The sequence below is a fragment of the Hyla sarda genome, chromosome 2 (assembly GCF_029499605.1).
Source record: "Hyla sarda isolate aHylSar1 chromosome 2, aHylSar1.hap1, whole genome shotgun sequence".
Classification (NCBI taxonomy): domain Eukaryota; kingdom Metazoa; phylum Chordata; class Amphibia; order Anura; family Hylidae; genus Hyla; species Hyla sarda.
This window is the reverse complement of record NC_079190.1, coordinates 499,756,557-499,828,645: the sequence shown is the minus strand read 5'-3', so window position 1 is coordinate 499,828,645 and position 72,089 is coordinate 499,756,557.

Genomic DNA, 72,089 nt, shown 5'->3' with positions numbered 1-72,089 from the left:
CAACTGGGCTTCAAAGGCGGTTCCCCGATCCGTGAGGACCGATTCAGGACACCCCAATGGATGGATCCAGTGCCGATAGAAGAGTTGAGCAGCAGTCTTGGCGGTAAGATCCTTGACAGGGACCATGACCACCCACTTGGAATAATGATCCACCATTGTTAGAGCATGTCAATAGCCAGATCAAGTGGGGGCCAGCTTCACATGGTCCAAGGCAACAATTTGGTTCGGTCTCTTTGTACAGATGGGATGCAAAGGAGCTCTGGCATCCTTCCGGGGATTCTTCATCACGTTGCACACGGAGCACTCGGCACATCATTTCTCGATGTCTCCCCGCATCCCGATCCAGTAGAACCTCCTTCTGACGTTGATCTCTGTCTTCTGGACCCCGAAGTGTCCGGATTGATCATGATAGGCATTTAGAACCATGGCTGCATCCCTCCTGGGAACCACAATCTGGTGGATGCGGTCTCCTGAGACTGGGTCCAGAGAATTTCGGTAGACCAACCCCTTGTGTAGGAACAGGCGATTCCTTTGTCGCCACAGCCGCTTCAGTTCAAAGTCTCAGTGGGCCTTGCGCACCTGAGTAGGTACCTTCTTGTGGAGGCAATAGTCGAGGAGGTCCCCGATAACTCTGCTCTCATCCTGAAGTGTTTTCCAGGTGGATAGATCTTCAGAGACTTTGGGAGATTCGGGTCCGTCACCCGCCTGGGTAGTTAGAGCATTCTGGCTCACGAACCTGCGGTAGAAGGGAGGCATTTCTACATCTTCACAGACGTCTTCAGCAGGGGGTGCTTCTCCCGGGGCCATGCGAGAAAGTACATCCGCATTGACAGTGGTTTTTCCGCTGTGGTACTTGATGTTAAAATCATAGTTGGCCAACCGAGAGGCCCAACGTTGTTCAAGGGCTCCCAACTTAGCAGTGATCAAATGGGCCAAGGGGTTGTTATCAGTATAGACTGTGAAGGGGTAGCAGCCAGATAGTCCTTGAACTTCTCCGTAATAGCCCAAAACAGGGCCAGGAGTTCCAGCTTGAAGGAGCTATAGTTAGCATCGTTCTTCTCGGCACCCCTAAGATGCCGGCTGGCATAGGCAATCACCCTCTCCTTGCCATCATGCACTTGAGACAAGACCGCCCCCAGACCTTCAAAGCTAGCGTCTGTGTATAAACGGAATGGCAGGCTGTAATCAGGATATGCCAATATGGGGGGTTCCGTGAGGAGATACTTCAGGGCTCGAAAGGCATCTTCTTGTTCTTCGGCCCACTGGATGGGAAGCCTCCCATTATAATTATCCCAGGCAGTCCCTCTCAGTAATTCGGTTACGGGTCCAGCAATTTGAGCAAAATGAGGGATGAAACACCGGTAATATCCAGCAAATCCCAGGAAACTTCGGACGTCCCTCACCGTCCTGGGTGTAGGCCACTCCTTCACAGCACTCACTTTGTCTGGATCAGACTGAACTCCTTGAGCACTGACGACATGTTCTAAGTAGTGCACTTGTGGCTTTAGCAAGTGGCATTTGGAAGGTTTAACCTTGAGTCCATGTCGGATAAGAACTTGAAAAACTTCTTTCAGGTGGTCCAGGTGTTCCTGATATGTTCGAGAGTAGACCATGACGTCATCTAGATACAGCAGAACACTCTGGAAGTTAAGGTGCCCTAAGCATTGCTCCATTAGGCGTTGGAAAGTAGCTGGTGCATTGCACAGTCCAAAGGGCATACTTTTGAACTCGAAGAGGCCCATGGGGGTCACAAATGCGGTCTTCTCTCTGTCCTCTTCTGCCATTGGCACCTGCCAGTAGCCGCTCGTCAGATCCAGTGTGGAAAAGTAGGCGGCCGACACCAACGCAGTCAAGGATTCTTGATGCGTGGGAGAGGATAGGCATCCTTATGAGTTATGTTGTCCAGTTTCCGGTAATCCACACAAAAGCGGATGGTGCCATCTTTTTTCTTCACCAGGACCAAAGGTGCAGCCCACGGGCTCTGGCTTTCCTGGACGACGTCGTCCTCTTTCATCTCCACGAGCATTTTCTTTATGGTCTGATACATCCCAGGTGCCACAGGGCGATGCCTCTCTTTAATGAGTAAATCAGCATTCTGTCCTGATGAAGGGCCCGTTTCGGATCTGAAACACGTTGATTTATGCTTGGAATAAATGTTATCTTTTATTGAAATTGGTCTACTTTGTTAGACTGACCACCTCAAGGGATCTGGCGCTTGGAATAAGTTCAGTTTTTGTTTCTTCTGCTGCCTATCTCTTTAACGGGTGGATTGTCTCCAGTGAGGATCCTATGTTTGATCATGGTGGTCCTGCCAAAGTCTGTGGGAAATTTGCTGAAAGCTTCTTAATGTTTCTTAGTCACCTGGATGATTCCTTCCACCTGCTCCTTGGGGGTATCTTCGTCTCCTATCTGTAGTTGGTTCCACCAAGGTTCCGCAGGGTTCTGGTCAGGTCCTCGCTGAGCCACCTGTGACTTTGAGACTACATTTCGGACATCTAGATTGTGTAAGGTAGCCACTGGGATGTACTTGGGTAGCTGGACAGCAACTTGAGAGAGATTGATCAGTCTCACGGGGACCTTTCCATTCTGTACGGTTACCAGGCTTCTAGCAGCTCGCACCAAGGGACAATCTTCCAGCAGAAGGGGCTCCAAGAGTGCCTGGTAGTCTGGATTTTTCACCCCGGGCCAGGCACGGCACCAAATGACTGTCTCTGTCTGCGGCTGTAGACTAACGGCTCGGATATCTCCATGATGATTTACGAACTTCTGTTCTGCTTGGAGGGTTTTCAGGTGGTGTTGGGCAGCTCGCTGGCCTGGGGGTGACAAGTGAGGGAGAGATGCATGCAGTGCACAGACAATATCATCAAAACAGTGCCTTATAATATTCAGTAATAAAATGAAATCAGCTGCTCGCTCATCTTTAACATTTGTGACAATCACCCCTTGTCTTCTTAACACACGTTTTCCCACCTGCATCGTGGGCTCCCAGTAACCATGCCTGGGTACTGGTTTCCTGTTCCCTGCAATTACTCTGAATTCTGCTTCCTGAGGGTCACACAACCTTCCCCAGAACTTATAGAAAACCCCCTGTGGAATAGTGGACACCTGAGACCCCGTATCTATCAGAGCTTGAAACCGGACACCTTCAATCATCACCTGTACATAAGAACAAGCAGCTACATACATAGACAGTCCTTTCTTGTCGCTGGTTGATTCTGGTCCTTCATCCTCTACTCCTGGGGTGCGGTCCTCGACCCCAGGGGACGCCCGTTTAAAGCCCAGCATTGACTCTTCCAATCTTGTTACAATAAATACAGACGGGTCTCTGGCTCCCAGGTGGTCGCACAGGAGGAATTCTAGGTGAAGCGGCAGGGCGAGGGTCAGCCTTCTTAGGTGGTGGTGTTGTAGATATGGAAGGGTTTGGTCGTACCGCCATTTCTTTAAAGGCCTTGGCTAACTGTTCGATATCCTGTTTAATGTCTTTTAATTCAGCTGTCCAAGGACTAGGAGAAGGTGTTGGTGGGGAAGACTGAGAAGGGACAGGTGGCTGGGGCGAAGGGCCTTGAGAGTCGGTAGTAGGAACACTAGTTTCTTCTGTCTGAGGTCCCGACTCTATTACTTTCACGGCTAGTCTCTTAAAGGCTGGGAAGGCCATGTCGGGATTCTGCACGGCCAGCATCCTAAGTTGGGCCTTGTCCCACTTGTTTAGCGCCCCCTCTATTAAACGGTCCATCAGTACTCGATTGCCCTGGTCGGGCGTGATGCCGTCCAACTTCTGCACCGCTTCCAATGCGCTCTGCAAAGCCACTGCATATGCCTGGAGGGTCTCACCTGGCTTCTGGCGTCATTCATGGAGTCGGAGGCGTACCTCCGAGGGGGAGTGAGATTCAAACACTTGAGAAAGTCCTTCAAAAATCTGTCCCACTGTGGCCTTATCAGCCACTGGCCAGGTGCGAAGTTCTTCCAAGGCGGGTCCCTGGAGTTGTCCCAGAAGCAGTTGTACCTGTTGATGAGAGGGAAGTGCATAAAATGCAAAGAGGCTGTAGAATTTTTCTTTAAAGTCTCTCAATGTAAACGGATCACCATTGTAGGTGGGAAGTACAGGATTCCCCAAGAAGACAGGTGCAGCAACGGGGGCTCCCAACACATAGGGAGAGACTGAAGGTGGACTGACTGGGTCTTGTTCCGCCTGTGCTGGGGGTCTTGCTGACACCACAGGCGGGGCACGCCCTTGTGAGGTCGAAAGTGTTGGTGAGGGAGGCAACATTCTTCTAGCTGAGGGTGGAGACCCCGATGCCTGGGCCGCTGGAGCATCGCCCCCCTGCTGTTCAGGTGGGGGCTGTGGGGCTGCAGGTTCCAACATTTCTGTATTTGGTATGCTGGCCCTTTAAATAGACCTTGGATTCCTAGGTCCCAAAGTAATACGCAGTTGTTCTTTAATCTCGAACTGGAGAGCGTAGATTTCAAATTTGAGAGCGGTGACCTGAAATTCAACAGCCTTTAATTGGAATTTGAGAGCGTTGATTGGCAGCTAGAGCGACTCTATGCAGGACTTCAATTCAGCAATCTGATGTCTCAGAATGCCGTACTGTTCCGGTTCCTCACAGCTTCTAGCCTGTTGGCGCACTCTGTTCCTTTTCCCACGCTGGGCTGTCTCTTTCTGTCGGTTTCTGGCCTTAGGCTCCGACAAAATGGCCGCCACGGCACCGAGGGCTTCGGTGGGCGGAGTCACTGGGTCACGTGCGTCGGGATGTCCCGCGCTGACTTGTAGCTCCGCAGTACTGTTCGCCTCCCCCCTTACTTTACATGCACACTTTCTCCACACAGCACCGTGCGTGCAACCCCTTACTCCGGAGTATAAATCACAGTAAATTAATACAGTTCACTTCTTAGGGGGGAGTACACTTTCACTAGTGGCAATAGTAGGCACACACCTGAATCCTGTTCGTGACGCCAAAAAGGCTTTGTGGTAGCCCTTGGGGGATGTATGATTGGGATGGTATGGTAACGGTATGTGAGGGGTTAATGTTAACCCTAGACTTCGTGACGCCAGGCTGAGGGCTGGTATGCTGAATCTATGTTCCGGCCTATCGCCGCCCTTCCCAGAAACGATAGGTGCAATGAAATGACTGAAGCTCCACAAGTAGATTTAACTTGAATTTGAATAACTTTAGTGCAGTGCTTGCAATATCCAATGCACAGTAACAGTCTCATATAACAGTTCTTAGGTTGCTTAGCGACTGGCAGAAATGGTGGACTTTGAATTAGACTTGTAGTCTCTGAAATTCAGGGAGAGATTTGCAGATCCGTCCAGATTTAGGGGAGGTATTAGGTCCGGTGGTACTGCAGAGTGTTTGGGAGATGATACACCCTATAATTAGATTGTTCAGCCATTGCCACAAGGCTCGGGCCTAACTCACTGCGATTACTGCTGTACAGGTCTTCTCTCATCAAGAGCCCAGGAGCAAGAGAGAGAGAAGATGGCCGCCGCTCCCTTATACGGGCAGGGGGCGTGGCGAATTTGATTGGTCCGAAAGTCTGCCATTCACCAGTACATGGTGTGATGGGATTACTGACGTCACAGGGCCTCCAAAGGTCCTTAACCCAAAACCATAGAGTTCACTCAGTCACATGACCCGCAGGTCTTGCAATGCTAATAGAAACAGGTACTTAACCGTTTATATACAGATATAATACTATTTACATTATCCTATGGATATACTACTATTTATAAATAAGAATAGAGGCAACTAGGGGTGGACTGGCTAACAGGGATCCCTAAGTCCTAGGGACTCTGGCTAAGGGGACCCATAAATACATAAGTGCCGTATAGAATGCGGCACTGGGACACCACAGCAGCATGAGGACACCATATAGTGGATGAATGGCACAGCCCGGAGTTGCCATGAGTAGGCACTAGGCCTTCACAATCCCTAAGATTAAAAGATGAAGTAAGAAATTTAAACCGAAGATTTTGGATAGCGGGTGCTATCTATGAGAAAAGACCCAGGCCCCACAGCGGCATCAGTAAACCATATACTACCTGAATGACACACCTGTAGTTGGCTGATGCACGAGTACACACCAGAGCTTCACAATCCCCCCCAAAAAAACACCACAATTTTATAAATTTTTTTAAAAGATTTTGGAAAGCGGGTGCTACCTATGAGAAAATTTGAAATTACCAGACCCAGGCCCCACAGCGGCATCAGTAACCCATATATTGCCTGAATGACACAGTCTGGAGTTGGCTGATGCACGAGTACGCACCAGGGCTTCACAGTCCCCCCCAATAAACAACAACATTTTTTAAAAAGACTTTGGATAGCAGGTGCTATCTATGAGAAAATTTTTAATTCCCAGACCCAGACCCCACAGCAGCATCAGTAAGCCATATATTGCCTGAATGACACAGCCTGGAGTTGACTGATTCACGAGTACACAGCAGGGCTTCACAATTCCCCCCAAAAAACACCACAATTTTATAAATTTTTGAAAAAGATTTTGGATAGCGGGTGCTACCTATGAGAAAATTTGAAATGACCAGACCCAGGCGCAGCAGCGCCATCATTTTTTTATTTGAAATTTAAAACAACCTTTGTGTGTCCCGGACCCCAGTGTGTGGGTACCAAGGACCAAATCCAACAAGCCCCCACAGGGCTTATGTGGCCGTGAGATGTAGGCGCAACTTCTCCATTGCCCCGACCGGCCATTGTTTCCAAGACTTCCTGCAAAGGAAAACCATGTGAAGAACTGCGTGACACCGCCGTGACCTGCACACATGGTATGCTGAAGGGCCACTGAGACTTGTCCGGGCAGTGGAGGCTTAAGACACAGGGGAGGATGTGGAGGATGTGGAGGTGGAGTAACACACTGTCACAGGACCAACGGGCTGAAAGAGTGTAGCAGGAAGCAGCATTGAGTACACACCAGGGCTTCAGAATCCCAAAGAAAAAACAACCATTTAAAAAAAAATAATAATTTATAGCGGGTGCTACCTATATATTGCCTGAATGACACAGCCTGGTGTACACACTAGGGCTTCACAATCCCACCCAAAAAAACAACAATTGTAGAAATTTATGAAGAAGACTTTTGGATAGCGGGTGCTACCTAAGAGAAAATTTGAAATTCCCAGGCCCAGCAGCGCCATCAGTAAACCATATATTGCCTGAATAACTCAGGCTGGAGTTGGTTGATGCATGAGTACGCACCAAAGCTTCACAATCCCTAATAAAAAAGACAAACATTTTTGACGAAAAATTTTAACGAAAATTTAGGACATCGAGTGCTCGCTATATATTACCAGAAGGACTCAGCCTGGAGTTGGCTGCAGCATGGGGAGACCATTGAAATGTGTGATTTTTTTAATTTGAAATTGAAATCAAAATTTGTGTCTTTGACCCCGCCGTGTGGGTACAAAGAACATAATCTCACAAGCACCCATAGGGCTCATGTGGCCGTAAGATGTAGGCGCAACGTCTCCATAGCCCTGACTGGTCATTTTTGGTTTTTGTACCTTTGTTTAAGAACAAACGCATATACAAGAGTCCAGGAGACTCTATAATGCAGGACGGTGGACCACCAAAAGACATTCTTCTATAAAATATTTTTTTATGAAATAAAGAAGCAGAGTTCATCCCTCTCCATATTTTTTTTTGAAAATTTTACTTAAAAAATCAAACGCAACAAGCGTTCAATGGTGTAATGGCTATTATTCTGGAAAATTCAAGTTTATTACTGTGATAATTATCAGAAAATTTGAAAAAAACACTACCCAAGAGTGTTTAATAACCCCATACATTGCACCATAAATGTTGAAATTTCAATTAAGCATGTATGTATGTATTTCAAAAATTCTAAAATTAAAGGCCCAGAAGCATCATGAAGTCAAGTAGTTCCTGAAAGACACAGGAGCAGTCAGGAGTAGGCATCAGCAGTGCCCAAGAGGCTTTAATAACCCCTTACATTGCACGATCAATCTCAAGATCGAGCAATAACCGGTGTGTTATACCCTCAGATGTCCGGGGCTGCATGCGCGCTACACTGAACGGACCAGCGTGTGTCTATCTTTCACCGACAGGTGCGGGTAACACGCTGAACCCCGTTTGCAATAGGGATCAGGGATTGCAATTATTTGCCAGGAAAGAAGAGTCACAACTAAGTGCGGGCCATAAGCTCGGGTTCATTAAGTCCCTGCCCTTTGTACACACCGCATGTCTCCACAACCAATGGTTTAGTGAGGTCCTTGGATCGTCCCCGGCGGGGTAGGAGAAGGCCCTGGCAGAGCGCCGAGAATTTTAAGATCATTGTTGAAATTTGCATTAAGCATGTATTAGCTACTGCGAAACTTCCAAAAATTAAAGGCCCAAGGCCAGAAGTGTCAGTGAGGCAAGTAGTTCCTGAAAGACACAGGATGAGTCAGGAGCAGGCATTCTCAGTACCTAAGAGGGTTTCCTAACCCCTTACATTTAAAGATCAATGTTGAAATTTGCATTAAGCATGTATTTAGCTACTGCTAAACATCCAAAAATGTAAGGCCCAAGGCCTGAGGCATCAGGGAGGCAAGTAGTTCCTGAAAGACACAGAATGAGTCAGGAGCAGTCAGGAGAAGTACCCAAGAGGGTTTCATAACCCCTTACATTTAAAGATCAATGTTGAAATTCGCATTAAGCATGTATCATAGTGGGATTTGAACCCAAAACCCCAGCTCTGCAAGTCAGCAGTGCTAACCTCTGAGCCACCATGATACCCTTACCATACATCTAATATGCACGGTTGCTAAAATGAACAGAGATGTCAGCAGAGAGTACCAGAAAAATTAGGCATGTACACATGGCTGAAAAATAAGAACAAGCGCATATCCAAGACTTCAGAAGACTCTATAATGCAGGACGGAGAAACAGACAAAGAAATTCTTCTCTAAATAAAATTTTTCATCAAATAAAGAAACAGAGTTCATCCCTCTCTGTATTTTATTTTTGAAAATTTAAGCGTTCCTTGGTGTAATGGTTAGTACTCTGGAAAATTCAAGTTTAAATTATCAGAAAGTCCAGAAGACTCTATGATGCAGGACGGTGAAAATCACAGAGAAATCCTTTTCAAAATAAAAATTTTCATCAAATCAAGATGAAAGCAGTGGCCAGAAAAATTGAAGCAGCAGAAAAAGTGCAGCACTAGAAGCCAGAAAAATTAGGCATGTACACATGCCTGAAAAATTTGGTATTGTCGCAGCCGCTGCTGTAGCAGCGGCCAGAAAAATTTCTGTTTGTTTCGCCAGGCAGAAAGTGCCCTAAAACATTGCGGCTTGAACCCTAGTTGGTGGCAGATAAGTCAAGCAAGACATCCGGCATTCAGAGGTAAAATACAGCAGCGTGTGGACCATTTTTAGCCCAAGTCAGCACTTCTGATCAGGCCTTGTTCAATCAAATGTATCGGCCAGTGTCAGTCCCTTCGGGATCCATCCCTCATTCATCTTAAGAAAGGTGAGGTAATCTAGACTTTTTTGACCTAGGCGACTTCTCTTCTCAGTGACAATACCTCCTGCTGCACTGAAGGTCCTTTCTGACAGGACACTTGGAGCAGGACAGGCCAGAAGTTCGAGCGCAAATTGGGATAGCTCAGGCCACAGGTAAAGCCGGCACACTCAGTAGTCAAGGGGTTCATCACTCCTCAGAGTGTCGATATCTGCAGTTAAGGCCAGGTAGTCTGCTACCTGTCGATCAAGTCGTTCTCTGATGTTGGACCCCGAAGGGCTGTGGCAATGCGTAGGACTTAAAAAGCTCTGCATGTCCTCCACAAACAGCATGTCTGTAAAGCATCCTGTCCTTGCCGGCGTGTTCATGGGAGGAGGATTACTTTCACCTCTTCCCCTGTTAGATTCCTGGTGTGCTGTGACATGACCCTTATACGCTGTGTACAGCATACTTCTTAATTTATTTTGGACCTGCTGAATCCTTTCTGCCTTGCAGTAATGCGGTAGCATGTCAGGCACTTTATGTTTATACCGGGGGTCTAGTAGCGTGGACACCCAGTACAGGTCGTTTTCCTTCAGCCTTTTTATACGAGGGTCCCTCAACAGGCACGACAGCATGAAAGATCCCATTTGCACAAGGCTGGATGCCGAGCTACACATGTCCCCTTCCTTGTCCTCAGTGACGTCAGGGAAGGTATCATCTTCTTCCCCCCAGCCACGTACAACACCACGGGAACCAGATAGGTGACAAGGAGCACCCTGGGATGCCTGCTGTGGTTGGTCTTCCTCCTCCTCTTCAAAGCCACATTCCTCCTCTGACTCCTCTTCCTCACAATCCTCTTCCAGCTTTGCCGCAAGTCCAGCAAGTGATGCTGATAAGGCTGTTCCTGGTGGTGATGGTGTCCACAACTCTTCCTCTTCACGCTCATCTACTGCCTGATCCAGCACTCTTCGCAGGGCACGCTCCAGGAAGAAAACAAATGGTATGATGTCGCTGATGGTACCTTCGGTGCTACTGACCAGGTTTGTCACCTCCTCAAAAGGACGCATGAGCCTACAGGCATTGCGCATGAGCGTCCAGTAACATGGCAAAAAAATTCCGAGCTCCGCAGATGATGTCCTAGCACCCCAGTCATACAAATATTCCTTGACGGCTTTTTCTTGTTGAAGCAGACGATCGAACATTAGGAGTGCTGAATTCCAACGTGTCGGGCTGTCACAAATCAAGCGCCTCACTGGCATGTTGTCTCGCCGCTGGATATCTGACAAGTGCGCCATGGCCGTGTAGGAACGCCTGAAATGGCCACAAACCTTCCTGACTGTGTCAGGATCAGGAAAAGCGGCTGGTGAAGACACTGGAGGTGGATCCTCTGTGCCAGAGAGGCGATGACGCGGGTCGTACTGGGGAATCGGTTCTAAGCAGGACTAGACAGAGGCGAGGTCAGACGTAGCAGAAGGTCAGGGCAGGCAGCGAGGTTCGTAGTCAGGGGCAACAGCAGAAGGTCTAGGTACACAGGCTTGGAACACACTATAACGCTTTCTCAGGGCACAAGGCAACAAGATCCAGCAAGGAGAGGAAGGAGAAGTGGGTTTTTATATGAATGGGAGTGATTGGGCCAGGCACCAATTAGTGGTGCACTGGCCCTTTAAATTTTAGCAAGCCGGCACGCGCGGGCCCTAGGGAGCGGGGCCACGCCCGCCGGGAGGAAGCAGACGGGGGCGAGAGGTGAGTGACATGGGGCACGATCCGAGGGCGGGCACAACCCGTGCCGCGGATTGCGTCCCCTCCGGAGACCAGGGAGCAGCGCTCACGGTCAGCAATGCCGACCGGAGCGCTGCAGACAGAAGCACGCCATGAGCGCTCCGGGGAGGCAGCGTGACAGTACCCCTCCCCTTGGGTCTCCCTCTCTCCTTGGAACCGAGGAATCTGTAGATGAGTTCCTTGTCTAGGATATTGACCTCTGGCTCCCAAGACATCTCTTTGGGGCCACAATTCTCCCAATCAACAAGAATTTTTTTTTACCCGAGGTAACGTGGACCCAGGTAACGTGGACCCAGCTTGTAGCTAGGGACACGAAACCGAATATATTTGGCAGAGAGCCACACTTTGTCCCCTGGGGCAAAGACAGGAGGAATTCTTCTCTTCTTGTCCGCATATTTCTTCATACGAGAGGAGGCCAGCGAGAGCGACTTTTGAGTCTCCTTCCAAATAGAGGAAAAGTCCCCGGTCAAATCATCTATGGCAGGAACTCCAGATGAAGTGGGAATGGGGAGGGGGGAAGCGGGGACGGCCGTACACCACAAAGAATGGAGACTTGGCGGATGACTCAGAGTTTTTGAAATTGTACGAGAATTCAGCCCAGGGTAACAGGTCGACCCAATCATCTTGGTGGGAGGAGACAAAATGTCGCAGGTAGTCACCAAGGATCTGGTTTACTCTCTCCACTTGTCCATTAGATTGCGGGTGGTAGGCGGAGGAAAAATTCTATTTAATCTTCAATTGGGTGCAGAGTGCTCTCCAGAATTTCGAGATGAATTGAACACTTCTATCGGAGACGATATGCGTAGGCAGTCCGTGGAAACGAAAAATGTGCAAAAAAAATGCTTCGCCCATTGTGGCGCAGAAGGGAGGCCAGGAAATGGAACGAAATGGGCCATTTTGGAGAATCGATCAACGACCACCCAAAGGACAGTGTTGCCATGGGATACAGGAAGGTCAGTGACGAAGTCCACCGCTATGTGTGACCAAGGCTGTTCGGGTACCGGCAGAGGAAGAAGAAGACCCGCAGGCCTCTGGCGAGGAGTTTTATCACGTGCACATACTGTACAGGAGCGTACGAAGTCAGTCACATCTTTTTCAAGGGAAGGCCACCAATAGTGTCTGGCAATCAACTGAATGGATTTCTTGATTCCAGCGTGACCCGCCAAGTGGGAGGAGTGACCCCATTTGAGAGACATGGGGGGACAAAGGTTTTTCCTGGAGGAACTGGCGCCAGAGAAGCAGGAGCAGCAGAGATCAGACACTCAGGGGGAATGATGTGTTGGGGAGAGGTTTCTGCTTTCGTGGCATCTGTGGAACGTGATAGGGCATCCGCCCTGACATTCTTGTCCGCAGGACAAAAATGGATCTGGAAATTGAAGTGGGCGAATGAACAATGACCACCTGGCCTGGCGAGGATTTAAGCGCTGGGCGGACTGTAAGTATGACGGATTTTTGTGGTCAGTGTAGATGGTGATAGGGTGGAGGGATCCTTCCAGGAGATGCCTCCACTCCTCAAGTGCCATTTTAATGGCCAGCAATTCTCGATCCCCGATAGCGTCATTTTTTTCAGGAGGAGAAAAGATTTTAGAGAAAAAACCGCAAGTGACGTTTTTTCCTTTAGCGTTTTTTTTAAGAAGAACCGCCCCGGCTCCTACTGAAGAGGCATCTACATCAAGGAAGAATGGTTTCAGAGGATCAGGCCTAGTCAAGACTGGTGCGGAGGCGAAGGCGGCCTTAAGGCGAGTAAAAGCTTCTTCCGCTTGGGGAGGCCAGGATCTCGGATTCGCATCTTTCTTGGTCAGAGCCACGTATAGCATAAGCGAAAGATCACCAATAAGGCTTAGATATCAAATCTTAATTTAATTAGTTAATAAAATTGTTATCAAAAAGTGTTAACTAATAATGGGAAGGGGGTGAGGGTACAGGTGAGTGCCTACACTCAGAGCCCTACCTATCTAGGGGGGGGCTCCTAAACTAAGTGTGGATAGGAATAGGGAGCATAGAGACAATACATACAAATAAGTTAGCCTCTTCTACCAACGCGTTTCGCCTAATGTAGATACATAGGCTCATCAGGGGACAAGAGGACAACAAATATATACAGCGATAATAAGATATTAGTACATTAAAGCATTAGTGGGTTAACACTTAGATAATGAACGATTAACATAGGACAGATACATTCAGATAGGTAGAGATAGGTAAAAATTGGTCTCAGTGGTCAGGAACAGTCAAACTTGAATAGATGTCATGATAGCGTCAGTATCTAAATGTCAAGATATAGATGAACAGAGACATTTAGAAATGGGATATAAGACAAAGTATCAGACATAAACGATGTGTAACAATGTCATATACAGGTTAAAGTGATAGTAAAGAAATAATCTTCAGAGTATTTCTAGGTTCACTCCATGTAATATTTCATGCTGCAAGAAATAAATTACAGGACATGAGACATCCAATCTCAAAGGATATTCATAGAAATTCCAAATCGCTTAACAATTTATCTTACCACAGTTGTTAATGTGTGGTGGGCGTCATGATCAATAGAAAATGGTGATAGACCAAAGAGCAACGTTAGGTCTAGACAAAAAGATAAACGCAAAAATTGTAGTATACAACCACAGTATAACACCAAAGAATAAAGACATTGGAGCCATTGCATACCCTGATACGGAGACCTGTGCATGTTAGATATCCCATATAGACCAGATTCGATTGGTTCCAGATCTAATTGATGACTGTGAACCCAAAGTTGAGATCAGAATCAAGTCATATTCTCCATGTGTTTCAATATAAATATATATAATAATAAAGTAATATGATAAAATATAAAATAGAAGCCAGTTCCACTGACCTGTCCACAGCCAATAGATAGAGTCAGCGTGTAAATAGATAGAGTCAGGCCCATCAGCCCGAGGTGAATCCCAGGTAGCTGAAGAAAAATGAGGCCAAATCAAAATAGAAGGAAGCTGTATAGAAAATCAATCAATAAAGTGCATAGTATAGCCCCTTTAAATACCTTATTAGATGGAGGTATGATGTCTGCTACCGAGGATGGTGAGCACCAGCATGCTGCTGGATACCGTGGCTTACCCGGCGTTTAAATAGAGATCCCTGGCGTCTTTGATGATGCTGCTTCCTGTATGTGGAACGCAGCAAAGACGTCACATCCGGTAAAATGACCCGCAGGGTGGGCAGAGCTCAATAGCGGCGCTACTTACAATATGTGGAGCGCAACCGGAAATGCACTGTGGTTCAATGGACCGCAAAACAAAGCAGCTCCTAATGCCTGGAACGCAATGGGACGTAACTTCCGGTCCCCGTGGACCGCAAGAAAGGCGCAGCTGATATAAATCAACGCAGTAACATATCACATCGGATTACGATGTATAGACCGGCGTGACAGTCCCAAATAATATAGATATAGCAAAAGAAATAGATAATAGATCAAAATAAACAGGATAAGAAAAACACAATAGGGGCAACAAGAGCCTTCCTGAAAAATATATTAAACACACATGGAAAATTATTGATAGTTTGTCTGTTCAAGCACCACTGGGGCCCAACGATATAGATGGCATGCAATTAATAGAATGAGGGATAATGGGGGGGGGGACACAATGTAAAGTCCCATGACCCCTTAGGGTAATCAACGATACTTTAGATAAATGATGCAAATGAAATCGCATCATTGAGTCCGAAGGGGACATAACTCCTCAACTGATAAATCCATTTGGTCTCTATTTGTAGAAGTTTTTTGTCTAAATCCCCACCCCTACTATCTAGTTGGACCGTAGTAACACTCTGGAACATTAGATTACAAGCAGAGTCCGGGTGGAAAAGATGCATATGATTCGATAGGGTTTTATCCCTTTTGTTTTTAATGTCCCCTATGTGTTCAAGAATACGTCGTCTAAATTGTCTGCTTGTTTTTCCGATGTATCCCTTGGGACAGGTACAGGAGGCTAGGTAAATGACACCCATTGTTTTACAATTCGCATATGTTACGCCGAGCGCTCCGGGTCCCCGCTCCTCCCCGGAGCGCTCGCTACACTCTCGCTACTGCAGCGCTCCGGTCAGATCCACTGACCCGGTGCGCTGCGATACCGCCTCCAGCCGGGATGCGATTCGCGATGCGGGTGGCGCCCGCTCGCGATGCGCACCCCGGCTCCCGTACCTGACTCGCTCTCCGTCGGTCCTGTCCCGGCGCGCGCGGCCCCGCTCCCTAGGGCGCGCGCGCGCCGGGTCTCTGCGATTTAAAGGGCCACTGCGCCGCTGATTGGCGCAGTGGTTCTAATCAGTGTGTTCACCTGTGCACTCCCTATTTATACCTCACTTCCCCTGCACTCCCTCGCCGGATCTTGTTGCCATTGTGCCAGTGAAAGCGTTTCCTTGTGTGTTCCTAGCCTGTGTTCCAGACCTCCTGCCGTTGCCCCTGACTACGATCCTTGCTGCCTGCCCCGACTTTCTGCTACGTCCGACCTTGCTTCTGTCTACTCCCTTGTACCGCGCCTATCTTCAGCAGTCAGAGAGGTTGAGCCGTTGCTAGTGGATACCACCTGGTCACTACCGCCGCAGCAAGACCATCCCGCTTTGCGGCGGGCTCTGGTGAAAACCAGTAGTGACTTAGAACCGGTCCACTAGCACAGTCCACGCCAATCCCTCTCTGGCACAGAGGATCCACCTCCTGCCAGCCGGCATCGTGACAGTAGATCCGGCCATGGATCCCGCTGAAGTTCCTCTGCCAGTTTTCGCCGACCTCACCACGGTGGTCGCCCAGCAGTCACAACAGATAGCGCAACAAGGCCACCAGCTGTCTCAACTGACCGTGATGCTACAGCAGCTACTACCTCAGCTTCAGCAATCATCTCCTCCGCCAGCTCCTGCACCTCCTCCGCAGCGAGTGGCCGCTTCAGGCCTACGACTATCCTTGCCGGATAAATTTGATGGGGACTCTAAATTTTGCCGTGGCTTTCTTTCTCAATGTTCCCTGCACTTGGAGATGATGTCGGACCAGTTTCCTACTGAAAGGTCTAAGGTGGCTTTCGTAGTCAGCCTTCTGTCTGGAAAAGCTCTGTCATGGGCTACACCGCTCTGGGACCGCAATGACCCCGTCACTGCCTCTGTACACTCCTTCTTCTCGGAAATTCGAAGTGTCTTTGAGGAACCTGCCCGAGCCTCTTCTGCTGAGACTGCCCTGTTGAACCTGGTCCAGGGTAATTCTTCCATTGGCGAGTACGCCGTACAATTCCGTACTCTTGCTTCAGAACTATCCTGGAATAATGAGGCCCTCTGCGCGACCTTTAAAAAAGGCCTATCCAGCAACATTAAAGATGTTCTGGCCGCACGAGAAATCCCTGCTAACCTACATGAACTCATTCATCTAGCCACTCGCATTGACATGCGTTTTTCCGAAAGGCGTCAGGAGCTCCACCAGGATATGGACTTTGTTCGCACGAGGCGTTTTTTCTCCCCGGCTCCTCTCTCCTCTGGTCCCCTGCAATCCGTGTCTGTGCCTCCCGCCGTGGAGGCTATGCAGGTCGACCGGTCTCGCCTGACACCTCAAGAGAGGACACGACGCCGCATGGAGAATCTCTGCCTGTACTGTGCCGGTACCGAACACTTCCTGAAGGATTGTCCTATCCGTCCTCCCCGCCTGGAAAGACGTACGCTGACTCCGCACAAAGGTGAGACAGTCCTTGATGTCAACTCTGCTTCTCCACGTCTTACTGTGCCTGTGCGGATATCTGCCTCTACCTTCTCCTTCTCTACTATGGCCTTCTTGGATTCCGGATCTGCAGGAAATTTTATTTTGGCCTCTCTCATCAACAGGTTCAACATCCCGGTGACCAGTCTCGCCAGACCCCTCTACATCAATTGTGTTAACAATGAAAGATTGGACTGTACCATACGTTTCCGCACGGAGCCCCTCCTAATGTGCATCGGACCTCATCATGAAAAAATTGAGTTTTTGGTCCTCCCCAATTGCACTTCCGAAATTCTCCTTGGACTACCCTGGCTTCAACACCATTCCCCAACCCTGGATTGGTCCACTGGGGAGATCAAGAGTTGGGGTCCCTCTTGTTCCAAGGACTGCCTTAAACCGGTTCCCAGTACTCCCTGCCGTGACCCTGTGGTTCCCCCTGTAACCGGTCTTCCTAAGGCCTATATGGACTTTGCGGATGTTTTTTGCAAAAAACAAGCTGAGACTTTACCTCCTCACAGGCCTTATGACTGTCCGATTGACCTCCTCCCGGGCACTACTCCACCCCGGGGCAGAATTTATCCTCTCTCTGTCCCAGAGACTCTTGCTATGTCTGAGTACATCCAGGAAAATTTAAAAAAGGGCTTTATCCGCAAATCCTCCTCTCCTGCCGGAGACGGATTTTTCTTTGTGTCCAAAAAAGATGGCTCCCTACGTCCTTGCATTGACTACCGCGGCCTTAATAAAATCACGGTAAAAAACCGCTACCCCCTACCTCTCATCTCTGAACTCTTTGATCGCCTCCAAGGTGCCCACATCTTTACCAAACTGGACTTAAGAGGTGCTTATAATCTCATCCACATCAGAGAGGGGGATGAATGGAAAACGGCATTTAACACTAGAGATGGACACTTTGAGTATCTGGTCATGCCCTTTGGCCTGTGCAACGCCCCTGCCGTCTTCCAAGACTTTGTTAATGAAATTTTTCGTGATCTCTTATATTCCTGTGTTGTTGTATATCTGGACGATATCCTGATTTTTTCTGCCAACCTAGAAGAACACCGCCAGCATGTCCGCATGGTTCTTCAGAGACTTCGTGACAATCAACTTTATGCCAAAATGGAGAAATGTCTGTTTGAATGTCAATCTCTTCCTTTCCTAGGATACTTGGTCTCTGGCCAGGGACTACAAATGGATCCAGACAAACTCTCTGCCGTCTTAGATTGGCCACGCCCCTCCGGACTCCGTGCTATCCAACGTTTTTTGGGGTTCGCCAATTATTACAGACAATTTATTCCACATTTTTCCACCATTGTGGCTCCTATCGTGGCTTTAACCAAAAAGAATGCCAATCCTAAGTCCTGGCCTCCTCAAGCGGAAGACGCCTTTAAACAGCTCAAGTCTGCCTTTTCTTCGGCTCCCGTGCTCTCCAGACCTGACCCATCTAAACCCTTCCTATTGGAGGTTGATGCCTCCTCAGTAGGAGCCGGAGCGGTCCTTCTACAAAAAAAATTCTTCCGGGCATGCTGTTACTTGTGGTTTTTTTTCTAGGACCTTCTCTCCGGCTGAGAGGAACTACTCCATCGGGGATCGAGAGCTTCTAGCCATTAAATTAGCACTTGAGGAATGGAGGCATCTGTTGGAGGGATCAAGATTTCCAGTTATTATTTACACCGATCACAAGAACCTCTCCTATCTCCAGTCTGCCCAACGGCTGAATCCTCGCCAGGCCAGGTGGTCTCTGTTCTTTGCCCGATTTAATTTTGAAATTCACTTTCGGCCTGCCGATAAGAACATTAGGGCCGATGCTCTCTCTCGTTCCTCGGATGCCTCGGAAGTAGAGCTCTCTCCGCAACACATCATTCCCCCTGACTGCCTGATCTCCACTTCTCCAGCCTCCATCAGGCAAACTCCTCCAGGGAAGACCTTCGTTTCTCCACGCCAACGCCTCGGAATCCTCAAATGGGGTCACTCCTCCCATCTCGCAGGTCATGCGGGCATCAAGAAATCCGTGCAACTCATCTCTCGTTTCTATTGGTGGCCGACTCTGGAGACGGATGTTGTGGATTTTGTGCGAGCCTGCACTGTCTGTGCCCGGGATAAGACTTCTCGCCAGAAGCCCGCTGGTCTTCTTCATCCTCTGCCTGTCCCCAAACAACCTTGGTCTCTGATTGGTATGGACTTTATTACAGACTTACCCCCATCCCGTGGCAACACTGTTGTTTGGGTGGTCGTTGATCGATTCTCCAAGATGGCACACTTCATTCCTCTTCCTGGTCTTCCTTCAGCGCCTCAGTTGGCTAAACAATTTTTTGTACATATTTTTCGTCTTCACGGGTTGCCCACGCAGATCGTCTCGGATAGAGGCGTCCAATTCGTGTCAAAATTCTGGAGGGCTCTCTGTAAACAACTCAAGATTAAATTAAACTTTTCTTCTGCATATCATCCTCAATCCAATGGGCAAGTAGAAAGAATTAACCAGGTCTTGGGTGATTATTTACGGCATTTTGTTTCCTCCCGCCAGGATGACTGGGCAGATCTTCTACCATGGGCCGAATTCTCGTATAACTTCAGAGTCTCTGAATCTTCCTCCAAATCCCCATTTTTCGTGGTGTACGGCCGTCACCCTCTTCCCCCCCTCCCTACTCCCTTGCCCTCTGGTTTGCCCGCTGTGGATGAAATATCTCGTGATCTTTCCACCATATGGAAAGAGACCCAAAATTCTCTCTTACAGGCTTCATCACGCATGAAGAAGTTTGCTGATAGGAAAAGAAGAGCTCCCCCCATTTTTTCTCCTGGAGACAAGGTATGGCTCTCCGCTAAATATGTCCGCTTCCGTGTCCCTAGCTACAAATTGGGACCACGCTATCTTGGTCCTTTCAAAATTTTGTGCCAGATTAATCCTGTCTCTTACAAACTTCTTCTTCCTCCTTCTCTTCGTATTCCTAATGCCTTTCACGTTTCTCTTCTTAAACCACTCATCATCAACCGTTTCTCTCCCAAACTTGTTTCTCCCACTCCTGTTTCCGGCTCCTCGGACATCTTCTCTGTAAAAGAGATACTGGCCTCCAAGAAGGTCAGAGGGAAAACTTTTTTTTTGGTCGATTGGGAGGGTTGTGGTCCTGAAGAGAGATCCTGGGAACCTGAGGACAATATCCTAGACAAAAGTCTGCTCCTCAGGTTCTCAGGCTCTAAGAAGAGGGGGAGACCCAAGGGGGGGGGTACTGTTACGCCGAGCGCTCCGGGTCCCCGCTCCTCCCCGGAGCGCTCGCTACACTCTCGCTACTGCAGCGCTCCGGTCAGATCCACTGACCCGTTGCGCTGCGATACCGCCTCCAGCCGGGATGCGATTCGCGATGCGGGTGGCGCCCGCTCGCGATGCGCACCCCGGCTCCCGTACCTGACTCGCTCTCCGTCGGTCCTGTCCCGGCGCGCGCGGCCCCGCTCCCTAGGGCGCGCGCGCGCCGGGTCTCTGCGATTTAAAGGGCCACTGCGCCGCTGATTGGCGCAGTGGTTCTAATCAGTGTGTTCACCTGTGCACTCCCTATTTATACCTCACTTCCCCTGCACTCCCTCGCCGGATCTTGTTGCCATTGTGCCAGTGAAAGCGTTTCCTTGTGTGTTCCTAGCCTGTGTTCCAGACCTCCTGCCGTTGCCCCTGACTACGATCCTTGCTGCCTGCCCCGACCTTCTGCTACGTCCGACCTTGCTTCTGTCTACTCCCTTGTACCGCGCCTATCTTCAGCAGTCAGAGAGGTTGAGCCGTTGCTAGTGGATACGACCTGGTCACTACCGCCGCAGCAAGACCATCCCGCTTTGCGGCGGGCTCTGGTGAAAACCAGTAGTGACTTAGAACCGGTCCACTAGCACGGTCCACGCCAATCCCTCTCTGGCACAGAGGATCCACCTCCTGCCAGCCGGCATCGTGACAGCATAATTCCGATTGATGTAGACATGATCATCAGTGTAACGTTTAAAGGTTTTTGACACTTTTATGTAGTCACAGGCTTTACATCCACCACATCTAAACGTGCCCTTGATTTTTTGGTTAAGCCACGTAAGTTGTTTTGGAGTGGAGAGGTGACTATGTACCAAAAGGTCCTGTAGATTTTAAGACCTTCTATAGGTCACGATTGCTCTATCTTCAATTAGTTGCCCTACCAGTGGATCACTTTTCAGGATGGGCCAGTAGCGATCGATTATTGATCTAATGTCTGACGCTGCTGCATCAAAGGTGGCAATGATGCGTGGAGCGGTCATCTCATCTAGGGTCCTGTCCTTAGATTTAAGAAGACTATTTCTGTCTTTTGTACATGCATTTTGATATGCTTGTTTTAGAACTCTATCGGGATATCCTCTTTGTCTAAAGCGTGACCTAAGGTCACTGGCCTCTGTTCTAAAGGCATTATTAGATGAACAGTTTCGTCGAATACGATGGTATTGCCCTTTAGGTATGCCCTTTTTTAAAGGGACAGGATGATGATTTTCCCACCTAAGTAGGTTGTTGCCTGCTGTCGGTTTCCTGTACACTTTAGTATGGATAGTACCATCTTCACTACGTTCCATTGTAACATCTAGAAAATTTTGAGAATTTTTATTAATCTCATATGTGAACCTTAGACCAATATTGTTCACATTAATGTCTTTAATAAAGTCATGAAAAGACTCAGATGTTCCAGACCAAATGATCGCTATATCGTCAATATAGCGTGCCCAAAGTGTGATGGAGTCGTGGTACATTGAGTAGTGGTAGTTGAAAATAACCGTTTCCTCCCACCAACCCAGGAGCATATTGGCGTATGTGGGGGCCACTGGGGACCCCATAGCCATGCCCCTGAGTTGGTGGTATATTTTACGATTGAACAGAAAAAAATTATGTGTCAGGATGAATGATAGTAATGTCATGATTAGATTATTATGGGGTGTCAAAAGTACACTTCTACTTTTCAGGTAGAAATCAACTGCCTCCAAACCTGACTTGTGGGGAATGGAACTATAGAGTGCTTCCACATCGATCGTGCACAGCCAGTGATTTTGTTCCAGAGTAATACCATCCAATTTAAGTAGTAGGTCAGTTGTGTCTCTGGTGTATGACGGTAGACTCAGGACAAACGGTCTTAGTATTTTGTCCAAATAAATACTTATATTTTGGGTCAAATTGTCTACACCAGACACATTTAAGAGGTGATAGCCCTTTGTGTACCTTGGGTAATCCATAAAACGTGGATGTCCGTGGGTGGAGAGGAAGTAAGAAGGAGAACTCATTCTCATCAATTAGTTTAGAAGATTTCGCTTCCAGGAGGATATTTTTTAGTTCCTTATGATATTTTATAGTGGGATAGGAGTCTAGGATTCGATAGGTTGTGTTATCGTTCAATACCTCCAAGCACATTTGAACATATTGGTCCTGATTCATAATCACCAAATTGCCTCCTTTATCAGAGGGTTTGATAATTACATCGGTATTACTTTTGAGGGACTCTAGCGCGGCCGACTCCGATCTTGATAAATTGTAGCTAGGTATTTGGAAATTAGAAAGAGTAAGTTCAATATTTCGACAGAGTATATCGACAAAACTGTCGATACAATCATGATCTCCCACCGGTGGGAACCGGGTACTTTTAGGTTTTAGATTAGTGAATGGGCCTTCTCCTGGGACCCTATCACTTTCTGATAACAATGAGTTAAGTGTAGCTATTCCCTCTAGATCCGATGGAGTAATACCAAGGGTAGTACATGTGTGTGTATCCTGCATTTTGAAGAATTTTCTCCACTTTAATTTTCGACCGAAGAGGTGAATATCTTTTATCCAGTCAAACATTTTGGGGACAGCTGTCGGTACAAATGATAGACCTTTGTTCAGAGCCACAATGGGAGCCACGATAGTAGAGAAGTGGGGGATAAACTGACGGTAGTAATTAGCGAATCCGAAGAAGCGCTGGATAGAGCAAAGTCCGGAGGGGCTTGGCCAATCCAAGACCACGGAGAGCTTGTCGGGGTCCATTTGAAGACCTTGTCCTGAGACCAGATATCCCAGGAAAGGAAGGCAGGTATGTTCAAAGAGGCATTTTTCAATCTTGGCGTAGAGATGGTTAACACGGAGGCGCTGGAGCACTTGACAAACATGGAGGCGGTGTTCCTCTAGGTTGGAGGAGAAGATTAGAATATCATCGAGATAGACCACTACGCAAGTATACAACAAGTCCCGGAAGATTTCATTGACAGTCTTGGAAGACTGCAGGGGCGTTGCAAAGACCAAATGGCATGACCAGGTATTCGAAGTGACCATCTCGGGTGTTAAAAGCGGTTTTCCACTCATCTCCTTCACAAATACCCTGAGGTAAAGCTTAGTAAAAGTATTTGCTCCGCGCAGCCGGTCAAAGAGTTCCGAGATGAGAGGCAGAGGGTAGCGGTTCTTTATAGTGATTTTATTGAGGCCACGGTAGTCAATACAAGGGCGTAGAGACCCATCCTTCTTGGCAACAAAGAAGAATCCTGCTCTAGCAGGAGAAGACTTCCTGATGAAACCTTTTTTGAGATTCTCCTGAATATACTCCATCATGGCCTCGGTTTCTGGAGCGGAGAGAGGGTAAATCCTGCCACGGGGTGGTGTGGTTCCAGGGAGCAAGTCAATAGGGCAGTCGTAGGGCCTATATGGCGGTAAGACCTCTGCCTGTTTCTTGCAAAAGACGTCAAAAAAGTCTTGATAAGCCTTTGGAAGGCCGAGCAATGGAGAAGCAATGGAGACTTGGCTGGTGGGTAGCGACTTAAGGCAGCATGTGTGGCAGGAAGTGCCCCAGGATTTAATGTCCCCAGTGGTCCAGTCGAGGGTAGGAGAATGCCGCTGGAGCCAGGGTAAGCCAAGAAGGATGTCAGAAGTGCAGTTAGGCAGGACAAAGAACTCAATCATTTCTTGATGGAGAACCCCGCGGGCATGCGTACTGGGGCTGTGCGGTAACGCACAGTGGAATTCAGTTGTTTTCCGTTAACTGAGGAAATGAAGTAGAGCTTGACGAGACGGATAACAGGGATGTTAAACCGGTTGATGAAGGAGGCTTTAATGAAGTTTCCTGCTGAACCAGAGTCCAAGAATGCCTCCGCAGAGAAGGAGGCTTTATCAGCTGGAGAAATCCGCACTGGAATAGTTAGGCGTGGAGAGGAGGAATTTACACCCAATGACGCCTCTCCCACGTTTATTAGGTGCGAGCATTTCCCTGACGCTGAGGACGAAGAGGACAATGTTCAGAGCTCACACAGTATAGGCATAAGTTCTCGTTCCTCCGGCGAGTCCTCTCTTGCTGGATCAGGCGAGACCGGTCCACTTGCATGGCCTCCTCAGCGGGAGGCACAGTAACAGGCTGCAAAGGATGCTGGAAGAGAGGAGCCAGGCGTGGGTATCGCCTGGTGCGAACGAGATCTTTCTCCTGGCGGAGCTCCTGACGTCTCTCAATATAGCGCATATCAATGCGGGTAGCCAGGTGGATGAGTTCAGTCAGGGAGGAGGGTATCTCTCGTGCGGCCAGACAATCCTTAATATGGCTGGATAAACCTTTTTTAAAGGTTGCGCAGAGAGCCTCATTGTTCCAGGCCAACTCAGAGGCCAAAGTACGGAATTGTATGGCGTATTCACCCACAGTAGAGTCTCCTTGGACAAGGTTCAGCAAGGCAGTTTCCGCAGATGAGGCACGTTCAGGTTCCTCAAAGACACTGCGGACTTCAGAAAAGAAGGACTGGACAGAGGCAGTGGCAGGATCGTTGCGGTCCCAGAGCGGCGTGGCCCAGGCCAAGGCCTTCCCAGAAAGTAAACTGACGACGAACGCCACCTTAAACCGTTCTGTGGGGAATTGGTCCAACAACATCTCTAAGTGCAGGGAACATTGGGACAGCAATCCCCAGCACTTTTTATAGTCCCCGTCAAACTTATCTGGGAGAGACAGGCGGACTCTAGCAGAGGTAGCAGCGGCTCGGAGAGGAGGAGATGCTGGAGCTGGCGGTTGAGGCTGTGGAGGCAGAAGCTGTTGTATCAAGGCGGTCAACTGCGACAGCTGTTGTCCTTGTTGAGCAATCTGCTGGGACTGCTGGGCAACCACGGAGGTGAGATCAGCGAGGCTTGGCAGCGGCACCTCAGAGAGATCCATGGCCGGATCTACTGTCAGGATCTGGACTAGCAGCTGGTGAAGACACTGTAGGTGGATCCTCTGTGCCAGAGAGGCGATGACGCGGGTGGTACTGGGGAATCGGCTCTATGCAGTTACTGGTGTTCACCAGAGCCCGCCGCAAAGCAGGATGGACTTGCTGAGGTAGTAACAACTAAGGTCGTGTTCCCCAGTAGCGACTCGACCTCTCTGGCAGCTGAAACAGGCGCGGTACACAAGGACTAGACAGAGGCGAGGTCAGACATAGCAGAAGGTCAGGGCAGGCAGCGAGGTTCGTAGTCAGGGGCAACAGCAGAAGGTCTAGGTACACAGGCTTGGAACACACTATAACGCTTTCTCAGGGCACAAGGCAACAAGATCCAGCAAGGAGAGGAAGGGGAAGTGGGTTTTTATATGAATGGGAGTGATTGGGCCAAGCACCAATTAGTGGTGCACTGGCCCTTTAAATTTTAGCAAGCCGGCGCGCGCGCGCCCTAGGGAGTGGGGCCGCGCGCGTCGGGAGGAAGCAGATGGGGGCGAGAGGTGAGTGAAATGGGGTGCGATCCAAGGGTGGGCACGACCCGTGCCTCGGATCGCGTCCCCTCCGGAGACCAGGGAGCAGCGCTCGCGGTCAGCAATGCCGACCGGAGTGCTGCAGACAGAAGCACGCCGCGAGCGCTCCGGGTCCCGCTGCCTCCCCGGAGCGCTCGCGACGTGCTTCTGTGACAGACTGCTTCAGGACATCCTGTATGCCTGGGTACTTATGCACAAAGCATTGTACAATCAGATTACACAAATGTGCCATGCACGGCACATGTGTCAACTTGCCCAACCTCAATGCCGCCAACAAATTTGTTCCATTGTCACAAACCACCTTGCCGATCTCCAGTTGGTGCGGAGTCAGCCACTTATCCACCTGTGCGTTCAGGGCCGACAGGAGCGCTGGTGCGGTGTGACGCTCCGCTTTGAGGCAGGTCAACCCCAAGATGGCGTGACACTGCCGTATCCGGGATGTGGAATAGCACCTGGGGAGTTGGGGGGGGGGGGGATGCCGGTGATGTGGAGCAAGACGCAGCAGTGGAGGAGGACTCGGCCGAGGAGGTTATGGAAGAGGATGGAGTAGGAGGAGTAGAGGAGGTGGCAGCAGGCCTGCCTGCAAGTCGTGGCGGTGTCACCAACTCCTCTGCAGAGCCACGCATTCCATGCTTGGCAGCCGTCACCAGGTTTACCCAATGTGCAGTGTAGGTGATATACCTGCCTTGACCATGCTTTGCAGACCAGGTATCAGTGGTCAGATGGACCCTTGCCCCTACACTGTGTGCCAGACATGCCATAATTTCCTTTTGCACAATGGAGTAAAGGTTGGGGATTGCCTTTTGTGCAAAAAAAATTTCGTCCGGGTACCTTCCACTGCGGTGTCCCAATGGCTACAAATTTTTTAAAGGCCTCAGACTCCACCAGCTTGTATGGTAAAAGCTGGCGGGCTAGCAGTTCAGACAAGCCAACTGTCAGACGCCGGGCTAGGGGGTGACTTTGAGACATTGGCTTCTTGCGCTCGAACATCTCCTTGACAGACACCTGACTGTGGGCAGATGAGCAGGAACTGCTCAAGGTGAGAGACGGAGAGGCGGATGGTTGAGAGGGGGCAAGGAGGGCAGCAGTGGTTGACCTGGCTGAAGATGCTGGACCAGGAGGAGGATGGCGGCTTTGAGTTTGTGTGCTGCTTGTACTGATGTGTTGATCTCATAGGCATTTGTGATGTAACATCATGTGCCTTCGCAAAGCAGTTGTACCTAGGTGGGTGTTGGACTTCCCATGACTCAGTTTCTCCTGACACAGGTTACAAATGGCCTCACTGTTGTCAGAGGCAGACACACAAAAAAATGGCACACTGCTGAGCTCTGCGATGACGGCATTCTGGTGGTGGCAACAGCATGCGTTGATTGGCGTCCCGTCTGGCTGACCCCGGGTGCCGATGCATGCTGTCTGACTGTGCCACTAGCTCCTTGCGACGACCTCCCCCTGCTTCCAACTCGTCTCCTCCTCCTCTCTGTCTCCCCATCTGAACTTTCCCCCTGTTCTTCTTCTCTTCTAGCGGGCACCCACGTGGCTTCCATGGACACATCGTCATCATCAACACCTTCATCGCTATCTGACACCTCAAGAAAGGAAGCAGCAGCGGGTACAACATCATCATCACACCTTACGTCCATGTGTGTAATGCTGCCTGTCTGAGACATATCACTGTTAACTACATCCTCTGGCAATAATGGTCATTCAAACTTATGTGTAAATAACTCCTCTGACGTATCAAGTAAAGCTGCTGTGGTGATAGTGTTGGTGGTGGCGGCAGGTGGGCAAGTGGTAGCATGAGAGGTGCCCGAAGCTAAGCTAGAGGAGAAGGATGGTGCGTCAAGGTTCCAAGCGGAAGCTGTAGAAGATTGGGTATCTTGTGATAGCCAGGCAACTATGTCCTCAGAACTTTGGGAGTTCAGGGTACGTGGCCTCTGAACACTGGCCATTATTCTAGGGACAAAGGGAATCCCAGCACCACGACGGCCCCTGCGGGGTGGCCTGCCTCTGCCTGTAATTTTTTTGGGTTAAATTTGCACAAGTGTCACACCAAATATGATTTGCACTAGGGTGACACAATTAGCCCTGCAGGCAAAAAAACTCACAACTGTGACATGAACTGACTGGTTTTATTTCACAGCCAAAAAAGGTAATTTTTTTTTTTACTTTGCACAAGTGTCCCACCATATGTGATTTGCACTAGGGTGACACAATTAGCCCTGCAGGCAAAAAAAAAAACTCACAACTGTGACGTGAACTGACTGGTTTTATTTCACAGCCAAAAAAGGTATTTTTTTTTACTTTGCACAAGTGTCACACCAAATGTGATTTGCACTAGGGTGACACAATTGGCCCTGCAGGCAAAAAAAAAAACTCACAACTGTGACGTGAACTGACTGGTTTTATTTCACAGCCATAAAAGTTTTTTTTTTGTTTTGGGATTTGCACTAGGGAGACAATGAGCAAAAAAGGTTGCCAGCGGAGTTCCCCTTTTAAGCAGAGGTCCCCAACCGGGGTTCCTCCAGCTGTTGCAAGACACACGGACTGAACTTATAGCCCTTTTAATACTGTAGTTAGTTGCTTGAAGGAACTTAAGTTTTGCACCGGAGTACCCCTTTTAACCAGCGGTCCTCTCCCAACCAGGGTGCCTCCAGCTGTTGCAAGACACACGGACTAAACTTATAGCCCTTTTTATACTGTAGTTAGTTGCTTGAAGGAACTTAAGTTTTACACTGGAGTACCCCTTTTAACCAGCGGTTCCCTCCCAACCAGGGTGCCTCCAGCTGTTGAAAGACACACGGACTGATATTTGAGCCCTAAAAAGGGCTCTTTTGGGTGCTGTCCTTAAAGCAGATGTTACACTAGTGCTTTAGGAGTAGAGTGAACCCTGAATACAACACCTAGCAGCAACTTAGCTATCGCTTCTCCTATTACAGCAGAAGCAGATTCACTGTCCCTCCACTTTCTAAGCCTTCAGCATGCTGAATGAAGGTAAAATGGCATCTGTGCAGGAGGTAGGAGGGTATGGAAGGGAGGGACTGCTGCTGATTGGCTGTAAGGTGTCTGCTGACTCTGACTCACAGGGTCAAAGTTTACTGCAATGTTAAAGTATAGGGGCCGATCGAACTTCACATATGTTTGCCCGGCGATGCGAACGCGGACATGCTAAGTTCGTTGGGAACTGTTTGTGGGCGAACAATTCGCGACATCTCTATCAATGATCCTTCTCAGTGTAACAGCAAAGCATTCCGCACTCCTGCCTTTCCCTAATGCTGATGTGACTAGCAGTTGCAGTGTAATGCTGTGGTATGAGCTATTCACTCACACGCGATTCGCTCATCTCTAGTTAAGATGTCCAAGGCATCGTTCCATCAGGCGTTGAAAGGCGTTGGCAGGTGCGGTGCACAATCGAAAGGGCATGCTCTTGAAATTGAAGAGCCCCATCGGGGTCACAAACATCATCTTTCCTCGATCTTCCTCTGCCATCGGCACCTGCCAGTATCCACTGGTCAGGTCTAAAGTAGAAAAGTAGGCAGCTGATCCCAAAGCACTCAGAGATTCTTCTATCCTAGGTAGAGGGTAGGCATCTTTGTGAGTAACATCATTTAGCTTCCTGTAATCTACACAGAAGAGGATGGTTCCATCTTTTTTCTTGACAAGAACCAAGGAAGCAGCCCAAGGACATCAGCCTCCTTCATCTCCAGCAACATCTTCTTCACCGTTTGATACATACCAGGTGCCACTGGGCGATGTCTTTCTTTAATTGGGCGACTATCGCCAGTCAAGATTCGATGCTGGATCATCGTGGTCCGGCCAAAATCAGTGGGGTGTTTACTGAAGGCTTTGTGATATTGCTTAGCCACTTGGATAACTCCACCAACCTGATCTCTGTGGGTATCCTCGTCCCCAATTTGCAGCTGGGCCCACCAGGGTTCTGGATGGCCCTTGTGCGTCCTGGGGGAAGTCCGAGCGGTCTACTGTCATGCTACTTGCAGCTTTGACACTACATCCTTGGATTCCAGATGATAGAGCTGAGCTACGGGAGTATACTTGGGCAGCCTGGCAGTTACCCACTCGAACCGGGACTCTTCCATTTGTCACGGTCACAAGACTCCTTGCTGCACACACCAAAGGATAGTCTTCCAATTGTATGGGTTCCAACAAGGCCTGGTAATCTTGATTCTTCACCCCTGTTCGGGCTCGGCACCAAAGAATAGTCTCTGTCTGCGGTTGAAGAGTTACAGACTGTATATCTTGGATCCTCACACAACAGATCTCCCCCTGGCGGTTGACAAATTTCTGCTCTGCCTGGAGTGTCTTCAGGTGGTGGTGCACAGCTCGCCGGCCTGAGGCTGACATGTGAGGAAGAGATGCATGTAATGACCCTACAATCTCCTCAAAACAGTGTCTCATGATGTTCATCCCTAGGATAAACTATGCGGCATTCTTATCATTGACATTAGTAACAATAACACCTTGTCCTCTGAGTACATGTTTCCCCACTAGTACCGTGTACCATGCCTGGGTACTGGTTTCCCGTTCCACGCAACCACCTTAAAACCCACATCATCCGGTTCACATAACATTTCAGGTCCCCAATATTTATAGAATACTTCCTGGGGAACAGGGGATACCTGGGACCCTGTGTCTATCAAGGCTTCTAACTGGACCCCCTCTACCATTATTTTCACATAAGGGCACGGGGCAACATACATAGAAAAACCTGTCTTGGTAACGGTTGACTCTGGACCTTCAGCAGTTATTCCTGGGGTGCTGTCCTCGATCCCAGGGGATGCCTGTTTAAAGCGCAACTGTCATGAAATTTTGGTGCCATAGCCTGCACACAGCCTTTGTACTGTGTGCAGGTGGTGGGTATAGCAATATTTTTACCTGAAATTTGCAGACTTTCATGACTGCAAAAAAGGCTTTTATTCAAAGCCACTGATGGTCGGATAGGCGTGGCGCGAGGTACGCAATGCCCCGCCGCCACGCCCAACCCCACGCCTACTCCGTATTTCCGCGCTGGGACCTCTGTGTGATTGACACACAGGTCCCAGCGCATGCGCCCTTCAGCTAATCTAACCTGCGCGCCGCTGTGTGTCATCCAGCAAGCGCTCGCTTCCGCCGCCGTCTTCCTTCTCAGTGCGCCTGCGCAGAGCAGCACGCAATCAGGTTAGTTCTCGATACTAGGTGCAGAGAGGAAGCGCGCTCTCTGCACCTAGCACTGCGCAGGCGCACTGAGGAGGAAGACGGCGGCGGAAGCGAGCGCTTGCTGGATGACACACAGCGGCGTGCAGGTTAGATTAGCTGAAGGGCACATGCGCTGGGACCTGTGTGTCAATCACACAGAGGTCCCAGCACGGACATACGGAGTAGGCGTGGGGGTGGGCGTGGCGGCGGGGCATCTCATACCTCGCGCCACGCCTATCCGACCGTGGCTTTGAATAAAAGCCTTTTTTGCAGTCATGAAAGCCTGCAAATTTCAGGTAAAAATATTGCTATACTCACCCCCTGCACACAGTACAAAGGCTGTGTGCAGGTTATGGCACCAAAATTTCATGACAGTCGCGCTTCAAAGCCCAGCATTGTCCGTTTTATTACAGTAGCTGCAAACAGGTCGCTGAGTCCCAGGTGGTCTCACAGGGGAATAATTAGATGGATTGGCAGGACGGGGAGCAGGCTTTTTAAGTGGAAGTGTCTCGGACCTAGGTGAACTAGACATGCCCACCATTTCCTTAAAAGCTTTAGTCAACTGGTCAATGTATTGACGCACACTCTGTAGGTCTGTAGTCCCAGAACTAGCAGGGGCAGATTCAACAACTGGTGGTGAGGGCGTTAGTGGTTGGGCAGAGGCCCACAATGTCTCAGCAGAAGAGGCGCTAACTTCCTCCGCCTCGGACCCTGACTCAATAACCTTTATAGCTAACCTTTTGAAAGCTGGAAATTATATATCAGGATTCTGCACCGCCAGCATCCTAAGTTGGGCCTTATCCCATTTATTCTGCACCCCATCTATGAATCGGTCCATCAGTACCTTGTTACCCTGCTCGGGCGTAATGCCGTCAAATTTTTGTAGTTTCTAAGGCATTTTGTAATGCCACAGAATATGCCCGAAGGGTCTCACCTAGCTTCTAACGTCGTTCGTTCTAACTTAGCCGTACCTCAGAGGGGGAGTGACTCACAAACACTTTGTAGAGCCCTTTGAAGATCTGCTCCCCTGTGGCCTTGTTGGCAGCTGGCCAGGTGCGGACCTCTTTAAAGGCAGGCCCCTGTAGCTGTCCCATCAGTAGCTGCACCTGCTGATTAGGGGGAAAAGAATAAAACACAAAAAGGCTCTTAAGGTGAAAGGATCCCCACTGTAATTGGGGAGGACTGGGTTTCGCAAGAAGACAGGTGCGGCTACATGAGCTCCTGAATTAAGATGTTGAGCCAAAGGTGAAGCAGGCAGCAACCTTTTTGCTCGTTGTGGTGACCCCCCTGGTCGGGTCGCAGTAACACCATCATCCTGCTGGGCAGGTGGTGGTGCAGGTTCTGCAGGTGGCACTAGTGCTGTAGGCGCCGATATCTTGGTTTAAGGTGTTAGCCCTTTAAATGCAGCTTGAGTGCACTGGCCCTTTAAAGGAAAATAGCTGTGCTCTGATTTGGAACTTGAGAGCGGTGATCTGGAAATTGATAGCGGTGATCTGGAACTTGAGTGCGTTGACCTAGAACTTGAGTGCTTTGACCGGTAATTTGAGTGCGTTGATATAAAACTTGAGCGTAGTGATCTGGCACTTGAGAGCTTTATAGTGTGCTGGCTCTTTAAAGGAAATCTGTCATCAGAATCACCCGCACTAAACCTGTTACACAGGCTTGTAGTGCGGGTGATCCTGATTAAAACGCTCCTTACCTGGTTAAAAATGGTTCAGCGCTTCTTAAGAAATCTATATTTTTTAGTTTTCTGTTATTCCCTGGCTTGGGACTCAGTGGGAGGTGTTATCATCTGGGACTCGGCCACACGTCATTCTAGCTGGGCGGAGCTGCCGCCCGGCTCATGAATATTCATGAACTTATCCTCCTGGTCTAATTCTTCTTTCTCAGTCTAAGTTCATGAATATTCATGAGCCGGGCGGCAACTCCGCCCAGCTAGAATGACGTGTGGCCGAGTCCCAGATGATAACACCTCCCACTGAGTCCCAAGCCAGGGAATAACAGAAAACTAAAAATATAGATATCTTAAGAAGCGCTGAACCATTTTTAACCAGGTAAGGAGCGTTTTAATCAGGATCACCCGCACTACAAGCCTGTGTAACAGGTTTAGTGCGGGTGATTCTGATGACAGATTTCCTTTAAGAACTTTAGATTGCTGTAGCACTTTGCGTTTTTTCGCTATGCTAACTGTGCCTTTATGCAGGGTTTCTGTCTGAGGCTCCACCAAAATGGCCGCCGCGGCTTCAGAGACTTTGGTGGGTGGAGCTGCAGGATCGCGTGCGTGGGAAGGCCCGGCGCTGACATTAATCCCTTTTGGTGAGGACTATAACTCCGCTGTACTCTTCACCTCCCCCCTTACTTTTCGTGTGCACTTCTTACACACAGTAACATAAGCACAGTCCCGTTCACTTGTGTGTGCACACCTATTCACAGCTTGCAAACTCTTCTCACAGTACATTAATCACAGTTTTTAATGGGGGAGTACACTTTAAATGGTGGCAACAGCTGTAGGCACACACCCGTATCCTGTTCGTGAGATGCCACAAGGCTATGCGGTGCAGGGGTGTATAGGGTGAATAGGGTGTAGCTGTGCAGTGATGAAAGGGTGTAGCATTAACCCTTAACTGTTGTGACGCCAGGGTTCATCAGTGTATATAAATATATATCCTACCGCCACCCATCCCAGGAACGATAGGGAGGAATAAAGGATTGTCCACAGCAGAAATTTTATTGAACTTGGAATAACTTTACTACAACTTTTATGCAGGATGCAATTAACAACAGTCTTTACATTGGATTTAGGGCTATTGTTTAGGTCCAGCAGTCACGTATCCTCGAATCCTGGAAGGGGTGGCTGAGTATTTAAACTAGGTGAGTGGGGGGAGGATAATAAAGCAAAGAAAGCAGACAGTGGGATGGATAGGTTAGAGAGGGGTCAGGACATAATGGTGGGTGGAGAGGAGTCCTGTGGGGGGAGGTTAAGAGCAGTGGATAAGGAGATCCATGGGTTACAAACCAGCCGTAAAAATAAATGTAGCCCGAAAAATTGTAATCCCAATAATTAAAAAAATTCCATTAGCCCCAATAACTCAATAACTACAATAAGCCCCATTAACTCAAAAAATACCATTAGCCCCAATAACTTAAATAACAACGTTAGACCCAATAACGCAAAAAATCCCATTAGCCCCAATAACTTAAATAATAACGTTAGACCCAATAACTCAAAAAATCCCATTAGCCCCAATAACTTAAATAGTACAATTAGCCCTTATAACTCAAAAAATAACATTAACCCCAATAACTCTGAAAATCCCATTAGTGAGACTATATATGTAAAACTTAATGGAAATGTAAAGTGTATGTTCACAAATGCCAGAAGCCTAGCAAATAAAATGGGGGAGCTTGAGGCCTTGATACTGGAGGAACATATTGATATAGTTGGGGTCACTGAGACATGGCTGGACTCCTCGCATGACTGATCTGTCAATCTGCAGGGGTTTACATTGTTTCGCAAGGATAGAATGAACAGAAAAGGTGGTGGAGTCTGTCTGTATGTAAGAAGTGGTATGAAAGTCAGTGTGAACGATGCCATAGTGTGTGATGATTCTGAGGAGGTGGAATCATTGTGGGTAGAATTACAAAAGGAGGGAAATACTGAAAAAAATTATATTTGGGGTAATCTACAGACCCCCTAATATCACTGAAGAGATAGAAGGTCGGCTGTATAAACAAATAGAGAGGGTCGCCCAGGCAGGTACAGTGGTAATAATGGGAGATTTTAACTATCCAGATATAGATTGGGGTCCGGGGTTGGCTAAAACTACAAAGGGGAGAAAATTCCTAAATTTATTGCAGGATAATTTTATGGGCCAGTTTGTGGAGGACCCAACAAGAAGTGATGCCTTGTTGGATCTGATCATTTCCAACAACGCAGAGCTGGTTGGTAATGTAACTGTGCGGGAAAACCTTGGTAATAGCGACCACAATATAGTTACTTTTGACTTAAAATGTAGAAAACAAAGACAGACGGGGAAGGCAAAAACACATAACTTTAAAAAGGCAAACTTCCCTGGGCTGAGGGCTGCACTACAGGACATAGACTGGGGGGAGGTGTTGTCAAATACTGATACAGAAGGTAAATGGGACATCTTTAAATCAACTCTAAATAACTATATAGCTAAATATATACCAAAGGGGAACAAATATAAACGATTAAAACTAAATCCTACATGGCTGAAAAATTAGGTTAAAAGAGCAATAAACAACAAAAAAATAGCCTTCAAAAAATTCTAATCTGATGGGTCAGCTATAACATTTAAACAGTACAAAGAGCTTAATAACATCTGTAATAAAAACAGCAAAAATTCAAAATGAGAGACAGGTGGCCAAAGAAAGCAAAACTAATCCTAAATATTTTTTAGATATATAAATACAAAAAAAAAACAAGGACAGAGCATGTAGGACCCCTTAATAATGATAATGGGGAGGTTGTCACGGGCGTTCAAGAGAAGGCGGAGCTACTGAATGGGTTCTTTAGTTCTGTATACACTATGGAAAAAGGAGCTGACATTGGCCAGGTCAGTGCTGGTAACACATCATGTACAGGTCAGTGCTGGTAACACATCATGTAATGTACTGAACTGGCTTAATGTAGAGATGGTACAAGGTAAGTTAACCCCTTAAGGACCCGGGCTTTTTCCGTTTTTTTATTTTCAATTTTTCCTCCTTAACTTTAAAAAATCATAACTCTTAAAAATTTTCACCTAAAATTATATATAATGGCTTAATTTTTGCGTCACTAATTCTACTTTGTAATGACATTAGTCATTTTACCCAAAAATCTACGGTGAAATGGGAAAAAAAATCAATGTGCGACAAAATTGATGAAAAAAACACTATTTTGTAAGTTTTGGGGGCTTCTGTTTTTACGCAGTACATTTTTTGTCAAAAATGATACCTTATCTTTATTCTGTAGGTCCATACTGTTAAAATGATACCCGACTTGTATAGGTTTAAATTTGTATCACTTCCAAAAAAAATCATGAATACATGCAGGAAAATTTCTACGTTTAAAATGGTAATCTTTTGACCCCTATAACTTTTTTATTTTTCTGTGTTCAGGGCACTTTGAGGACTCATTTTTTGCACCGTCACCTGAAGTTTTTAGCGGTACCATTTTTCTTCTGATCAGACTTTTTGATCACTTTTTATTCACTTTTTTGTGGTATAAAAAGTGATCAAAAATGCGCTATTTTGGACTTTGGATTTTTTTTGCGCGTACGCCATTGAACGAGCGGTTTAAAAAGCGGTATATTTTTATAATTCGGACATTTCCGCACGCGGCGATACCACATATGTTTATTTTTATTATTATTTACATAATGTTTTTTTATTTTTGGAAATGCCGGGTGATTCAAACTTTTATTAGGGGAAGGGATAATTGAAAGGGTTAATGATTTTTTTACACTTTTCTTATGCAATATTATAGCTCCTATAGGGGGCTATAACATTGCATGTACTGATCTTTTACACTGATTGATCCATCTCCATAGGAATGGATCAATCAGTGTTTTCGGCGATTGAATGCTCAAGCCTGGATCTCAGGCTTGAAGCATTCATTCGGCGATCGGACAGCACAGGAGAAGGTAATAAGACCTCCTCCTGTGCTACAGCTGTTCGGGATGCTGCGATTATACCGCGGCGATCCCGAACAGCTCCCTGAGCTAACCGGGCACTTTTACTTTTGTTTTTAGCCGCGCGCTATTAACCCTTTAGCCGCGCGCTCAAAGCTGAGCCGCGCGGCACAGCGATCAGTGCCGCGCGCTATTAGAGGCGGGTCCCGGCTTCACTATGACGCCGGGCCCACTGCGATATGATGCAGGGTCACCGTGTGACCCTGCGTTATATTGCAGGACCGGGACTCATGACGTACGCATACGTCATGGGTCCTTAAGAGGTTAAGTAAAGTAAATGTAAGCAAATCTCCAGGGCCGGATGGACTACACCCAAGAGTTCTTAGAGAGGTAAGTTCAGTAATATCTGTACCCTTGTTTATGATATTTAGAGATTCTCTGGTGTCTGGTATTGTGCCAAGGGACTGGCGCAAGGCTAATGTGGTACCAATCTTCAAGAAGGGCTCTAGGTCTTTGCCAGGCAATTATAGACCGGTAAGTCTAACGTGCATTGTGGGTAAATTGTTTGAAGGACTTATAAGGGATTACATACAGGAATACATAGGTGATAATAATATTATAAGTGATAGCCAGCATGGATTTACTAAGGATAGAAGTTGTCAAACCAATCTAATTTGCTTTTATACGGAGGTGAGTAGAAGCCTTGACAGAGGAATGGCTGTGGATATAGTGTTTCTGGATTTTGCCAAAGCATTTGATACTGTCCCTCACAGACGTCTGGCAGGTAAGTTAAGGTCCTTGGGCTTGGAAACTTTAGTTTGTAACTGGATTGAACACTGGCTCATGGATCGTACCCAGAGAGTGGTGGTCAATGATTCGTACTCTGATTGGTCCCCGGTTATTAGTGGTGTAGCCCAAGGTTCAGTACTGGGCCCCCTGTTGTTTAATTTATTTATCAATGATATAGAGGATGGTATTAACAGCTCTGTTTCTATCTTTGCAGATGACACCAAGCTTTGTAGCACGGTACAGTCTATAGAGGATGTGCATAAGTTACAAGATGACTTGGATAGACTAAGTGTCTGGGCATCCACTTGGCAAATATGTTTCAACGTGGATAAATGTAAAGTTATGCATCTGGGTACTAAGAACATGCATGCAGCGTATGTCTTAGGGGGGATTAAACTGGCAGAGTCACTGGTAGAGAAGGATCTGGGTGACTTGTAGATCACAGACTACAGAATAGCATGCAATGTCAGGCTGCTGCTTCCAAAGCCGGCAGGATATTGTCATGTATAAAAAGAGGCATGGACTCAAGGGACAGGGACATAATACTCCCCCTTTATAAAGCATTGGTACGGCCTCACCTGGAATATGCTGTTCCGTTTTGGTCGCCTGTTCATAAAAGGGACACTGCGGAGTTGGAAAGGGTGCAGAGACGCGCGACTAAACTAATATGGGGCATGGAACATCTTAGCTATGAGGAGCGATTAAAGGAGTTACAATTGTTTAGTCTTGAGAAGAGACGTTTAAGGGGGGATATGATAAACGTATATAAGTATATAAATGGCCCATACAAAAAATATGGAGAAAAAGTGTTCCAGGTTAAACCCCCCCAAAGGACGAGGGGGCACTCCCTCCGTCTGGAGAAGAAAAAGTTTAATCTAAAGGGGCGACACGCCTTCTTTACCGTGAGGACTGTAAATTTATGAAACGGTCTACCTCAGGAACTGGTCACAGCAGGAACAATTAACAGCTTTAAAATAGGGGTTAGATACATTCCTGGAACAAAATAACATTAATGCTTATGCAGAATTATAAAACTACATCCCTTTCCCTTATCCCCTTACACCCTTCCCTTCAATTCCCTGGTTGGACTTGATGGACGTATGTCTTTTTTCAACCATATTAACTATATAACTATGGACTGGGTTCACCAAAACCATGCAGGAGATCTCTGGAATCATTAGGCTGTATGGGCAAGAGTTTAGATGGTGTGGATTTAGGTAAGATATTTTGTAGGTCATCTGAATCATTATGTGGCATTGGGTGTTTACCGTAAAGGTTAGGTTGATTGAACAAGTTGACAGCATTCACCAGAGCTTGGACTGTTTCGTATGTTTTAGAGATAAGCCCGATTTCCTGCAATGTTGGTATTGGCTTGTGATGTTTAATATTGGACACTATTACAATGGCACAGATATCAGGAAGAAATGCGAAGAGACCAGAACTGATGGGTGGAATGGCCAGAGTGGAAATTTATTTTTTTGCAGCTAAATCAAGAATGCAATGTATTGCGGACTGAAGCTGCCTCATGCAGGCATCATGTTGGTCAGAGGAATATCTGGGAACAACAACATGTATAATCATGTTGCAAGGCAGTGTCCCAGAACCTGTAATGGCCAGTTGGGAGGTTGAAATGGGCCCTTGCTGTATTAGCAACTGGCAAGGCCTGTTTGGGTGTACTGGATGAGGGCCCATTACAGAGAGTAGGTAGATTGGGTAAGCCAAGATGGCTAACAGCAGAGGAAGTGGGTGAGGCAATACTTACGGGTAGACCAAGATGGCTGACAGCAGAGGAAGTGAGTGGAGCAGTACTTCCGGTAGACCAAGATGGCTGACACCAGAGGAAGTTGGTGGGGCAGTACTTCCGGGTATACCAAGATGGCTGACAGCAGAGGAAGTTGGTGGGGCAGTACTTACGGGTATACCAAGATGGCTGACAGCACAGGAAGTTGGTGCAGCAACATGGCCACCACTAGAAGGAGGTAGAATGGGATATAGTGGGGCGGGTGCATTTTGGGTGGGGTCCATTTTTGGAGTATGGAAGGGCTGTGGTAGTACAAGGTGGAGCATTTAAAGGCCGGGCTTGGCCACAGGAAACAGGTTTTTTGCTGAGGGCAGGTTTTGCTGACCACAATGGGGACACACCCAACAGTTAGGATTACCATCATTATAGGGCGGTGATAGGTCTTTATCTTTGTAATACAAATACACAGTCACTTTCCCCTTTTTGTCTCTGCATTCTTCTTCTACATATTTCTCTTTAGCTATAGCACATGAAGTACGGTGCCATGCTTGGGCAGATGCCAACAAATCAATATCTTCTAAAATCCCTTTATGTTGTTTAAGAGCCTCAGACCATAAGTCTGGGTGTAATCTACCTTGTTCATGCAAATTGCATATAGACATTAATTTTTTCATTTTGTCAAGATATTTCTTTCCTTCACGGTGCATCACCATGTCATGTGCCTCTTCACCCCCAGGGAGGGAGGAAGTTGATCTTTAAATGCAAAGGGCAAACGTCTCATCTTTATTCTTAAAAGGTTAACCAGTGCAGGAATTGAACAATTTTGAAGCTTTTGAAGTCTCGAGAAGAGTGAGGGTTGCAAATTACCCTATTAGCAAGATGGATTGGCTGTACCCAAATTGGTATTCAGCGCCAAACAAAAAGAATGCGTATAGTGACAACCAAAGTTTGTCTCTTGATACTAATCTTCTGGTACAAAAAAGATACTGGCTGATACACAAAAATAAAATAACACAATATATATCTCAGCAGTACGCTAAAAAGTTATCAAGGATACAGTAAAAAGATACTTGACTGGAAATCTACCAGCAGTACGATACACAAAATATATCACTTGATACAGATGGACTGGTACAATATCACATAACTCTTATACCCCACAAGTTACCAGCAGTAAGATTTCACACAAAAGTTATCCTTTGATATAGATACTGAACTGGTACATACAACTGATATCAGACAATTTTTATACACCACGTTACCAGCAGTACGATACTGGACTGGAATTCTACCAGCAGTATGATTTTACACAAAAGTTTATTTTCTTTTAACTCTGATATAGCACAAAAAGCTTATCAGAAGTACATATTTACACAAAGATATCAGGGACATATCACTATTTACCAGTGATTAAAAAAAATAAACAAATCTACGGCACTTTTAATTCCCTTGACCGTATCCACTGAGTAGATCTAAAAATGTAAAAAAAAAAAAAGATCAGGCTCCCAAAAAACTGCACAAAGGACACAGATAAGCTACAGATTTATAAAGAAATCAGCAGACTTACTGTGTTCCGTGGAGTTGATCAGGCTCCTGTTTGGACAGCTCTAGGTTGCCCTGGATGGCCGGGGGTGTCAGCCCACCAGACTTGGCCCACAAGTGTGGTCCAGGGAACAGAATCCCACTTCTGACATGAAATGTCAAGGATGGCTGCTGGTTAGGCCTTAAAATGTGCATGACTGCTGCTGTATACTGCTGAATATCGGCACAAGAAATATACACAGACAAAAAGTTGGTATACAACTCTTTCTCAGCAGGAAGCTCAAGAGCTGTCCCCAAGAGTTCTCAGAGTTCTGTTTATCACACAGAAGTACATTTGTTTTTACATTTGACAAAAAGTGAGGTTAGAGATCACGTCAAAATCATCATGTTATATTTTGATTGGTTATTTAAGTATTGTGTCTATGTATATATTAGCATATTAAGCATTAATTTATTTCTTAAAATATTTTGTCTCCAAACTTCCAACTCCTTCTTTATCTCGCTTCTCCTGGCCTCATGCCAAGGTCTTCATCTTAGTCACAAGCAAAATAGCAAGCTAGTATATAGTTAAGTGTGGGTAACAAATATATTTTTGCAGCATTAGCAATGGCATATAAGTAGTAATATATTGATCAGCAGTCAGAATCATTTTAATCAATTTCGACAATATTACAATAATGAGTTAAACAGTAAATAAATACAATGATAGTGATATAATACCTGGGTCTGAACATACAATATGCACACAGGATAAAACAACAAGCGCTACAGATGAGGCCCATTATGAGTGCAAGATGACAAAGAGGGGAATCTAAAAAATAAAATAAAACCAACAGAATTGATAAGAAGCTCTGTACATGAACAGGCCATATGTAGTAACCTATACATTAGCACATTTTAAGCAGCACCTATAGGCACTCCATGTTCTGTCCTGTATGTTCTGCCCCTGTATATGCTGCCTCTCTATGTGCAGCCCCTGTATGTGTGGTGCTCAATTATGGGTAGCTGTGTGCAGGGTGTTTGGATATGATCATAATGCAAGGGCACCATTAACCTCTTGGGGACGCAGGGCGTATGCATACACTGTTACGCCGAGCGCTCTGGGTCCCCGCTCCTCCCCGGAGCGCTCGCAACATCCTCGCAATTGCAGCGCCCCGGTCAGACCTGCTGACCGGGTGCGCTGCGATACCTCTCCCAGCCGGGATGCGATTCGCGATGCGGGAGGCGCCCGCTCGCGATGCGCATCCCGACTCCCGTACCTGACTCGCTCTCCGTCGGTCTTGTCCCGGCGCGCGCGGCCCCGCTCCTTAGGGCGCGCGCGCGCCGGGTCTCTGCAATTTAAAGGCCCACTGCGCCACTGATTGGCGCAGTTGGCTTAATTAGTGTGTTCACCTGTGCACTCCCTATTTATACCTCACTTCCCCTGCACTCCCTCGCCGGATCTTGTTGCCATTGTGCCAGTGAAAGCGTTTCCTTGTGTGTTCCTAGCCTGTGTTCCAGACCTCCTGCCGTTGCCCCTGACTACGATCCTTGCTGCCTGCCCCGACCTTCTGCTACGTCCGACCTTGCTCTTGTCTACTCCCTTGTACCGCGCCTATCTTCAGCAGTCAGAGAGGTTGAGCCGTTGCTGGTGGATACGACCTGGTTGCTATCGCCGCTGCAAGACCATCCCGCTTTGCGGCGGGCTCTGGTGAATACCAGTAGCAACTTAGAACCGGTCCACCAGCACGGTCCACGCCAATCCCTCTCTGGCACAAAGGATCCACCTACAGCCAGCCGAATCGTGACAGTAGATCCGGCCATGGATCCCGCTGAAGTCCCACTGCCAGTTGTCGCCGACCTCACCACGGTGGTCGCCCAGCAGTCGCAACAGATAGCGCAACAAGGCCACCAGCTGTCTCAACTGACCGTGATGCTACAGCAGCTACTACCACAGCTTCAGCAATCATCTCCTCCGCCAGCTCCTGCACCTCCTCCGCAGCGAGTGGCCGCTTCCGGCCTACGATTATCCTTGCCGGATAAATTTGATGGGGACTCTAAGTTTTGCCGTGGCTTTCTTTCGCAATGTTCCCTGCACTTGGAGATGATGTCGGACCAGTTTCCCACTGAAAGGTCTAAGGTGGCTTTCGTAGTCAGCCTTCTGTCTGGGAAAGCTCTGTCATGGGCCACACCGCTCTGGGACTGCAATGACCCCGTCACTGCCTCTGTACACTCCTTCTTCACGGAGATTCGAAGTGTCTTTGAGGAACCTGCCCGAGCCTCTTCTGCTGAGACTGCCCTGCTGAACCTGGTCCAGGGTAATTCTTCTGTTGGCGAGTACGCCATCCAATTCCGTACTCTTGCCTCCGAATAATGAGGCCCTCTGCGCGACCTTTAAAAAAGGCCTATCCAGCAACATTAAAGATGTTCTGGCCGCACGAGAAATTCCTGCTAACCTGCATGAACTTATTCTTCTGGCCACCCGCATTGACATGTGTTTTTCCGAAAGCGTCAGGAGCTCCGCCAGGATATGGACTTTGTTCGCACGAGGCGTTTTTTCTCCTCGGCTCCTCTCTCCTCTGGTCCTCTGCAATCCGTTCCCGGTCCATCCCGCCGTGGAGGCTATGCAAGTTGACCGGTCTCGCTTGACACCTCAAGAGAGTACACGACGCCGCTTGGAGAATCTGTGCCTGTACTGTGCCGGTACCGAACACTTCCTGAAGGATTGTCCTATCCGTCCTCCCCGCCTGGAAAGACGTACGCTGACTCCGCACAAAGATGAGACAGTTCTTGATGTCAACTCTGCTTCTCCACGCCTTACTGTGCCTGTGCGGATATCTTCCCCTACCTTCTCCTTCTCTACTATGGCCTTCTTGGATTCCGGATCTGCAGGAAATTTTATTTTGGCCTCTCTCATCAACAGGTTCAACATCCCGGTGACCAGTCTCGCCAGACCCCTCTACATCAATTGTGTTAACAATGAAAGATTGGACTGTACCGTGCGTTACCGCACGGAACCTCTCCTAATGTGCATCGGACCTCATCACGAAAAAATTGAGTTTTTGGTCCTCTCCAACTGCACTTCCGAAATTCTTCTTGGATTAACGTGGCTTCAACGCCATTCCCCAACCCTTGATTGGTCCACAGGAGAAATCAAGAGCTGGGGTACTTCTTGTTTCAAGGACTGTCTTAAACCGGTTCCCAGTACTTCCTGCCGTGACCCTGTGGTTCCCCCTGTAACCGGTCTTCCTAAGGCTTATATGGACTATGCTGACGTGTTTTGCAAAAAGCAAGCTGAGACTTTACCTCCTCACAGGCCTTATGACTGTCCTATTGACCTCCTCCCGGGTACTACTCCACCCCGGGGCAGAATTTATCCTCTGTCTGCTCCAGAGACTCTTGCTATGTCTGAATACATCCAGGAAAATTTAAAAAAGGGGTTTATCCGCAAATCCTCCTCTCCTGCCGGAGCTGGATTTTTTTTTGTGTCCAAAAAAGATGGCTCCCTACGTCCTTGCATTGATTACCGTGGACTTAATAAAATCACGGTAAAGAACCGCTACCCCCTACCCCTTATCTCAGAACTCTTTGATCGCCTTCAAGGTGCCCACATCTTTACCAAACTGGACTTAAGAGGTGCTTATAATCTCATCCGCATCAGGGAGGGGGACGAATGGAAGACTGCATTTAACACCAGAGATGGACACTTTGAGTATCTGGTCATGCCCTTTGGCCTGTGCAACGCCCCTGCCGTCTTCCAAGACTTTGTTAATGAAATTTTTCGTGATCTCTTATATTCCTGTGTTGTGGTTTATCTGGACGATATTCTGATTTTTTCTGCCAACTTAGAAGAACACCGCCAGCATGTCCGCATGGTTCTTCAGATACTTCGAGACAATCAACTTTATACCAAAATGGAGAAATGTCTGTTTGAATGTCAATCTCTTCCTTTCCTAGGATACTTGGTCTCTGGCCAGGGATTACAAATGGACCCAGATAAACTCTCTGCCGTCTTAGATTGGCCACGCCCCTCCGGACTCCGTGCTATCCAACGTTTTTTGGGGTTCGCCAATTATTACAGACAATTTATTCCACACTTTTCCACTATTGTGGCTCCTATCGTGGCTTTAACCAAGAAAAATGCCAATCCCAAGTCCTGGTCTCCCCAAGCGGAAGACGCATTTAAACGTCTCAAGTCTGCCTTTTCTTCTGCTCCCGTGCTCTCCAGACCTGACCCATCTAAACCCTTCCTATTGGAGGTAGATGCCTCCTCAGTGGGAGCTGGAGCTGTCCTTCTACAAAAAAATTCTTCCGGGCATGCTGTTACTTGTGGTTTTTTTTCTAGGACCTTCTCTCCGGCGGAGAGAAACTACTCCATCGGGGATCGAGAACTACTGGCCATTAAATTGGCGCTTGAGGAATGGAGGCATCTGCTGGAGGGATCAAAATTTCCAGTTATCATATACACCGATCACAAGAATCTTTCCTATCTCCAGTCTGCCCAATGGCTGAACCCTCGCCAGGCCAGGTGGTCGTTGTTCTTTGCCCGTTTTAACTTTGAAATTCATTTTCGCCCTGCCGACAAGAACATTAGGGCCGATGCCCTCTCTCGTTCCTCGGATGCCTCGGAAGTAGAGGTCTCTCCGCAACACATCATTCCTCCTGACTGTCTGATCTCCACTTCTCCAGCCTCCATCAGGCAAACTCCTCCAGGGAAGACCTTCGTTTCCCCACGCCAACGTCTCGGGATTCTCAAATAGGGACACTCCTCCCACCTCGCAGGCCATGCGGGCATCAAAAAATCCTTGCAACTCATCTCTCGTTTCTATTGGTGGCCGACTCTGGAGACGGATGTTGTTGATTTTGTGCGGGCCTGTACTGTCTGTGCCCGGGATAAGACTCCTCGCCAGAAGCCTGCTGGTCTCCTTCATCCTCTGCCTGTCCCCGAACAGCCTTGGTCACTGATTGGTATGGACTTTATTACAGACTTACCCCCATCCCGTGGCAACACTGTTGTTTGGGTGGTCGTTGATCGATTTTCCAAGATGGCACATTTTATTCCTCTTCCTGGTCTTCCTTCAGCGCCTCAGTTGGCAAAACAATTTTTTGTACACATTTTTCGTCTTCACGGTTTGCCCATGCAGATCGTCTCGGATAGAGGCGTCCAATTCGTGTCTAAATTCTGGAGGGCCCTCTGTAAACAGCTCAAGATTAAATTAAACTTCTCTTCTTCTTATCATCCCCAATCCAATGGGCAAGTAGAAAGAATTAACCAGGTCCTGGGTGACTATTTACGGCATTTTGTTTCCTCCCGCCAGGATGACTGGGCAGATCTTCTACCATGGGCCGAATTCTCATACAACTTCAGAGTCTCAGAATCTTCTGCTAAGTCCCCATTTTTCGTGGTGTACGGCCGTCACCCTCTTCCCCCCCTCCCTACTCCCTTGCCCTCTGGTTTGCCCGCTGTGGATGAAGTGACTCGTGATCTTTCCACCATATGGAAAGAGACCCAAAATTCTCTTTTACAGGCTTCATCCCGCATGAAAAGGTTTGCCGATAAGAAAAGAAGAACCCCCCCCATTTTTGCTCCCGGAGACAAGGTATGGCTCTCCGCTAAATATGTCCGCTTTCGTGTCCCCAGTTACAAACTGGGACCACGCTATCTTGGTCCTTTCAAAGTCTTGTGCCAGATTAATCCTGTCTCTTACAAACTCCTTCTTCCTCCTTCTCTTCGTATTCCCAATGCCTTCCATGTCTCTCTCCTTAAACCACTCATCATTAACCGCTTCTCTCCCAAACTTGTTTCTCCCACTCCTGTTTCCAGTTCTTCTGACGTCTTCTCCGTGAAGGAGATTCTGGCCTCCAAGACGGTCAGAGGAAAAAAAAATTTCTTGGTGGATTGGGAAGGCTGTGGTCCAGAAGAGAGATCCTGGGAACCTGAGGACAACATCCTAGACAAAAGTCTTGTCCTCAGGTTCTCAGGCTCCAAGAAGAGGGGGAGACCCAAGGGGGGGGGGGGTACTGTTACGCCGAGCGCTCCGGGTCCCCGCTCCTCCCCGGAGCGCTCGCAACATCCTCGCAATTGCAGCGCCCCGGTCAGACCTGCTGACCGGGTGCGCTGCGATACCTCTCCCAGCCGGGATGCGATTCGCGATGCGGGAGGCGCCCGCTCGCGATGCGCATCCCGGCTTCCGTACCTGACTCGCTCTCCGTCGCTCCTTAGGGCGCGCGCGCGCCGGGTCTCTGCAATTTAAAGGCCCACTGCGCCACTGATTGGCGCAGTTGGCTTAATTAGTGTGTTCACCTGTGCACTCCCTATTTATACCTCACTTCCCCTGCACTCCCTCGCCGGATCTTGTTGCCATTGTGCCAGTGAAAGCGTTTCCTTGTGTGTTCCTAGCCTGTGTTCCAGACCTCCTGCCGTTGCCCCTGACTACGATCCTTGCTGCCTGCCCCGACCTTCTGCTACGTCCGACCTTGCTCTTGTCTACTCCCTTGTACCGCGCCTATCTTCAGCAGTCAGAGAGGTTGAGCCGTTGCTGGTGGATACGACCTGGTTGCTATCGCCGCTGCAAGACCATCCCGCTTTGCGGCGGGCTCTGGTGAATACCAGTAGCAACTTAGAACCGGTCCACCAGCACGGTCCACGCCAATCCCTCTCTGGCACAGAGGATCCACCTCCAGCCAGCCGAATCGTGACATACACCCTGCATTCCCGATCCTTAAGGACTCAAGGTGTACCTGTACGCCCTGAGCATTTTCGGTCCCCGCCGCTCACCGGACGGGGACCGGACCGGGATGCCTGCTGAAATCATTCAGCAGGCATCCCGGAATATCGCCGAGGGGTGTCCTGAGACCACCCATGTCGGTGATCGCAGGAAATCGCATGTCAATTCAGACAAGCGATTTTTCTGCTATTCCGGGCTGATCGGGTCTCTGGTGACCTGATCACCCGGAAAATAGGGATGATCGGAGCTGTCAGTGACAGCCCCGATTATCCTAAGGGATAGGCTCAAGGTTGCAGTTCTGCAATCTCCTCCTATCCCCTGCCATTAGTCAGAAATGAATTCTGACCAATGGCAGCGCACGACAGGGGGTTGCCATGGAAACCCCCACTCTGCCCACCCCTGGATGTCGGGCAGAACAGGGGAAGAAGATGGAGGCCGGTACCTAAGGACAAGATGCCGTGGGGACCGCCGATCATTGGTGGAGACAGCGGAGATCAGCGGCGCAGGTAGGAAGGTGATGGTGGGGGGGGGGGGGGGAGAAAAGGTTGCAGTAAAGCGATATTTACTGCTGCCCTTCTAGTGGTTGCCAAACTGCAACTCCCAGCATGCCCAGACAGCCAAAGGCTGGCTGGGCATGCTGGGAGTTGTAGTTTTGCAACATCTGGAGGGTCACAGTTTGGAGACCACTATTTACAGTGGTTCCCAAACGGTAGCCCTTCAGATGTTGCCAACTACAACTCTCAGCAGGACTCAGCAAGACTGCCCAGGCTTGCTGGGAGTTGTAGTTCTGTAACATCTGTCACTTCAGATTTTGCAATTCTCATGAAAATTTTGAAAATTGCTGCTATACTTTGAAGCCCTCAAATTTTTTCAATAGGTAAAAATATGTCCATTTTATAATTCCAACATAAAGTGGACATATTGTATTTGTGAATCAACATAACATTTATTTGGAATATAAATTTTCCTTACAAGCAGAGAGTTTCAAAGTTAGAAAAATGCTAAATTTTCCATAAAATTTTGGGATTTTTCACCAAGAAAGGATGCAAGTAACAACGAAAATTTACCACTAAAACTAAGTAGAATATGTCACGAAAAAAAAAGTATCATAATAATCGGTAAAGGCATCTTAGAGTTATTAATGTTTAAAGTGACAGTGGTCAGAATTGCGAAAAAGGGCTCAGTGGTTAATGGGTTAACCTTCATGGTGCAAGGATAGGACAGCTTCTCCTGGGCCAGGCGCGGGATAATAAATACACTGAGGCAGGAATAGATGTTACAATCCCCACAGTGCAGATTAGAGGAGATGCAGAATAACCATTGGGAGCCCTGTAGACTTGCTATGACTTGTAGTATTTTATACCCACTTGACTGTACTTGTTGTAGGCTTGGAACTTCAAATTTAAAGGGACACTTCGGTGGAAAACAATTTTTTTTACAATCAACTGGTGCCAGAAAGTTTTAAAGATTTGTAAATTACTTCTATTTAAAAATCAGATGCTGTATGCTCCAGAGGAAGTTGTGTAGTTCTTTCCAGACAGACCACAGTGCTCTCTGCTGACACCTCTGTCCATATCAGGAACTGTCCAGAGCAGGATAGGTTTTCTATGGGGATTTGCTCCTGGAAAGTACCTGAAATGGACAGCAGAGGGCACTGTGGTCAGACGGAAAAAAAATTCAAAAACAAAAGAATTCTTTGTGGCGCTTACAGCAGCTGATAAGTAGTGGAAGGATTAAGATTTTTAAATAGACGTCATTTACAAATCTGTTTAACTTACCGGCACCAGTTGATTAAAAAAAAAAATTCCACCTGAGTACCACTTTCATGCCGAAGCCTCCCACGCTGAATAGGGTTCTGTTGGTGTCCTATTAACGCTACACCACCAAGGTATGAACTAGCACTGTGTGGCCGTTGACTCACTGGCTCTTATGCTCACAAATAGAACATTTCCGACTCCTCCTGGGTGGGGAACACTTGAAGTATGGAGCGGTCGCTTGCTTGAGTATTTACTTTAGGCTTCTCTTGAATCGCCTCACCCTTCTGCTGTCTCTTCTCCACACTGCAGCTCCCACTGATCTCTGCGCTCCACACTAAAACTGAATAACTTCATCCTCCTACAGTACAGTGGTACAGTACAGTGCCAAGCAATATGAATTAACAGTCAAAGACTACAATGAATATCAAAGCATCATCTGAGCAGCAGAGCCTAGCGCAAGCACCTTGTCACGATGCCGGCAGGCAGGTAGTGGACCCTCTGTGCCAGAGAGGGATTGGCGTGGACCGTGCTAGTGGACCGGTTCTAAGCCACTACTGGTTTTCACCAGAGCCCGCCGCAAAGCGGGATGGTCTTGCTGCGGCGGTAGTGACCAGGTCGTATCCACTAGCAACGGCTCACCTCTCTGGCTGCTGAAGATAGGCGCGGTACAAGGGAGTAGGCAGAAGCAAGGTCGGACGTAGCAGAAGGTCGGGGCAGGCAGCAAGGATCGTAGTCAGGGGCAACGGCAGAAGGTCTGGAAACACAGGCAAGGAACACACAAGGAACGCTTTCACTGGCACTAAGGCAACAAGATCCGGCAAGGGAGTGCAAGGGAAGTGAGGTAATATAGGGAAGTGCACAGGTGAAAACCCTAATTGGAACCACTGCGCCAATCAGCGGCGCAGTGGCCCTTTAAATCGCAGAGACCCGGCGCGCGCGCGCCCTAGGGAGCGGGGCCGCGCGCGCCGGGACAGAACAGACGGGGAGCGAGTCAGGTAGGGGAGCCGGGGTGCGCATCGCGAGCGGGCGCTACCCGCATCGCGAATCGCATCCCGGCTGGCAGCAGGATCGCAGCGCCCCGGGTCAGAGGACGTGACCGGAGCGCTGCAGCGGAGGGAGTGAAGCGAGCGCTCCGGGGAGGAGCGGGGACCCGGAGCGCTCGGCGTAACAGTACCCCCCCCCTTGGGTCTCCCCCTCTTCTTGGAGCCTGAGAACCTGAGGAGCAGACTTTTGTCAAGGATGTTGTCCTCAGGTTCCCAGGATCTCTCTTCAGGACCACAACCCTCCCAGTCAACTAAAAAAAAATTTTTCCCTCTGACCTTTTTGGCAGCCAAAATTTCCTTGACCGAGAAGACGTCCGAGGAGCCGGAAACAGGAGTGGGAGGAACAGATTTGGGAGAAAAACGGTTGAGGATGAGTGGTTTGAGAAGAGAGACGTGAAAGGCATTAGGGATACGAAGAGAAGGAGGAAGAAGAAGTTTATAAGAGACAGGATTAATTTGACACAAAATTTTGAAAGGACCAAGATAGCGTGGTCCCAACTTGTAGCTAGGGACACGGAAGCGGACATATTTAGCGGAGAGCCATACCTTGTCTCCAGGGGAAAAAACGGGGGGAGCTCTTCTTTTCTTATCCGCGAACCTCTTCATGCGTGAAGAAGCCTGTAAAAGAGAATTTTGGGTCTCTCTCCATATAATGGAAAGGTCACGAGAAATTTCATCCACAGCGGGCAGACCAGAGGGCAAGGGGGTAGGGAGGGGGGGAAGAGGGTGACGGCCGTACACCACGAAAAATGGGGATTTGGAGGAAGATTCAGAGACCCTGAAGTTATACGAAAATTCGGCCCATGGAAGGAGATCTGCCCAGTCATCCTGGCGGGAGGAAACAAAATGTCGCAAATAATCACCCAGGATCTGGTTAATTCTTTCTACTTGTCCATTGGACTGGGGATGATATGCAGAGGAAAAATTTAATTTAATCTTGAGTTGTTTACAGAGAGCCCTCCAGAATTTAGACACGAATTGGACCCCTCTATCCGAGACAATCTGCGTAGGCAACCCGTGAAGACGAAAAATGTGTACAAAAAATTGTTTAGCCAACTGAGGCGCAGAAGGAAGACCAGGAAGAGGGATGAAATGTGCCATTTTGGAGAATCGATCAACGACCACCCAAATAACGGTGTTGCCACGGGAAGGGGGTAAATCAGTAATAAAATCCATACCAATCAGAGACCAAGGCTGTTCGGGGACAGGCAGAGGATGAAGAAAACCAGCGGGCTTCTGGCGAGGAGTCTTATCCCGGGCACAGATAGTGCAGGCTCGCACAAAGTCCCCAACATCCGTCTCCAGAGTCGGCCACCAATAGAAGCGGGAGATGAGTTGCACAGATTTCTTGATGCCCGCATGACCTGCGAGATGGGAGGAGTGACCCCATTTGAGGATTCCGAGGCGTTGGCGTGGAGAAACAAAGGTCTTTCCTGGAGGAGTCTGCCTGATGGAGGCAGGAGAAGTGGAGATCAGGCAGTCAGGTGGAATGATGTGTTGCGGAGGGAGATCAACTTCTGAGGCATCCGAGGAACGAGAGAGAGCATCGGCCCTAATGTTCTTATCGGCAGGACGAAAGTGAATCTCAAAATTTAATCGGGCAAAGAACAGAGACCACCGGGCCTGGCGAGGATTCAGCCGTTGGGCCGACTGGAGGTAGGAGAGGTTCTTGTGGTCGGTGTAGATAATAACAGGAAATCTTGATCCCTCCAGCAGATGCCTCCATTCCTCAAGTGCTAATTTAATGGCTAGAAGCTCTCGATCCCCGATGGAGTAGTTCCTCTCCGCTGGAGAGAAGGTCCTAGAGAAAAAACCACAAGTGACAGCATGCCCGGAAGGATTTTTTTGTAGAAGAACAGCTCCAGCTCCTACTGAGGAGGCATCAACCTCCAATAGGAAGGGTTTGGAAGGGTCAGGTCTGGAGAGCACGGGAGCCGAAGAAAAGGCAGACTTGAGTCGTTTAAAGGAGTCTTCTGCTTGAGGAGGCCAGGACTTGGGATCAGCATTTTTCTTGGTTAAAGCCACGATAGGAGCCACAATGGTAGAAAAATGTGGAATAAATTGCCTGTAATAATTGGCGAACCCCAAAAAGCGTTGGATAGCACGGAGTCCGGAGGGGCGTGGCCAATTTAAGACGGCAGAGAGTTTGTCTGGATCCATCTGTAGTCCCTGGCCAGAGACCAAATATCCTAGAAAAGGAAGAGATTGGCATTCAAACAGACATTTCTCAATTTTGGCATAGAGTTGGTTGTCACGAAGTCTCTGAAGAACCATACGGACATGCTGGCGGTGTTCTTCTAGATTGGCAGAAAAAATTAGGATATCGTCCAGATATACCACAACACAGGAGTATAACAGATCACGAAAAATTTCATTGACAAAGTCTTGGAAGACGGCAGGGGCATTACACAGTCCAAAGGGCATGACCAGATACTCAAAGTGTCCATCTCTGGTGTTAAATGCCGTTTTCCACTCGTCCCCCTCTCTGATGCGGATGAGGTTATAGGCGCCTCTTAAGTCCAATTTAGTGAAGATGTGGGCACCTTGGAGGCGATCAAAGAGTTCAGAGATGAGGGGTAAGGGGTAGCGGTTCTTAACCGTGATTTTATTAAGACCGCGGTAGTCAATGCAAGGACGTAGGGAGCCATCTTTTTTGGACACAAAGAAAAATCCGGCTCCGGCAGGAGAGGAGGATTTACGGATAAAGCCCTTTTTTAGATTCTCCTGGACGTATTCGGACATGGCGAGAGTCTCTGGGGCAGAGAGAGGATAAATTCTGCCCCGGGGTGGAGTAGTACCCGGGAGGAGGTCGATAGGGCAATCATAAGGCCTGTGAGGAGGTAGAGTCTCAGCTTGTTTTTTGCAGAAAACATCCGCGAAGTCCATATAGGCCTTAGGGAGACCGGTTACTGGAGGAACCACAGAGTTACGGCAAGGGTTACTGGGAACCGGTTTTAGACAGTTCTTGGAACAAGAGGACCCCCAACTCTTGATCTCCCCAGTGGACCAATCCAGGGTTGGGGAATGAAGTTGAAGCCAGGGAAGTCCAAGGAGAATCTCCGAGGTGCAATTGGGGAGGACCAAAAGTTCAATCCTCTCATGATGAGATCCGATGCTCATAAGAAGGGGCTCCGTGCGGAAACGTATGGTACAGTCCAATCTTTCATTATTTACACAATTGATGTAGAGGGGTCTGGCGAGACCGGTCACTGGGATGTTGAACCTGTTGACGAGAGAGGCCAAAATAAAATTTCCTGCAGATCCAGAGTCCAAGAAAGCCACTGTAGAGAAGGAGAAGGCAGAGGCAGACAACCGCACAGGCACAGTAAGACGTGGAGAAGCAGAGTAGACATCAAGGACTGTCTCACCTTTGTGCGGAGTCAGCGTACGTCTTTCCAGGCGGGGAGGACGGATAGGACAATCCCTCAGGAAGTGTTCGGTACTAGCACAGTACAGGCAGAGGTTCTCCATACGGCGTCGTGTCCTCTCTTGAGGTGTCAGGCGAGACCGGTCGACCTGCATAGCCTCCACGGCGGGGGGCACAGGAACAGATTGCAGGGGACCAGAGGAGAGAGGAGCCGAGGAGACGAAACGCCTCGTGCGAACAGAGTCCATATCTTGGCGGAGTTCCTGACGCCTTTCAGAAAAACGCATGTCAATGCGAGTGGCTAGGTGAATAAGTTCATGTAGATTAGCAGGAATTTCTCGTGCGGCCAGAACATCTTTAATGTTGCTGGATAGGCCTTTTTTGAAGGTCGCGCAGAGGGCCTCATTATTCCAGGACAATTCTGAAGCAAGAGTACGGAATTGTACGGCGTACTCGCCAACGGAAGAATTACCCTGGACCAGGTTCAACAGGGCAGTCTCAGCAGAAGAGGCTCGGGCAGGTTCCTCAAAGACACTTCGGATTTCCGAGAAGAAGGAGTGTACAGAGGCAGTGACGGGGTCATTGCGGTCCCAGAGCGGTGTGGCCCATGACAGGGCTTTTCCGGACAGAAGACTGACTACGAAAGCCACCTTAGACCTTTCAGTGGGAAACGGGTCCGACATCATCTCCAGATGCAGGGAACATTGGGAGAGAAAGCCACGGCAAAACTTAGAGTCCCCATCAAATTTATCTGGCAAGGATAAGCGTATCCCAGGAGCGGCCACTCGCTGCGGAGGAGGTGCAGGAGCTGGCGGAGGAGATGACTGCTGAAGCTGTGGTAGCAACTGTTGTAGCATAACGGTCAGTTGAGACAGCTGTTGGCCTTGTTGCGCTATCTGTTGTGACTGCTGGGCGACCACCGTGGTGAGGTCAGCGACAACTGGCAGAGGAACTTCAGCGGGATCCATGCCGGATCTACTGTCACGATGCCGGCAGGCAGGTAGTGGACCCTCTGTGCCAGAGAGGGATTGGCGTGGACCGTGCTAGTGGACCGGTTCTAAGCCACTACTGGTTTTCACCAGAGCCCGCCGCAAAGCGGGATGGTCTTGCTGCGGCGGTAGTGACCAGGTCGTATCCACTAGCAACGGCTCACCTCTCTGGCTGCTGAAGATAGGCGCGGTACAAGGGAGTAGGCAGAAGCAAGGTCGGACGTAGCAGAAGGTCGGGGCAGGCAGCAAGGATCGTAGTCAGGGGCAACGGCAGAAGGTCTGGAAACACAGGCAAGGAACACACAAGGAACGCTTTCACTGGCACTAAGGCAACAAGATCCGGCAAGGGAGTGCAAGGGAAGTGAGGTAATATAGGGAAGTGCACAGGTGAAAACCCTAATTGGAACCACTGCGCCAATCAGCGGCGCAGTGGCCCTTTAAATCACAGAGACCCGGCGCGCGCGCGCCCTAGGGAGCGGGGCCGCGCGCGCCGGGACAGAACAGACGGGGAGCGAGTCAGGTAGGGGAGCCGGGGTGCGCATCGCGAGCGGGCGCTACCCGCATCGCGAATCGCATCCCGGCTGGCAGCAGGATCGCAGCGCCCCGGGTCAGAGGACGTGACCGGAGCGCTGCAGCGGAGGGAGTGAAGCGAGCGCTCCGGGGAGGAGCGGGGACCCGGAGCGCTCGGCGTAACACACCTGAAGCAATGTTTACCTGACAGAATCCACTCTGGTGCTGGGACACCACTTATGTGCTGCCTTTCTATGTGCTGTCCCTATATGTGCTGCCCCAGTATGTGCTCCCTCTCTATGTGTTGCCCCTGTATGTGCTGCCCCTTTATGTGCTGCCCTTGTATGTGCTCCCTCTCTATGTGTTGCCCCTGTATGTGCTCCCTCTCTATGTGTTGCCCCTGTATGTGCTGCCCCTTTATGTGCTCCCCTGTATGTGCTCCCCTCTATGTGTTGCCCCTGTATGTGCTGCCCCTGTATGTGCTCCCCCGCTAAGTGCTCCTCTGCTATGTGCTGCCCCTGTATGTGCTCCCTCTCTATGTGCTGCCCCTGTATGTGCTGCCCCTGTATGTGCTCCCTCTCTATGTGCTGCCCCTGTATGTGCTGCCCCTGTATGTGCTGCCCCTGTATGTGCTCCTCTGCTATGTGCTGCCCCTGTATGTGCTCCCTCTCTATGTGCTGCCCCTGTATGTGCTGCCCCTGTATGTGCTGCCCCAGTATGTGCTGTCCCTGTATGTGCTGCCTCTGTATGTGCTGCCTCTGCATGTGCTGCCCCTGTATGTGCTGCCCCTGTATGTGTTGCCCCTGTATGTGCTGCCTCTGTATGTGCTGCCTCTGTATGTGCTGCCCCTGTATGTGCTGTCCCTGTTTGTGCTGCCCCTGTATGTGCTGCCCCTGTATGTGCTGTCCCTCTATGTGCTGCCCCTGTATGCACTGCCCCTGCATGTGCTGCCCCTGTATGTGCTCCCCCGCTATGTGCTGCCCCTGAATTTGCTGCCCCGCTATGTGCTGCTCCTGTATGTGCTGCCCCTGTATGTGCTCCCCTCTATGTGTTGCCCCTGTATGTGCTGCCCCTGTATGTGCTGCCCCTGTATGTGCTCCCTCTCTATGTGCTGCCCCTGTAAGTGCTGCCCCTGTATGTGCTGCCCCTGTAAGTGTTGCCCCTGTACGTTCTGTCCCTGTATGCGCTGCCTCAGTAAGTGCTGCCTCTGTATGTGCTGCCCCTGTATGTGCTGTCCCTGTATGTGTTGCCCCTGTATGTGCTGTCCCTGTTTGTGCTGCCCTTGTATGTGCTGCCCCTGTATGTGCTGCCCCTGTATGTGCTGCCTCTTTATGTGCTGCCCCTGTATGTGCTGCCCCTGTATGTGCTGCCCCTGTATGTGCTGTCCCTGTATGTGCTGCCCCTGTATGTGCTGCCCCTGTATGTGCTGCCCCTGTATGTGCTGCCCCTGTATGTGTTGCCCCTGTATGTGCTGCCCCTGTATGTGCTGCCCCTGTATGTGCTGCCCCTGTATGTGCTGTCCCTGTATGTGCTGCCTCTGTATGTGCTGCCCCTGTATGTGCTGCCTCTGTATGTGCTGCCCCTGTATGTGCTGCCCCTGTATGTGCTGCCCCTGTATGTGCTGTCCCTGTATGTGCTGCCCCTGTATGTGCTGCCCCTGTATGTGCTGCCCCTGTATGTGTTGCCCCTGTATGTGTTGCCCCTGTATGTGCTGCCCCTGTATGTGCTGCCCCTGTATGTGCTGCCCCTGTATGTGCTGTCCCTGTATGTGCTGCCTCTGTATGTGCTGCCCCTGTATGTGCTGCCTCTGTATGTGCTGCCCCTGTATGTGCTGCCTCTGTATGTGCTGCCCCTGTATGTGCTGCCTCTGTATGTGCTGCGTCTGTATGTGCTGCCTCTGTATGTGCTGCTCCTATATGTGCTGTCTCTGTATGTGCTGCCCCTGTATGTGCTGCGTCTGTATGTGCTGCCTCTGTACGTGCTGCCCCTGTATGTGCTGCCCCTGTATGTGCTGCCTCTGTATGTGTTGCCTCTGTATGTGATATAATATATGTGGTATGTATAATACTGCCAAACACTGTATCCTTCGAATATAATACTGGCACACAGCCTCTGAATATAATTCTGACACACTGTACCCCCTGAATATACAACACACTATACCTTATGAATATAATACCCCCACATACCGTACCCTCTGAATATAATACCCCCACACACCGTTCCCTCTGAATATAATACTACCACACACTGCACCCTCTAAATATAATACTATCACACACTGCGCACTCTGAATATAATACTACCACACACTGCGCCATCTAAATATAATACTATCACACACCGTACCCTCTGAATATAATACTACCACACACTGTGCCCTCTAAATATAATACTATCACACACTGCGCCCTCTAAATATAATACTATCACACACTGCACCCTCTGAATATAATACGACCACACACTGTACCCTCTAAATATAATACAATCACACACTGCACCCTCTGAATATTATACTACCACACACTGCACTCTGTAAATATAATACTATCACACACTGCACCCTCTGAATATTATACTACCACACACTGCACTCTGTAAATATAATACTATCACACACTGCACCCTCTGAATATTATACTACCACACACTGCACTCTGTAAATATAATACAATCACACACTGCACCCTCTGAATATTATACTACCACACACTGTACCCTCTGAATATAATACTATCACACACTGCACTCTCTGAATATAATACGACCACACACTGTACCCTCTAAATGTAATGCTACCAAACACTGCACTCTCTGAATATAACTTGCTGTGCAGTGCACCCTCTGAATAAAATACCCAAATGTATTGTGGCCCCTAAAAAACGTACCACCCCAGAAATTCCTCATAATATACACTATACGTCTGAAATACAAAACACTCTGTGCGTTCACATATAGTAATAATGCCCCATCTTGTGCCCCCACATATAACAATTATGACCGGTCCTGTTCCCCCAACATAATAATAATGCCCTCTGCCCTGTGCCCCTAACATATAATGCCCCCTGTGCTGTGCCCTTCACATATAATGCCCCTTGTTCTTTGCCCCTCACATATAATGCCCCATCATGCGTCCCTCACATATAATGCCCCCTGTGCTGTGCCCCCACATATAATGCCCCCTGTGCTGTGCCCCTCACATATAATGACCCCTGTCCTGTGCCCCTCACATATAATGACCCCTGTCCTGTGCCCTTCACATATAATGCCCCCGTTCTATGCCCCTCATATATAATGCCCCTATCATGCGCCCCTCACATATAATGCCCTGTCCCCTTCACATATAATGCCCCCGTTCTTTGCCCCTCACATATAATGCCCCCATCAGGCGTCCCTCACATATAATGCCCCCTGTGCTGTGCCCCACACGTATAATGCCCCCTGTGCTGTGCCCCACTCGTATAATGCCCCCTGTGCTGTGCCCTTCACATATAATGCCCCTGTTCTTTGCCCTTCACATATAATGCCCCCATCATGCACCCCTCACATATAATGCCCCCTGTGCTGTGCCCCTCACGTATAATGCCCCCTGTCCTGTCCCCTATATGTTTGGGGCACATGACAGGAGCATTATATCTGAGGGGCATAGCACAGGGGGCATTATATGTGAGGGGCGCATGATGGGGGCATTATATATGAGGGGTGCATGATGGGGGTATCATATATAAGAGGCGCATGATGGGGACATTATATATGAGGGGCGCATGATGGGGGCATTATATGTGTGGGGCACAGCACAGGGGCATTATATGTGAGGGGCACAGCACAGGGAGGATTATATGTGAGGGGCACAACACCGGGGGCATTATATGTGTGGGGCACAGCACAGGGGGCATTATATCATATAATTTATATGTGGGGGGCCACAGCACAGGGGGCATTATATGTCAGGGGCACAGCACAGGGGGCATTATATGTGAGGGGCACAGCACAGGCAGCATTATATGTCAGGGGCACAGCACAAGGGGGCATTATATGTGAGGGGCACAGCACAGGGGGCATTATATGTCAGGGGCACAGCACAGGGGGCATTATATGTGAGGAGCACAGCACAGACAGCATTATATGTGAGGGGCACAGCACAGGGGGCATTATATGTGAGGGGCACAGCACAGTGGGCATTATATGTGAGGGGCACAGCAGAGGGGGCATTCTATGTGAGGGGCACAGCACAGGGGGCATTATATGTAAGGGGCACAGCACAGGGGGCATTATATGTGAGGGGCACAGCACAGGGGGCATTATATGTGAGGGGCACAGCACAGGGGGCATTATATGTGAGGGACGCATGATGGGGGCATTATATGTGAGGGGCACAGCACAGGGGGCATTATATGTGAGGGGCACAGCACAGGGGGCATTATATGTGAGGGGCACAGCACAGGGGGCATTATATGTCAGGGGCACAGCATAGTGGGCATTATATGTCAGGGGCACAGCACAGGGAGCCCCCCTGTCATGTGCTCTTCACATATAATGCCCCCTGTCATGCCCCCCTGACATCAGAATTTATGGGGCCCCTTACAAGGCCTGCCCCCCCCCCCTCCCTCCCCTTTCGAAATGATAGATAGATAGATAGATATGAGATAGATAGATAGATAGATAGATAGATATGAGATAGATAGAAAGATAGATAGATAGATAGATAGGAGATAGATATGAGATAGATAGATATGAGATAGATATGAGATAGATAGATAGATATGAGATAGATCGATAGATAGATACGAGATAGATATGAGATAGATAGATATTAGATATATATTAAATAGATATATAGATAGATATGAGATAGATAGATATGAGATAGATAGATATGAGATAGATAGATAGATAGGAGATAGATATGAGATAGATAGATATGAGATAGATAGATAGATAGATAGATATGAGATAGATAGATAAGAGATAGATATGAGATAGATAGATATGAGATAGATAGGTAGATAGATATGAGATAGATATATAGATAGATAGGTAGATAGATATGAGATAGATAGATAGATAGATTTGAGATACATAGACAGATATGAGATAGATAGATAGATAGATAGATAGATAGATAGATAGATTTGAGATACATAGATAGATAGATAGATTTGAGATACATAGTTAGATATGAGATAGATAGATATGAGATAGATAGATAGATAGATAGATATGAGATAGATAGATAGATATGAGATAGATAGATAGATATGAGATAGATAGATAGATAGATTTGAGATACATAGATAGATAGATAGATTTGAAATACATAGTTAGATATGAGATAGATAGATATGAGATAGATAGATAGATATATTTGAGATACATAGATAGATATGGCCTGCAACCAGTCCTGGCGTCTAGTGAGTAGGGGCCCTATTGGGGGAGAGAGAGAGATAGATAAATAGATATGAAAAAGATAGATAAATAAATAAATAGAGAGATATTAAGGTGTTTCCCAAATAGGATGCCTCCAGCTGTTGCAAAACTACAACTCCCAGCATGCCCACACAGCCAAAAAAAAGGTGGGAGTTGTAGTTTTGCAACAGCTGAGGGCACCCTGGTTGAGAAACAATAAGATGGAGGTAAATAGTCACTATTATGGACATTTATCAACGGGTTTAGTCAGGTTTTCTTTACTATAATTGTCGCAAAATTGTCGCAACTGCGACTACACGATTTTTTGTGCGACATTTTGACTGGAAAGTGAGAAAAGCAGTTTTCCTAAAATTTACTATGTAGTAATAATTTTAAAATGGACTACGGGTAGTCAGGTATTTATTAACTGCGACAGTCGCAACTGCGCAAAAAAAAGTCGCAACAGCGTTAAAAATTGACTAAATTTACTCCAGCTCAAACATGGAGCAGCAGAAAAAGCTACAACCAAAGTAAAAAAGGAAAAACTGCTTACGTGAAAGAAAATTATCAACAGGCTGAAACCAGTTGATAAATACGTCGCACATAAGCAAAAAAAAAGTAAGGAAAAAATTACTAAAAAAAAGACTACATAAGCAAACATTGATAAATGTCCCTCTATATCATTGTTTTTCAACCAAGGTGCCTCTAGCTGTTTCATGAGATATTGCCTATTTATCTCCTACTAATCCCCAAATTACATTCCCCCCCTCTCCAGAAAGTAACTTACTATGACTGATGGATGCTTCCTTAGGCATGGGAAGTCTTCCAATTACCAGAGGCAACCGAGTGTCAGGGTCTTGGAGAAGGACAAACAGATCATGTGATCCTGCTCCACCAATAGTGTGAGGGGAGGGGAGGGGCGTCCTCTCTGCTCTCCTCCTCTGCTCATTAACGATATTACAGGTACAACATGTCACAGGTTTTCAGAAAAAATGTCTCTGGTAGCAGCCGCCTCCTCTGTTTGCCCCTGGAAGCAGGAGACTGCTGTAAACAACAGTCTCCTGCCTGTGTACTGGGGCTGCAGGACGATTTTTTCATGGGTTTGAATTTTTCACCTCACACCGGCCTGCAGTGGATCGTATTCCCGCAGTACGCACAGCGTGTGTGAAAGCCAAGTTCAGTTGATGGTGGAGCGGGAGCTTACAACTTCGGCTCCACCATGCTAGGGGACACCATGCCCCCCCGATCCCCCACTGCCCCTGTATGTGCTGCCCCTCTATGTGTTGCCCCTGTATGTGTTGCCCCTGTATGTGCTGCCCCTGTATGTGCTGCCCCTGTATGTGCTGTCCCTCTATGTGCTGCCCCTGTATGTGCTGTCACTGTATGTGCTGTCCCTCTATGTGTGGCCCCTGTATGTGCTCCCCTCTATGTGTGGCCCCTGTATGTGCTGCCCCTGTATGTGCTGCCCCTGTATGTGCTGTCCCTCTATGTGCTGCCCCTGTATGTGCTGTCCCTGTATGTGCTCCCCTCTATGTGTTGCCCCTGTATGTGTTGCCCCTGTATGTGCTGCCCCTGTATGTGCTGCCCCTCTATGTGCTGTCCCTCTATGTGCTGCCCCTGTATGTGCTGCTCCTCTATGTGTTGCCCCTGTATGTGTTGCCCCTGTATGTGCTGCCCCTGTATGTGCTGTCCCTCTATGTGCTGCCCCTGTATGTGCTTCCCCTGTATGTGCTCCCCTCTATGTGTTGCCCCTGTATGTGTTGCTCCTATATGTGCTGCCCCTGTATGTGCTGCCTGTCACGGCCCGCACCGTGTCCCGGTACCCTGAGCGGGGCCGTCTGCGCCTCCTCTCCCGCTCCTGTGTGTCCGTGCCCCGGCATTCTCCTCCCCGCCACTTACCTTCCTCCTCTGTCACTCCTGCTGTGCAGCATCCTCGCCCCGGTCGCACGGGAGCCGCGTCCTTGGGCTTCTCTCGGCGCCCGTGCATCCTCCTGCAGTGCTGGTGCGCGCGCGTCTCTCCCCCAGGGCGCGCGCGCGGCACTCTGTGATATTTAAAGGGGCAGTGCCCTTTCTATTTGTCACCTAGTTGGTCCCACCTTATTTAAGCATGTCACTTCCCTTGTTCCCTGCCGGATCTTTGTGCTATTGCCCTAGAGAAAGTGTACCACTACTGTTTGACTACCTGTGCTACCTGACCTTTTAGCTACGTCCCTGACTTCGTACCTTAGCCGCCAGCCCTTGACCTTCTGCTAAGTCCCTGACTACGCACCCAGTCTCCAGCCTCAGACCTTAGGTTGACCCAGCCCACGACCTACCACCAGCCCGACAGGTTGCCCGCTCTCTACCTCCCGGTGACTCCTCTCTGTGCCAAGTACCACCTCGGCTGTCCGCGTGGTCGAGTCGTACCAGCGGAAGCGACCTGGACATCGCCTGCCGCAGCAAGTCCATCCTGCTTTGCGGCGTGCTCTGGTGAAGACCAGCGGCGTCTTAGATTCCGCTCCCTGGTGCGGCTCTCTACATCTGCCACGCGGTGCTCAGCGGATCCACCTCCAGTCTTCTCCGGTGAGTGTCACATCAAGATCCGGCCATGGATCCCGCCAAGGTGCCTCTTCCCAGCATCGCGGATCTCTCTACTGTGGTGGCTCAGCAGTCCCAGCAGTTGGCACAACAGGCTCAACAACTGAACCAATTATCCGCCATGATGGAGCAGCTTCGCACCATGCAGCAGCAGCAGCTTCAGCAGCCGCAGCCACGGCAACCCGTTCCCGAGCCTGCTCCTGGACCAGAGCCTCCAGCCTCAGCTCTCGGTCCAAAGTTTCGACTCTCCCTGCCCAACAATTTTGAGGGTGACTCCAAGGCGTGCAGGGATTTTGTGTCCCAATGCTCCATGCATATAGAATTAATGGCAGACCAGTTCCGATCGGCCAAGGTGGCCTTTGTCCTCAGTCTCCTTTCTGGAAGAGCCTTGGCCTGGGCCACCCCTCTTTGGGACAAAGGTGACCCTATTACATCGGACCTGCAAACCTTTTTTACCGAGTTCCGGAGCGCCTTCGAGGAACCTGCCCGAGCCTCTTCTGCCGAGTCTGCCCTCTTTAACCTTTGTCAGGGAGATTCGTCAGTCGGTGATTACGCCATCCAGTTTCGCACCCTAGCGTCTGAACTGGACTGGCGAGTAGGGTCAAGGATGCCCTGGCCACTCGTGACCCCCCCCCTATTCTCTCCAGGATTTAATCCATTTGGCTACCTGCATCGACGTCCGTTTTGTGGAGAGGCAAGGGGAACTCCGCCAGGAACGCCAGCAGCCAAGACCACGTCGCTTCCCTAGGCTGGCTCCGGTATTGCAACACCCACCGGAGGCCTCCTCATCTTCAGTTGTTGACGAGCCCATGCAAGTGGACCGGGCCCGTCTTACCCCTCAGGAAAAAACCCGTCGCAGGGAGGAGAATCTTTGCCTCTACTGTGCCAGCCCGGAACACTTCTTGAATCGTTGCCCTCTCCGTCCTCCTCTCCAGGGAAACGCTCACACCTAGGAGACGTGGGAGAGGTGACCCTAGGTGAGAGGAACTCCTCTCCCCGCTTGAATATCCCAGTTCAGATCACTTCTCCCTCGGGAAATACCTTTACTGTTCCCGCTCTTATGGACTCTGGATCTGCCGGCAATTTTCTTTCCGCTCACCTAGTTTCTAAGTACCGCCTTCCAGTCTCTCGGCTCCCTAAACCTTTGTACATATCTTCCATCAGTGGGGAGTGCCTTAATACCGCAGTGCTTGAGGTGACTGCTCCACTCAAGATGCAGATTGGGGTGCTTCATAAGGAAAAGATCGTCTTCTACGTACTACCTCGCTGCACTTCTAATGCTCTGCTCTCCTGGGTCTTCCTTGGTTGCAGCTTCACGCCCCACTTTTGGACTGGCACTCCGGAGAGGTTACTCGTTGGGGTCCAGATTGCCAGAACCGTTGCCTGAAATCGGTCCAACCCAGATTTCCTTCTCCCAGTTCTGCCCTACCTGGCCTTCCAGTCCACTATCTAGAATTTGCCGACGTTTTTTCTGAGCAGCAAGCGGAGTGTCTACCTCCTCACCGTCCCTATGACTGCCCTATCGACCTCCTGCCTGGCACCTCCCCTCCTCGGGGTAGGATTTATCCACTGTCCGCGCCCGAGACCAAGGCCATGTCGGATTACATCCGGGAGAACCTACAGAGGGGATTCATCTGAAAACCTTCCTCCCTGCGGGAGCCGGCTTCTTCTTTGTGGAAAAGAAGGATGGTTCGCTACGCCCCTGTATTGATTATCGAGGGTTGAATAAGATCACTATCAAAAATCGGTATCCTCTTCCACTCATTTCCGAGCTCTTTGATCGCTTACGCGGAGCTAAGATCTTCTCTAAGTAGGATCTTCGAGGTGCCTATAACTTGATTAGGATCAGAAAGGGGGACGAATGGAAGACTGCATTTAATACCCGAGATGGACACTATGAATATCTTGTAATGCCTTTCGGCCTGTGTAATGCACCAGCAGTTTTTCAGGAATTCGTCAACAACATTTTCCGGGATCTCCTGTACTCCTGTGTTGTCGTCTATCTGTTTAGAGGTTCACCGGACCCAGGTACGCCAAGTTCTTCGTCGCCTGAGAAGTAACCATCTTCATGCCAAACTCGAAAAGTGCCTCTTTGAGCAGACCAGCCTCCCATTTCTTGGTTATGTCATCTCTAGCCAAGGGCTTCGCATGGACCCAAATAAATTGTCCGCTGTTCTGAACTGGCCTCAGCCTTCTGGATTAAAAGCTATTCAGCGCTTTTTAGGCTTTTCCAACTATTATCGGCAGTTCATTTCACATTACTCTACGCTAGTAGCACCCCTTGTGGCTCTGACTAAAAAGGGAGCGGACCCCAAGTCTTGGCCTCCTCCTGCCGTAGAAGCCTTCTCCTAACTCAAGTCTGCCTTTGCCTCTGCTCCGGTCTTGACACGCCCCGACCCAGACAAGTCTTTTTCCCTGGAGGTGGACGCCTCCTCCGTGGGAGCTGGAGCAGCCTTAATGCAGCAATCCACCAAGGGCAAAATGTCCACCTGCAGTTTCTTCTCAAAGACCTTTTCTCCAGCAGAGAGAAATTATACCATCGGGGACAAGGAGCTCTTGGCTATTAAATTAGCTCTGGAGGAGTGGCGTCATTGGTTGGAGGGGACAGTCCTCCCAATTTCCATTTATACGGATCACAAGAATCTCCTTTACCTGCAAACCGCGCAACGGCTGAACCCCCGACAAGCCAGGTGGTCTTTGTTCTTCTCTCGTTTTAACTTCCAGATCCGCTTCCGTCCAGCTCATAAGAATATCAGAGCAGATGCTCTCTCCAGGGCCTCTGATGTAACGGGACTAGACTCGCAGCCTCAACACATCATTCCTCCTGATCGCCTCATTCCTGCAGCATCGGCTTCCCTTTTTCAGGTACCTCCTGGGAAGACCTTTGTACCTCCTCACCTGAGAACCAAGATCTTGAACTGGGGCCACTCTTCCTTCCTAGCAGGACATCCGGGGGTCCAGAACTCCATCTCCCTCATTTCCCGTCACTATTGGTGGCCCAGCCTACCCCGCGATGTCTCCGATTTTGTGCGTGCTTGTGTCATCTGTGCCCGGAATAAAACTTCTCGCCTGAGGCCTGCTGGCTTACTGCAACCGCTTCCCATTCCGGAATCTCCTTGGGACCATATAGCCATGGATTTTATCACGGACTTGCCACCGTCCTCCAATTGCACTGTAATCTGGGTTGTAGTGGACAGATTCTCTAAAATGGCCCACTTTATCCCGCTCCCCAGTCTACCATCCGCAACCCAGCTAGCAAGTTTGTTTTTCCGTCACATCTTCCGGCTCCATGGTCTCCCTCTCCATATTGTGTCTGACAGGGGGGTGCAATTTGTCTCAAAGTTCTGGCGTGCTCTGTGTAATCACCTCAAAGTCAAGTTGGATTTCTCCTCTGTGTACCACCCTCAAACCAACGGTCAAGTGGAAAGAGTGAACCAGACCCTTGGTACCTATCTTCGTCACTTCGTCTCTGCACGACAAGATGATTGGTCCTCTCTTCTACCCTGGGCCGAATTCTCTTATAATCACCACTCTGGTTCTTCCAGCAACTCCCTGTTCTTCATTGTCTATGGACACCATCCCCGCCCTCCTCTCCCACTGCCCATCTCCTCCGAGGTCGCTGCGGTTGATTCCTTGGTTCGAGATTTCCAGGCCATTTGGAAAGACACCCAACGCTCATCAACCCATGCTTCCTCCCGTATGAAACTCCAGGCTGACAAGAAGAGAAGGCCTCCACCAATTTTCCCTCCCGGTGACAAGGTGTGGCTTTCCGCCAAGCATGTTCGCCTTAAACAGCCCAGTTATAAACTAGGACCTCGTTTTCTACGTCAAATTAACCCGGTGGCCTACAAGTTGCTCCTGCCTCGTTCTCTTCGTATCCCTAACACCTTCCATGTCTCCCTCATCAAACCGTTGGTCCTGAATCGATTTTCCACCAAGTCTTGTACGCCATCTCCAATCTCTGGTGTCTCCGACATTTTTGAAGTGCAACAAATTCTTGCCTCCAAACTCTCCAGAGGAAGACGGTTCTTTTTGGTTGACTGGAAGGGATTTGGTCCTGAGGAGAGGTCGTGGGAACCCGAAGAGAACATCCTGGACAAGAACTTAATCCAGAAGTTCCTGCAACTCAAAAGGAAGAGAGGGCCAAAGGGGGGGGGGTACTGTCACGGCCCTCACCGTGTCCCGGTGCCCTGCGTGGGGCCGTCTGCGCCTCCTCTCCCGCTCCTGTGTGCCCATTCTCCTCCCCGCCACTTACCTTCCTCCTCTGTCACTCCCGCTGGGCAGCATCCTCGCCCCGCTCGCACGGGAGCCGCGGCCTTGGGCTTCTCTCGGCGCGTCTCCCGTGCATGCTCCTGCAGTGCTGGTGCGCGCGCGTCTCTCCCCCAGGGCCACTCTGTGAGATTTAAAGGGGCAGTGCCCTTTCTATTTGTCACCTAGTTGGTCCCACCTTATTTAAGCATGTCACTTCCCTTGTTCCCTGATGGATCTTTGTGCTATTGCCCTAGAGAAAGCGCACCACTACTGTTTGACTACCTGTGCTACCTGACCTTTTAGCTACGTCCCTGACTTCGTACCTTAGCCGACAGCCCTTGACCTTCTGCTACGTCCCTGACTACGCACCCAGTCTCCAGCCTCAGACCTTAGGTTGACCCAGCCCACGACCTACCACCAGCCCGACAGGTTGCCCGCTCCCTACCTCCCGGTGACTCCTCTCTGTGCCAAGTACCACCTCGGCTGCCCGCGTGGTCGAGTCGTACCAGCGGAAGCGACCTGGACGTCGCCTGCCGCAGCAAGTCCATCCTGCTTCGCGGTGGGCTCTGGTGAAGACCAGCGGCGTCTTAGATTCCGCTCCCTGGTGCGGCTCTCTACATCTGCCACGCGGTGCTCAGTGGATCCACCTCCAGTCTTCTCCGGTGAGTGTCACACTGCCCCTGTATGCGCTGCCCCTGTATGCGCTGCCCCTGTATGTGCTGTCCCTCTATGTGTGGCCCCTGTATGTGCTGCCCCTGTATGTGTTGCCCCTGTATGTGCTGTCCCTCTATGTGTTGCCCCTGTATGTGCTGCCCCTGTATGTGCTGTCCCTGTATGTGCTGCCCCTGTATGTGTTGCCCCTGTATGTGTTGCCCCTGTATGTGCTGTCCCTCTATGTGTTGCCCCTGTATGGGCTGCCCCTGAATGTGCTGTCCCTGTTTGTGCTGCCCCTGTATGTGCTGTCCCTCTATGTGTTGCCCCTGTATGTGCTGCCACTGTATGCACTGCCCCTGTATGTGCTGCCCCTGTATGTGCTGTCCCTCTATGTGCTCCCCCGCTATGTGCTGCCCCTGTATGTGCTCCCCCGCTATGTGCTGCCCCTGTATGTGCTCCCCCGCTATGTGTTGCCCCTGTATGTGCTGCCACTGTATTTGCTGCCCCTATATGTGCTGCCCCTGTATGTGCTGCCCCTGTATGTGTTGCCCCTGTATGTGCTCCCCTGCTATGTGCTGCCCCTGTATGTGCTGCCTCTGTATGTGCTCCCCCGCTATGTGCTGCCCCTGTATATGCTCCCCCGCTATGTGTTGCCCCTGTATGTGCTGCCACTGTATGTGCTGTATGTATCCCCTATCCCTCTCCCCTCTCTCTCTCCCCTCTCCCCTCTCCCTATCCCTTCTCCCTCTCCCTCTCTCATCTCCCTCTCCCCTCTCCATCTCCCCTCTCCCTCTCCCCTCTCTCTCTCCCTCACCCTTCCCCCTCTCCCTCTCCCCTCTCCCTCTCCCCTCTCCCTCTCCCTCTCCATCTCCCCTCTCCCCTCTCTCTCGCCCTATCCCTTCTCCCTCTCCGATCTCCCTCTCCCCTCTCCCTCTCCGATCACCCTCTCCCCTCTCCCTCTCCCCTCTCCCTCTCCCCTCTCTCTCTCCCTATCCCTTCTCCCTCTCCCATCTCCCTCTTCCCTCTCCCCTCTCCCTCTCCCCTCTCCCTCTCCCCTCTCCCTCTCCCCTTTCCCCTCTTCCCTCTCCCTCTCCCCTCTCCCTCTCCCTCTCCCCTTTCCCCTCTTCCCTCTCCCTCTCCCCTCACCCTCTCCCCTTTCCCCTCTTCCCTCTCCCCTCTCCCTCTCCCCTCTCCCTCTCCTTCTCCCCTCTCCCTCTCCCCTCTCCCTCTCCCCTCTCCCTCTCCCCTCTCCCCTCTCTCCTCTCCCTCTCCCCTCTCCCTCTCCTCTCCCCTCTCCCCTCTGCCCTCTCCCCTCTCCCTCTCCCCTCTCCCCTCTCCCTCTCCTCTCTCCCTCTCTCCTCTCCCCTCTCCCTCTCCCTCTCCCCTCTCCCTCTCCCCTCTCTCTCCCTATCTCTTCTCCCTCTCACCTCTCCCTCTCCCTTCTCCCTCTCCCCTCTCTCTCTCCCCTCTCCCTCTCCCCTCTCCATCTCCCTCTCCCTCTCCCCTCTCTCTCTCCCTATCCCTTCTCCCTCTCCCCTCTCCCATCTCCCTCTCCCCTCTCCCATCTCCCCTCTCCACTCTCCCCTCTCCCCTCTCCCTCTCCCTCTCCCCTCTCCCTCTCCCCTCTCTCTCCCTATCCCTTCTCCCTCTCCCTCCCTCTCCCTCTCCCTCTCCCCTCTCTCTCTCCCCTCTCCCTCTCCCTCTCCTCTCCCTCTCCCCTCTACCTCTCCCCTCTCTCTCCCTATCCCTTCTTCCTCTCCCCTCTCCCTCTCAGCTCTCCCTCTCCTCTCCCCTCTCCCTCTCCCCTCTCACCTCTCCCTCTCCCCTCTCCCCTCTCCCCTCTCCCCTCTCCCTCTCCCTCTCCCTCTCCCTCTCCCCTCTCTCTCCCTATCCCTTCTCTCTCTCCCCTCTCCCCTCTCCATCTCCCTCTCCCCTCTCCATCTCCCTCTCCCCTCTCTCTCTCCTTATCCCTTCTCCCTCTCCCCTCTCCCATCTCCCTCTCCCCTCTCCCCTCTCCCCTCTCCCCTCTCCCTCTCCCTCTCCCCTCTCCCCTCTCCCTCTCCCCTCTCTCTCCCTATCCCTTCTCCCTCTCCCTCTCCCCTCTCTCTCTCCCCTCTCCCTATCCCTTCTCCCTCTCCCCTCTCCCTCTCTCATCTCCCTCTCCCCTCTCCCTCTCCCCTCTCCCTCTCCCCTCTCTCTCTCCCTCACCCTTCCCCCTCTCCCCTCTCCCTCTCCCCTCTCCCTCTCCATCTCCCCTCTCTCTCTCCCTATCCCTTCTCCCTCTCCGATCTCCCTCTCCCCTCTCCCTCTCCCCCTCTCTCTCTCCCTATCCCTTCTCCCTCTCCCATCTCCCTCTTCCCTCTCCCTCTCCCTCTCCCCTCTCCCTCTCCCCTTTCCCCTCTTCCTCTCCCATCTCCCTCTTCCCTCTCCCTCTCCCCTTTCCCCTCTTCCCTCTCCCTCTCCCCTCTCCCTCTCCTTCTCCCCTCTCCCTCTCCCCTCTCCCTCTCCCCTCTCCCCTCTCCCTCTCCTCTCCCCTCTCCCCTCTCCCTCTCTCCTCTCCCCTCTCCTCTCCCCTCTCCCTCTCCCCTCTGCCCTCTCCCTCTCCCCTCTCCCTCTCCCCTCTCCCTCTCCCCTCTCCCCTCTCCCTCTCTCTCCCTATCTCTTCTCCCTCTCACCTCTCCCTTCTCCCTCTCCCCTCTCTCTCTCCCCTCTCCCTCTCCCCTCTCCATCTCCCTCTCCCCTCTCCCTCTCCCCTCTCTCTCTCCCTATCCCTTCTCCCTCTCCCCTCTCCCTCTCCCATCTCCCTCTCCCCTCTCCACTCTTCCCTCTCCCCTCTCCCTCTCCCCTCTCCCTCTCCCTCTCCCCTCTCTCTCCCTATCCCTTCTCCCTCTCCCCTCTCCCTCTCCCCTCTCCCTTCTCCCTCTCCCCTCTCTCTCTCCCCTCTCCCTCTCCCCTCTCCTCTCCCTCTCCCTCTCCCCTCTACCTCTCCCCTCTCTCTCTCCCTATCCCTTCTTCCTCTCCCCTCTCCCTCTCAGCTCTCCCTCTCCTCTCCCCTCTCCCTCTCCCCTCTCCCTCTCCCCTCTCACCTCTCCCTCTCCATTCTCCCTCTCCCCTCTCTCTCTCCCCTCTCCCTCTCCCCTCTCCATCTCCTTCTCCCTCTCCCCTCTCTCTCTCCCTATCCCTTCTCCCTCTCCCCTCTCCCCTCTCCCATCTCCCTCTCCCCCTCTCCCTCTCCCCTCTCCCCTCTCTCTCCCTATCCCTTCTCTCTCTCCCCCTCTCCCTTCTCCCCTCTCTCTCCCCTCTCCCTATCCCTTCTCCCTCTCCCCTCTCCCTTCTCCCTCTCCCCTCTCTCTCCCCTCTCCCTCTCCCTCTCCCCTCTCCCTCTCCCCTCTCTCTCTCCCTATCCCTTCTTCCTCTCACTCTCCCCCTCCTCCCCCTCCCCTCTCCCCTCTCCCTCTCCCTCTCCCTCCTCTCCCCTCTCCCTCTCTCTCTCCCTCTCCCTCTCCCCTCTCCCCTCTCCCTCTCCCCTCTCCCTCTCCCTTTCCCCTCTCCCCTCTCTCTCCCTATCCCTTCTCCCTCTCACCTCTCCCCTCTCCCTTCTCCCTCTCCCCTCTCTCTCTCCCCCCCTCTCCCCCCTCTCCCCTTTCCCCTCTCCCCTCTCCATCTCCCTCTCCCCTCTCCCTCTCCCCTCTCTCTCTCCCTATCCCTTCTCCCTCTCCCCTCTCCCTCTCCCATCTCCCTCTCCCCTCTCCCTCTCCCTCTCTCCCCCTATCCCTTCTCTCTCTCCCCTTTCCCTTCTCCCTCTCCCCTCTCTCTCTCCCCTCTCCCTCTCCCTCTCCCCTCTCCCTCTCTCCTCTCCCTCTCCCCTCTCTCTCCCTATCCCTTCTCCCTCTCCCTCTCTCATCTCCCTCTCTCCTCTCCCTCTCCCCTCTCCATCTCCCCTCTCCCCCTCTTCCTCTCCCCTCTCCCTCTCCCCCTCCCTCTCCCCTCTCCCTCTCCATCTCCCCTCTCTCTCTCCCTCACCCTTCCCCCTCTCCCTCTCCCCTCTCTCTCTCCCTCACCCTCCCCCCTCTCCCCTCTCCCTCTCCACTCTCCCTCTCTTTCTCTCTCTCTAGTAAATGTATCCTCTGTTCACTCCCAGAGTGTTTGTCGTTTCACAAATCTATAATCCATGTCCGTCTCCACCATTAATGTTCAGGGTGGGTGATGTCACTTGAGACGCACCCAATGGACTGGCTTTCCTTTCCTCTGGGTCTCCTCTGGAATACAAGCAAA